The sequence below is a fragment of the Salmo trutta genome, chromosome 2 (assembly GCF_901001165.1).
Source record: "Salmo trutta chromosome 2, fSalTru1.1, whole genome shotgun sequence".
Lineage (NCBI taxonomy): Eukaryota > Metazoa > Chordata > Actinopteri > Salmoniformes > Salmonidae > Salmo > Salmo trutta.
In genome coordinates, this window is record NC_042958.1 from 54,798,919 (window position 1) to 54,860,894 (window position 61,976).

Here is a 61,976-nt window from a genome sequence, read left to right on the forward strand (position 1 = left end):
GTCGAGGCGCGGTATGGATAGTGTGACGCAATATTGTGTAGCCTCTGGAGGCATGCGAAGGCCCAATTGAGCTCAGTACCGCATCACTGTCCTTCTCTCAAATTGTGTAACAATGTGGAGGGCTCCATATAGCTTGTATTGACATGACTGGTTGACTGTAGGTGAGGGCGGGAGGTCCTGTATAAACACAAATTCACATCCTTGACAACTTCCTTCACAATAGCTCTGCACAACTAAGCGCCAGAAGTATGAATGCCCTGACCGCTGCAGAGGCCATATCACCGTAAATGCCGCACGGCCAATGCAGATGTCGGATTGACCATGCAGAGCCTTTTATGGTGGTGCACATCTGTCTGTGCCTAGATTATGTTTTTGACTAGATGGGTTGGTGCTAATGTCACAAGTGACTTTTCCTAGCATGTTTGGATAATTTACGTAGCAGGTTAGAATAATTAGGTTAAGGTTAGGACAAGGGTTAAGGTTTGCTAAAATTATAGGTGACGTCACTTTCACATTAGCGACATCCCTTCTAGACAAGAACCTAGATGATGGAGAGGGCTTGCTATCGCAGCCAGCATGGTAGCCTCAAACAGGTGTAAAGTTAGAAATAAACTCGGCACCGGATTATAGACGGAATGTAGTTTACAATATTTTGACACTGTATAATCAAGCATTAGCCTGGCTAGCCAATATTTTATGAATATATTATATAATGACCAGTGGTGGAAGAAGTACCCAATTGTCATACTTGAGTAAAAGTATAGACACGTTAATAGAAAATGACTCAAGTAAAAGTGAGTTGCCCAGTAAAATACTACTTGAGTAAAAGTTTAAAAGTATTTGGTTTTAAATATACTTAAGTATCAAACGTAAGTGTAATTGATAAAATGTACTTAAGTATCAAAAGTAAAAGTAGAAATCATTTCAAATTCCTTATATTAAGCAAACCAGACGGCACCACTTTCTTGTTTTTTAAAAATGTATGGATAACCAGGTGCTCACTCCTACACTCAGACATAATTTACAAACAAAGCATCTATGTTAAGTGAGTCCGCCAGATCCGAGGCAGGGATGTACTCTTTATATGTGCTTGAATTTTACAATTTTCCTGTACTTCTAAGCATTCAAAATGTAAGTAGTACTTTAAGGTGTCAGGGGAAATGTATGAAAAAAGTACATTATTTTCTTTAGGAATGTAGTAAAGTAAAAGTAAGTTGACATTAAATAAAAATAAAGTACAGATACCAAAAAAACTGCTTAAGTAGTACTTGAAAGTATTTTTAATTAAGTACTTTACATCACTGATGATGACCATGGGTTCTGTTTCCTCTGCTGTTATGAATGAAGTATATTTCCAATAGGCCTAGATGAATGTCCTCTTCTTCTTATCCCAGTAAAATACTAATTAGGTTTAAGATTAGGCTAATATGTGAAAATAACGGATATTGTGATGTTTTACTTCTTCGCTAAAAGCAATGGTTTATTAGCAATCTACCATGATTAATCAAATAAACATGACATAATTATTTTTCAGATTTGATCTGTCTTAAATCAGATAGGCCTACTAACTTCAAGTGAATTGTTTGTCAAGGCATATTAAAATCCGCATTTTAGGAATAACTCGAATAGTTTGATTATAATTTCCAGTTAAATCCTTTTTTTCATTAGAATGCGCTTGTTTCATTACTTTACTCGATGCGCAGCCGAATTTAATGACTTCTGACAAGTGTGTGCCTCTCTCCAACACTTGGCTCGTGCGTCCGGTTTGCGTCTTTTGTTGGTGATGGCAAACACTGAAAAGAAAAAGGTTTGCCCCCTTTACCCTCCACCGCTAATCCCGTCAGTGAAATTTGGTCTCATTTCTTCTTGTCTTGCTCTGACAGGCATGTATGCACTCCAATTTACCCTCGTCATGGGGGGGGGGGGCTCTAATCTACTCGTCCGGCGGGGTTTGATCGCAGGCCTGCCTCCTCGGTTCAATGAGACGCTTCATTAAGTTTAATATGAGGAGTGTGCCAACAACTGTCAGGACCTCCTACCACGTGTTGCTGGAGCTCGCCAACTATCCAACTCTGAGACCACTCTACAATATGTGTGTATTATTCACTTACAGATTTTTGGAGAGGCAGTTGTCAGAGTAAAGAAAGCGTGGGTTACCGCAGTTCTAATGTGCGCAGAGAAAATAGGGCCCACATTGCTTTAGTGGACAGCGCTAAATCGGATGAGATTATACACATTGCGTTTGTGGCCTGTCAGTTATCCTACTGTTCGTTTAGCTTTTTACATACATTTATAATTATTTGACCCAAGGTTTTCCTCTCTCTCTTTTGTGAGAGTAAGGCTACACCCTTGAATTCAATTATCCCGCCTACAAATCCATTTGTGACTATGTAAATGAAGGCCTAGGATTTCTCCTAAAGGACTATGATTTCATAAAATCTATATTTTCCCATGGTTGCAATTATGAAAACGTTGTTTTTGGCATTTTGGGCGGGGGGGGGTAGAGAAGATGTTAGCCTGCTGTGCCATTAGCCTATAGGATAAATCTTAATAAAATAATTCATAGACAACGAGCTCTAAAAAAGTGGCCTGATCGCACTTTGCCCAGAGCCAAGCCAAGCCCCATGCGCACAGCGATCACTCAGATGGACCTAATCCACTTTTGATGAACTTGGTTAATAAGACTTCCTGCTGACATTATCAAAGGGATCTAACTCTATTCATTACGCGCACACGACCCTTGCCACGCCCATAGCATCCTCACAAGCTCTGGCGTTTGTCAATAAATTCTCCCCTCACACCAGAAACTTTTTTAAGCCACGGGTCTAGAAGTTCAGTTACGTCTGCACTGTTGAATCTATACCCTAGTCAGGACAATGCAACGCCGCAAAAGTCTATTTGCGCCATACATCTCCAGAGACGCAGACACTGTTGCTGATTTGAAAGTGCAAGTGCATCCTATAGACCTGCCACATGGCGCTCTTGGGCAGACCAGTTGGACAGAGGAGAGAGCAGAGCGCAGGAGCGAATGTGACACGTGCGCTATTGGGGAACTCAGATTGCCAGGGCTCGGATACATCGAACAGGACCAGAGCACCATCGACAGAGCGCAAAGGCGGCGGCGCATGGCTGCTAACGCCCGGGAGAGGAGGAGGATGCTCGGCCTCAATGTTGCCTTCGACCGCCTCAGGAGCGTTATCCCTAACCTGGAGAGCGACAAGAAGCTGTCCAAGTCAGAGACTCTTCAGATGGCGCAGATATACATATCGACGCTCAGCGACTTGTTGCAGGACAGGCCATGCGTAGCGGAATTCAGCACCACTGAACTTGAGAGCAAGGCGAAGGTGGACACGGCCCCAACCGGAAGGCCAACAATGAACTCCACAGCAGAAGACGCAACTGTAAAGCTACCCGGGCCAGGTACATACAATATATGTAGAGACAGTGGAAACGGGATGCGCGCGCCTTGCGAAGAACAGAAGACAGAGCTGCGAGGGTTTATGAACCCGTGGGAGAGAACTAGTGGCACAAAATAACTGATTGTATTTGTTTGTGCTTACTAATGTATTTTTTTTTCTCATACAAACATGTTGATTCTTGTTTGAAACCTATTTACGCATCAATATGAGCTTTATCTAAAAGCTTCGGCTTCTTTCGCATGTCTGAAAGCTGAAAGTTATAGGGGCAGTTCATGCTCTAAAACGGGCAATGGATTATTCCAAAACGTACAGAAGTGTACAAAAATACAAAAAGTATCAGACACAGGTATACTGAAAGTAGCAATTTTTATTCTAGTTAAAATTATATACAGGTAACCAAAGACATTCTTGAAATTGGTACAAAGATCATGTTCCTGCATTTGGCTTTGTATACCTTTTTAATCGGACTTTCAAATAACACAACTGAGAAATGCTGTATAAAATAAAAATAGGATTGGATTCAGAAAAGTAGTCTACCATTTCTAATTTCCAATAGGCAATATTTACAAATGTATTTACATTATTCCATTCATTTCCAGATTTGTGAATAAAGCTCTTGTAAACTTTAGAAGTGTTGAAATAGCTTAGAAAGTACTGATGAGGGTGTGTGTCTTAGCACACCCATGAGAAACAAAACCACACGTTGGAAACACACACCAAATGAAAACAAATGCAACTGTAGAACATAAATCTTAGCCTCCCAACAACATCCAAGCTGGGATAAAATGATTTTAGTTTTATGGGAGAAATCTATGGGAAACAGCATATGACCAATGCAGTAGCTGACACTGTGCTTAAGCAGATAGCAGTCCCAATCTAGCTTGGAATTAACAAAACTGAGAACACCGGCTATGAAACTTAGATGGAGTATGGGTACAGCAACCGCTAGAGGCTCGGTTCATGAATAGTCATCAGTTCTAGTACTTAATTTAAAAAGTTTGAAATGCTACAAATATGGTAGGCTTCCAGTCCCGTTGATTTATTATGTTGAAATTAATTGAGAAAACCTCAATAAAGCAATTGAAGCAAAGCAAAGAAAAGGGGACTGGTTTGTATTTATTCAAAGACAGAAGTGTTGCTGGCGAGATCAGAAACCAACGATTTGTGAAGTGTTCTACAGCCTTCAATTGGTAGGTGAAGCACTGTGGTCATTCAGACTAACAGAGGCTCTCCAGTACAAATGAAAAGGCACAAACATCCATACTTTCCTGTTGGCCATAATTAATAATGATGGGGGTAAGTATAAGCTAAATGATGTAGTTCTCGTACGTTAGTGAACAGTACAGATGGGGACCATTTCAGGTCTGTCCTTGAAGAGCTAGAATCTCTGATAATATTGACTTGGACAGACCGACTGACCAAACTAACAAATCTGTCTCACCCTCACCTCTTTGTGCAATTTCAAAGAGAACTCAAATCTATTCGAACTGGACAAAAACTGGTTGAATAAACGTCGTTGCCACATCATTTCAACAACAACTAAATGTATGTGATGACGATGAATCAACGTGGAAAACTGATTGGATTTGCAAAAACTCCTCAACGTAAGGGCATTTCATCTATTGTTCACCCAACTGAACCTAAATCGAATGAAGTGGTGAAATCTTGTTGATTTCACATTAGCTGACAACTCAACCAAATGTAACAGATATTGAACGGATGGACATCTGTGCCTGGTGGGTTTGACACCCTCCACTCAACTACAAAGAGGTTTTTAGAACACAAAAAAAGCAGAACAGTGGTGAAAGCAATACAATGGCATCAGTGCAGCGGGACTATGGGGTTCTGGTGGATTTCAGCATTTCAAAGAAAGCTGAGAGCACTGGCTTCTGCGCTTCTATTCCAGTTCTGTGGGTCACTGCCCAACGCTTTCTATGGATTCAGAGGGGGGAATTCAGGCACTTTGATGACAATCAAAAGTTAATAGAGGAAGGAGGCAGGGAAAGAGCCATATTTTAGAGCAGACAGAAAACAAAACCCAAAACAAAGGAGGAAATGATGTCACAGTCTGGCCCTTCCACAAAAACATGTCCAGGCCTATAGCTGTAATAAGGAGGGGAAATATTGATTTGGAATACAAGGAGTTTTTATATAAATGTACAACCTGAATAGCACAAGTGGGGAAATCAATTAAAGAAAAAAATCATATTGAATGAATATCAATGAGTCAATCATAAATTATATTTTCATGAGGGAACAGAAAAACCCAACGTTGAGAACAAAGTCAAGAATAAAACGGGAGTTTTTTGGAATTGACTTCTCTGGTTATTCCAAGCAGACGTCATAATAATAGGAGAGGTGGAATGCTGAAATAGCTTCAGGTCTCACGTGTGAGAGGGGAGACCATCACAGTTTGTATAGTGAACGTGGTGATCACAATGATGATGATGGGTGGTCGTTATTAGCAGGCTGTGTGTGTGGTCTCTGGGGTAGGGTCCACCCAACTGTCCTGGTCTCTGTGTGAGGCGAGCGGTCAGTCCCCAGTGTGACCAGTGTGGGCCCTTTCTGCAGAGCCAGGCCTCTAACAGTGCTCTAGATAGTCAATGACCCGAGAGATGGACTTCTGCCCTGCGGTGCCCACATCACACTATGGACAGAGGGGGAGAGAGAGTGAGAGAGAGAGAGGGTGAGAGAGAAAGCAGAGGTCAGTTACCACACACTGAAGCACTCTCCACACAACATCCCTATTTATACATAAGGCTACAGGAACCAGAGATGGATACTACTCATGAGCCTGTACAAGCTCAATGACACATTAAAGAAGCCACAATAAAGACATTTAAAAACAGACATTTTGCCTCCCGAGTGGCGCAGCGGTTTAAGGCACTGCATCGCAGTGCTTGAGGCATCACTACAGACCCGTTACGTCCGGGTTAGGGGAGGGTTTGGCTGGCTGAGATTTCCTTGTCCCATCGCATTCTAGCGACTCCTTGTGGCGGGCCGGGAACCTGCAAGTCGATTTCAGTTGCCAGCTGGATGGTGTTTCCTCCGACACATTGGTGCAGCTGGCTTCCGGGTTAAGCGAGAAGTGTGTCAAGAAGCAGTGCGGCTTGGCAGGGTCGTGTTTCGGAGGACGCATGGCTCTCGACCTTTGCATCTCCAGAGTGCGTAGGAGAGTTGCAGCGATGGGACAAGACTAACTACAAATTGGATATCACAAAATTGGGGAGAAAAAGGGGTAAAAGTTATAAAAACTGACATTTTTTTTATGTGAGAGAACTTACTGTAAGATTCATGAAATTGAGGAACTTCTTGAGCATTTCAGTCATTATTGAGAAATCTCCTTTGGGCAGGCTTTCCCTCACAGTAGTCACATTCATCTGAAAGAGAAGACTATGAATCAGCATTGAAACAAACCTTTGTTAGTTCAACTCATGTCCAATCTCTGATGACATACAATCACAACAGGCAGATATAGAATGTCAGCAAAGAGTAATTCTAGTGATAAACTAATCTCCATGTCCAAATCATCTCTTCGAGGGAAGACGCACCAGAACCGTAGCCACCATAACCAAGGTTGGTTGTGCGCAGCGGATTAAATGCTGGGTGTCAACGAACGGTGGTGATACATGTAGAATCGTCGAGAAAAGAAAATGATGGCAGGTGTTCTGTGGTCAGAGGCCCTAGAATGGCCGGTCCACTCAGCCATCCATCTCTCTGATGCGGTTCCTCCATTAAAAGCAGTATTCAGTTAGTTTAGGCTAGTTTAAGTTTCATTCATTGGAACTTGTCCAGTCCTTCCAGTAAACTCAACTAGTTATTTTGTTTGATATATGTTTTTGTTTTATTACAGATGACAGAGGTAGCGAGTAAAAGTTGGAGAGTGCGCTGAAAGAACAATGAGCCGGGTTTGGACCCATTCTGGCAGCAGTACGTATTCTACAGGCAGTGCCTTGGACCGCTAGACCACAGTCATTTTGTTTTAAGACGAAAGTCTTGTTTAAAGTCTGAGGCGTGACCTTTACGAGATAGAACACAGAGCCCTGTCCAGATAAAAGCTACAGCCTGGGACTGGTACAGGTTTATCAGAGAGGGATAACGTCCATGGCACATCAATCACAACCTAACTGCCCTATGGGAGACTCAGTGAGAGAGAGTCCATTACTGCAGATGTACTAAGCTCTCAAGGCATCATTGGATCGCTAATAACATCTTCAAAAGAGAAATAGCCATTAAAGCCGGAATAACATTATCACAGCTTAAATTTTCCTTTTCGACAGTCGGCCGTGAAACTTTTAAGACGGCAATTTTGAAGGAAATCATTGATGGTCCCTGAGAGAGGCTTTAAAATGACACAGATGACGGATGTTTATTACCGACATTCGAACGAGGCATCGCAGACGAGTCAACTTGTCTAAATGGTGATGTGTGTATTTGAAGTGAACGTTGGGTACATGAGAAAACAACAGTCTAGTTTAACATGCATAATGGGGTGACCGCAGCACTAGCTATGCTGTACACAATGGATTCGTTCGCCTTACCTACGTCTGGATAAATGGCCAAAATGTAATGTACAGTGCATTCAGAAAGTGTTCAGACCCCTTGACTTTTTCCACATTTCGTGTCGTTACAGCCTTATTCTAAAATTGATTAAATTGTGTTTTTCCACCCTCATCAATCTACACAATACCCCATAATGACAAAGCAAAAACAGGTTTTAGAAATTCTGGCAAATGTATTAGAAAAATATATATATATCACAAGTATTCAGACCCTTTACTCAGTACTTTAAGCACCCTTGGCAGCGATTATAGCATCAAGTCTTCTTGGGTATGACGCTACAAGCTTGGCACACCTGTATTTGGGGAGTTGGTCCCATTCTTCTCTGCAAATCCTCTCAAGTTCTCTCAGGTTGGATGGGGAGCATCGCTGCACAGCTATTTTCCACCGTGCTTCTACACCTGCATTGCTTGCTGTTTGGGGTTTTAGGCTGGGTCTCTGTACAGCACTTTGAGATATCAACTGATGTAAGAAGGGCTATATAAATACATTTGATTTGATTTCTCCCATTCTTCTCTGCAGATAATCTTAAACTCTGTCAGGTTGGATGGGGAGCGTTGCTGCACAGCTATTTTCAGGTCTCTCCAGAGATGTTCAATCGGGTTCAAGTCCAGGACACTCTAGGACCTTGAGACTCGTCCTGAAGCCACTCCTGCGTTGTCTTAGCTGTGCGCTTAGGGTCGTTGTCCTGTTGGAAGGTGAACCTTCGCTTCAGTCTGAGGTCCTGAGCAGTCTCAAGCAGGTTTTCATCAAGGATATCTGTACTTTGCTCCGTTCATCTTTCCCTCCATCCTGACAAGTCTCCCAGTCCCTGCCACTAAAAAATATCCCCACAGCATGATGCTGCCACCACTATGCTTCACTTTAGGATGGTTCCAGGTTTCCTCCAGAAGTGACGCTTGGCATTCAGGCCAAAGAGTTCAATCTTGGTTTCATCAGACCAGAGAATCTTGTTTCTTATGGTCTGGGAGTCCTTTAGGTGCCTTTGGCAAACTCCAAGCAGGCTGTCATGTGCCTTTTACTGAGGTGTGGCTTCCGTCTGGTCACTCTACCATGAAGGCCTGATTGGTGGAGTGCTGCAGAGATGGGAGAACCTTCCAGAAGGACAACCATCTCCACAGGAGGAACTCTGGAGCTCTGTCAGAGTGACCATCGGGTTCTTGGTCACCTCCCTGACCAAGGCCCTTCTACCCCGATTGCTCAGTTTAGCCGGGCGGCCAGCTCTAGACAATTCCTTCAACCTCATGCCTTGGTTTTTGCTTTGACATGACCTATATAGACAGGTGTGTGTCTTTCCAAATCATGTCCAATCAATAGAATTTATCACTGGTGGACTCCAATCAAGTTGTAGAAACATCAGAAGGATGATCATCGGAAATAGGATGCACCTAAGCTCACTTTTGAGTCTCATAGCAAAGGGTCTGAATACTTACGTAAATAAGTTCCGTTTTGAATTTTTTATACATTTATAAAAATGTATACAAACCTGTTTTCAATGTCATTATGGGGTATTGTGTGTAGATTGATGAGGAAAACAAATAATTTAATACATTTTAGAATAAGGCTCTAACTTAACAAAATGTGCAGAAAGGGAAGGGGTCTGAATACTATCCCGAATGCACTGTAAACTGTAGCCTTAAGTCCACGTGTCTAACGAACAAGGCCAAACAAGGCCAAACTAGGTCTATGCAACCCATTATGTGATGTGACCTTGTCTCATTGCTTCAACATGAAGGGCTGCATCGGTTTAGGGTTAGACAGTTGTGTAAAGAAGGGATCAATGATTTATTTCACTGTTATTATCGACATTTGTTATGTTTCTTTATTCAGTTCTCTTCACCTATTACTTGTGTTTTTATCATTTAAATGATTTTCTGTAAAGTGTGTTCCTGATTTCAACTGCAATTTAAATAACAGTTGATTTGATTTGTAGAGCAGCCATGCCACTCAGAGCCGGCAGTGCGAGTGTCCGGAGTGCCCTTACCGGACTTCCCTGACAGAGACAGCCCAGTAGCAGTGCTGTGTAGGAGGCCACTATGCTGTCCTCCATGTGCTTCCCAGCATGCTGAAGAGCTGCAGCAGGAAGGGATGGAGGGAGAAGGAGAAAGTGTCAGTCGCCCAAATATTCATAGAATAACCAATACAGCTCCTAACCTATAATCCAAACATGGGTTCTTCTGAATCTCTTTTCAGAGTTACCTAGATGCCATTATGTATCTATTACATTACACCTAGTTAGTTAGATTTTATTGATTTATTTTGTGTTTATTTAACCAGGTAGGTCATTACCTTTGGTAAGGTCTATCTCCTCGTTCTCCTCCTCTTTCTTGGCCTTCTCTTTCTCGCTGATGGCGTTGGCGTTGTTGTTCTCCGAGGCCACCCATTGGATCTCGCCACCCGACTCCTGCCACTCGCCGCTCTGGTCCAGCTTGGGCTTGGGCACGTCGTTGATGAAGTCATCCGTCTCCGCCTCTGCCGCTATGGCCGCTTGCTCCCGCTGGAGAAAGAGCTGAGGGCAGAAACACATTCGGGTCAGAAAAGGTCGCACGTGCATGTAAATCAGTAATCAACTCTTCCATTAAAAAAAGTCCAAATCAAATGTTATTTGTCACATGCACCAAATACAACAGGTGTAGACTTTACCACGAAATGCTTACTTACGAGCACTTTCCCAACAATGCAGAGTTAAAAAGTTTTAAAAAATGTTAAAATAAGGAAATAGTAACAATAATGAGGCTATATACAAGGAGTACCAGTACCGAGTCAATGTGCAGGGGTACGAGGTAGTTGAGTTAATATGTACATGTGGGTAGGGGTAGGGCTGGGTGATATCGATATAAAAAATATATTGATATATTTTAAATGTGATATGAAATTAGACCATTTCGCATATATCGATATAGTTCAAATTTGCGCTTTGATCCTTGCTCCAAGCAAGCTGCAGACCCGGAGCTCTCTGCGCTGCTCCCCGCGCCCCGCCCCTCCTCTTTCATGCACAGAGGGGGGAGGGGCAGGAACAGACACTTCAAAAACATGGAGGAAGCAACAGCGTCTGCGGAGCGTTTTGAGGAGGAATTGGTTAGTAAAAGAAAAAGCATTGGCTCAGTAATTTGGAGATGGTTCGGATTCAAAGTATCAACAAAATCACGTTATATGTAGGCAGTGCCATAAAAAAAGTTACAGCCAGGGGTGGAAGCACTACAAATCTTTTTCACCACCTAAAACAGTGGCACAAACTGCAATACGAAGAGTGTGTGAAACTGCGCGCTGCAGAAGCCCCAGCCGCAAGCCGTCGACAACCCGAAAAAGCTCCAGCCCCGAAACAAAGCTCACTGCAAACTTCATTTTCCAGCAGTGTGCCTAATGTCTACCTCAAGACAGCATTACTGTTTATCAAAGTAAAAAAAGAGGGGGAAAATGTTTATTGAGTTGAGAGTCTGTTTCTTGTGCAACTGGTTGAGGCTGTTCAGATAATTGAGAAAATTAGTTAACAAAAAGCAAATGGTAATCTGAGGCTGATGTTTAAAAAACATTTTCTCAAACTGAGCACTTTATTTTGTTCTTTATTTATATATAATTGCTGCCCTTACTAGGTTTGTCATATTTTATTATTTTGTAATGTTCGTTATTTGCATCAGTGGATTTGTTAGAAAGGAGAAGAAATCTGTAATTTGATTTTAATAAGCCATTTAAAGTTGTCAAACTAAAAAAAAGTTGACTTTTCTCATAAATATATATAATATTTATTTCAGAAAAAGATAGGCCTATTTTATTTTATAGGCTATTTTTGTTTAAGATATTTTTATTTATTTAAATGTGCACCTTATGGAGCTTTGATTTCAAAAAAGGTACTCCTGTTGTTATACAGTGTTTATGTTTACATGTTATTGTTATTTGAACAGCTGAGCATTTAATCTGAACCAGGTGAAGAGCCCTGTTTATTATTTATTCATTTGATTTTTCAACTGTTCACTGAAATAGCCGGTTTCAATAAAACTACTTGAGACATGTCATATCTGGCTTTGACTTTGACTGAACATTTGCTCTCACTTTGCGGAAAAAATATCGGGATATATATCTTATATCGATATTCAGCCTAAATATATCGGGATATGACTTTTGGTCCTACCAGCCCTAGGTAGGGGTAAAAGTGACTAGGCAATCAGGATAGATAATAAAAAGAGTAGCAGCAGTGTAATGTGAAGAGTGAAATAGTGTGAAAGTGTTTGGCGTCAACATGCGTGTGTGTGTGTGTGTGTGTGTGTGTGTGTAGTCTGTGTGTGTTGGAGTGTCAGTGTAGTATCTGAGCGTGGGTAGAGTCCAGTGAGTGTGCATAGAGCCATTGCAAGAGAGATAAAAAGGGTGTCAACGCAAATAGTCTATGTAAGGGATAATCAACGAGGGGCTCTGAGTTCTCTGGAAAATAACGAACGGCGTGGAAGGTGTGTTCCACGACGCGCTAGCAGGGTGGAACTGACCTCCCACAGAGATGCATTATTTTCCAGAGACCTCAGAGCCCCAAGCTGATTATCCCTTCTATACCATGGCTATAATTTAACACATTTACTGTTGTTAATGTGTTTATTTGCAGGTAGACATGTGTTCAACATCCACTGAAGTTGCTAGCAAGTTTACTAGATAGCGACAGTAGTTGCCTAGACAACCAAAACCAGCAGTCCTAGCTATCATGAACATTTTATTCAACAATGTTTTCAATTTGACTTTTGCTTTTCAGAGCATAGCCATTGAATTCTACCGTGCAAATAAATGTGAATGTCCATCAATGTCCATCAAGCCAATCAATATTCAACAATGCCATGGTATAAATCCATTTCTAAACTGGGTGGTTCGAGCCCTGAAGGCTGATAGCCGTGGTATATCAGGGGTATGACAAAACATATATTTTTACTGCAATAATAGCAATAAGGCACTCTGGATCTTCCTGTGGCGGTCCTCATGAGAGCCAGTTTCATCATAGCACAGTTGATAGTTTTGGCGACTGCACTTAAAGACTCTTGAAATATTCCGGATTGACTGACCATGTCTTAAAGTAATGATGAACCGTCGTTTATCTTTGCTTATTTGAGCTATTCTTGCCCTAATATGCATTTTGTCTTATACCAAATAGTGCTATCTTCTGTATACCAACCCTACCTTGTCACAACACAACTGATTGGCTCAAACGCATTAAGGAAAGAAATTCCACAAATTAACTTTTAACACACCTGTTAATTGAAAAGCATTCCAGTTGACTACCTCATGATGCTGGTTGAGAGAATGCAAAGAGTGTGCAAAGCTGTCAAGGCCAAGGGTGGCTACTTTGAAGAATCTCAAATATAAAATATATTTGGATTCGTTTAACACTTTTTTGGTTACAACAGTAAAAATAAAGAAAAACCCTTGAATGAGTAGGTGTCCAAACTTTTGACTGGTACTGAATATATAACTCCAATAATATATATTATTCCATATCTATGCCTACGAGATCGCATTATTGCTCATTGAAGTGTATGAGGTCTCTATACGACCTATGAACCCACAAACATACACACCCCTCAGTTCTCTAACCCACCTGCACCAGGGCAGCGATGGCAGTGAGCGATCCTTCTGTCTTGAGCTCCTCTTTGTCAGCCACCAGGACAGAGTTGAAGGGAGCTCCTCCATCCATCGCCATCTCCACCAGGCAGTAGCGGTTCCTGGCACTGTACTCCACCAGGTTGATCAGCAGGCCCAGCCCCTGGAGAATCACCACACTTCAGACTGGAGAAATACACACACACCTACCTTCACACACACACACACACACACACACACACACACACACACACACACACACACACACACACACACACACACACACACACACACACACACACACACACACACACACCCCCCCCTCCTACACAAACACCCCCCCTACACAAACACCCACCCCCCCTCCTACACAAACACCCACCCCCCCTACACAAACACGCACCCACCCTACACAAACACGCACCCACCCTACACAAACACGCACCCTCTCACACCCCCCCACCCCCCCCACACAACAAACACCCCCCCCATACAACAAACACCCCCCCACACAACAAACAAACACCCCCCCTACACAACAAACAAACACCCCCCCCCTACACAACAAACAGACACCCCCCCTACACAACAAACAAACACCCCCCCTACACAACAAACAAACACCCCCCCTACACAACAAACAAACACCCCCCTACACAAAAAAAAACACCCTACACAAAAAAAACACCCTATACACCCTGACACAAACACCCCCCCACCACACAAACACCCCCCCACCACACAAACACCCCCCCACCACACAAACACCCCCCCACCACACAAACACACTCACCCCGACACAAACACACTCACCCCGACACAAACACACCCCCCCGACACAAACACACCCCCCCGACACAAACACACCCCCCCGACACAAACACACCCCACACAAACACGCCCACAGCCTCCTATAACCCCCCCCCCCCCCCCCCCCCCACACACACAAACACGCACACCCCCCCAGGCACACCCGCCCCCCTACACCCCCCTCACCAGCACGCGGATGTCGAACCTCCTCTCCTGAGGAAGGTACTGTGGGACCCGGAGCACACAGTTCAACGATGTCATCATCATGTCCTCCTGCTCGCCTGTCTTCGTGCTTCCCCATTCTACACACACGGGGTAGAACATAGTCACTATGGGGCCTCATCAACAGTTATGTGCATAACACATATTTTGGAAGCCAAATTTCTTTAGGGGTCAAATTAAAAAGCATTAAAACACTTCTGTGAAGGAGCGGCGAGTGCTGCCCAGTGCACAAGATAGTGTAGGTATGCTTATGTCCTCAATAACCATAATCATTTACGACCACCACAGTGGCATTGGCAGCGTCTGCTCATTCTGTGTCCAGATGATACTGTGTGAGCCACTGAGTGTGTGCGTCTCTATATTGAAGTGTGTATGCGCGCGCCTCTCACCGTTGTCGTGGGTGAGGTTTAGTAGCACGCCGATGATGGCCCTCATGCAGTCCTCCACGGCTTTGCCCACGTTGCTGTGGCTGGCGTAGGGCAGGGCGGTGCCCGCCAAACACAAGGCGCTGTTCACTCCCATCTCCCGGCTGTAACGCTGGATCATCTCCTCACAGTGCCACAGGGCCCTGTCAACACCCCCACACAAGGAAAATTGATTATTCATTAGTTTATGTACCAAGGACCAAGCAGGCACAACAGTATTGAACCAGAGGTAGTCAGCTATATAGTGCACTTCCATTTAAGGCCCCTTACGTCCACTCAAGTTTGAAGATTCTCATATTTCAGCATTGAACTTTTAGCCTTCTGATGTTGTGCTGGGAGATAACAGCCTTAATATTTGATGGGAGGATTGTTTGGCTGACAGACTGGACTGAAAGGGTCTGGAAGACAGCTCTGGAGGGACTTGATGCTGAATTAAACACTACCACAATGGCAGTGCGTGTCTGGCAAATAAGCTTCAAAGATTTCTTCTGGGCAACAATTCTTCCTATTGGGTTTTCGTATTATTCAGACAACGCGGAAAAGCCAGTGCTTGTAAACCAATGAAAAACTGGTATGAATTGATTTTGATGCAGTAACACACGTTTCCATCGTGTCTCTTTACATATACAGAAATGATCGACTCCCTTGATTAAGATGAGCCATAATGACTGTATAAAAGACACAATTCAAATACTGAGCTATATTGCATGCAAAAAAGGGGGAAATTATATTGTATAGTAATACAATTGCTCAGAGAAAGAGATTTTTGAGAGAAAAAAAACCCCAAAAGGTATTGGGTCAAAATTAGACACGCCTAAAGATTCTTATAAAGTAGTCAAATGTTTTGTATTTGATGTCATATCCCTAGCACGCAATGACTACATCAAGTTTGTGACTCCACAAACTTGTTGGATGCATTTGCAGTTTGTTTTGGTTGTGTTTCAGATTATTTTGTGCCAAATAGAAAAGTTGTCATTTTTGAGTAACTTTATTGTAAATAAGAAAATAAATGTTTCTAAATCCATCTACATTCATGTGGATGCTACCATGACTCCAGATAATCCTGAACGACTGGTGAATAATGACGAGTGAGAAAGTTAAGAGGGTCAAAGACCATTACCCGCCAGAAGCGCTAACCTCTCACCATTACCAATAACGGGAGGGTTAGCATGTCTTGGTGGTATCATCTTTGACCCTCTAATTTCCTCATGCATAACTCTTCACGATTCACTCAGGATTATCCGTAATGGTAGCATTCACATTAAATGTAGAAGAGTTTAGAAACATTCCATTCTTATTTACAATAAAGTGACAATACATTATTTACCATTCATTTTCACTGAGCACAAAATGTATAACCAAAATGAACTGCAAATGCATCCAACAAGTTTGTAGATTCCCAAGCTTGATGTATTCAATGCTAGGAATATGGCATCAAATACTAAAAATGTTTGAGTACTTTAAAAAAAATCTGAGCAATTGTATTAGGTCTTAAATAATGTACTTCCCAATTTTTTGGAGCATACAATATAGCTCAGTATTTTTGGGAGAATATATTTATTTTAAATACAGTCATTATTGCTCATCTTTTTTAAGGGTGTCAATTTTGGACATACGCCTACACCATTAGGCAGACAGCATCCCCGACAATACATTTAAAAAAGGCAGTGCAAAGCGGGAGAGAACGGAGGGTGAATTTAACCACAACAAAAGGTTAGCAACAGACGTGCATGACTGCAGCATGGCTAACCAGCAGCAAAACAGCTTCAAGCAAAATATAAAAAATAATGAGATTTGAAATAATGGGGGATCATCCGTTAAGGCAGAGAGGAGAGCAGAGGCAGAGTTAATATATTATTTTGGGGGGGCTGTTAATGAGGGCCTCTACGCTGCTGTGTACTGCTGTGTGGCTCGACCCCTCTGATTTCTCCCCCCGTAATCGAATTAGCGCGGCCGGCTGAATGCGGCTAATGAAGCTGCTGTGTGCGATGTGAGAGCAGCTCTTTGTTGACCCAGTCGGAGAGGCCTCCTGGCTGGGGGTGCAAGGATAGTTCACCAGGGGTGACGCAGGGGTTAGGAACCTGAGCAGAGCGACCAAGGCCCTGGCTGCAGGCAAAGAACCCTGCCTGGGACAGGGCTAATTCAGTTATAAAGACTGAGAACAGATAAGTGGCTGTGGTGGGACGAGGGGTGGGGCACTGGAACGATTGGGGGGTGGCTGAACCATACGAGGGGGGGGGGGGGGTATTGAAAGGGAGATGGTAGGTAAGGCAAATACATATGGGGCGGAGTTTGCTTTCGACGGGCATAGGAGCAGGGCGAGGGGGGAATGCTGTGATTGACAATGTCAAAACGGAACCCAACACACAGCATAATGAAAACGGACATTTCCCAATACAGCTGCATACAGACACTTTTGTACATTAATTACTCTTGTAACACAATGTAGTGTCGGTGAGGAGTCCGGTGCATTTCTGTAGCCAAAGACTGAATCGTGTGGGTGTTAGTGGCCCACTATATGGCATGCATACAAAATGGCACCCTATTCCTTATAAAGCGCACAACTTTTGACCAGGGCCCCTATGTAGGGAACAGGATGACCCCCTCAACCTCATGACCCCCATGTAGGGAACCGGATGACCCCTCAACCTCATTACCAGGGCCCCTACGTAGAGAACCGGTTGACCCCTCAACCTCATGACCAGGGCCCCTATGTAGGGAACCAATTGACCCCTCAACCTCAATGAGATGCTGTATGGCGATACAGGGGATAAATGCAATACACAGTCTGGAGCTTAATGCACAACACACAGTGTGTGTGTGTGTGTGTGTGTGTGTGTATATCCATACAGGCCACTTACTTGGCTGAAGAGCAGATAAGCTGGGAGTCCTTATAAGCGATCAGGTAGCCCTGGTTCTCTGGGTTGTGAACAGTTACCTGCACAGAGCAACAACAGAGTTACAGAGGAAATACAACACTTTATCTCAAATCAACTGAACGCATTACTGCACACAGAGCCCTTTCTAGAAGACTCCCACTGGATTCACTGACTGAGTTGATCAATAAGCACAGGCTTAGTGCCAGGTTAGCGCACACACACACACTAATCTAGCCTCAGCAGACCTGCAATCTAAACCTTCACTCTGTACTCGGGCTGAGAGTGAAACCGAGCACAACTGTAGGCTTAGGAGTCATGAACAGCTGTTACTAAGATCAATGTTTCCCATGGATACTTTATAAGTGACATTAAATAAGATCTAGGAAACGCTATGAGCAGGGCCCCGATGAGGAATCCAGCCTTCTGGTGGCCAGAAGTGTTGTCCAAGACATTAGTATGTGTACTCACGCTCTCCAACACCCGTAGACACCTCTCGGCTCCCCACAGTGACGCCATCAGCTTCTCCTCGTCATCCTCGTGGCTCAGGTTCTCCACACATTCTTTTACTGCAGAAACAAGAAAAGTCAGTTCAACCACAACCACCTAAATCAGGTAAGAGTTCAACCGAAACAATGGAAACGCCACGTCCGCCCTTGGGGGATAGATCCAACATCTCATTGCCGGCCATCAAAATTTGCCTACATTTAGGCTCTTCTTTATTAGTGATTAAAAAAAACATATCACAATATTATTTTGGACGATTTCATAGCGATACTAACTCAAAGTAAAATAATTGCTAGGTAGAGTTAGCTAGTGCTAGTCGGTTGTGCCTGCGCCAAAACACCGGTATTTATCATCCTATAGCTTGTTCTCCATCTTTTTAAATAGTGAGCCAACATGTTTTCAGCAGTTTTATTTCCATAACTGACCAAAATGAAATTTCTCCTGCCCTCATCTCTGCAGCATAGTGAGCAATATGTTTGGAACATCAAATCGCAACACATATAGAATCATGAGAATCTCAATACATATCGGCATCGAAGTATGGTAATAATATATTGTGAAGTCCCTGGCAACTCCCGGCTCCATTGTTTATACGTTGGGGTAAAAATCTAAACTATAATGCTGGTATGGATGGCTCAGTCTCCATAGCAACGGCTCCGCTTGGGCTGCTCTGCTCAATGAAGAGACATAAGAGAGCAGTTAACGACTTGTCACTCAAAACTCAAGTAACATTTTCTGTGAAATAATCTCCTATATTTCACAAGGTTGAAGCACTTCTTGCATCATGTTCTGATCTTAATGAGACATGACTATATCACTCCAGAGCGACTTGAACAGGCCCTACCCGGCCCTAACGGGCTGTATAATGTCAGGGTCCGTGGGGCTCGGGGAGCAGAGCTCTAATGTCAACGCCAATACTTTCATGTCATCGCCACCAATCAACTGCATTACACCTAAGAACGACTTCAAATGCCACCGATTTCCAGTGGTGTAAAGTACTTAAGTAAAAATGACTACTTAAGTCGTCTTTTGGGGTATCAAAACTGCCGATTTCTATGTCATAGCTATGCCACCAGCTTATCCAAAGAGGAGTTAGCATTTAGCAGTCACAATTTTCTAAATCTGAAAATAACAACTTCTAAATATTATGGAGCGAATATATCCAAATTGGATATTAACCAGACTGTGGGCCTCTGAACACAAATACAGTGGCTTTCGAAAGTATTCACCCCCTTGGCATTTTTCCTATTTTGTTGCCTTACAACCTGGAATTAAAATGGATTTTGGGGGGGTTGTATCATTTGATTTAAACGTGACTACCACTTTGATGATGCAAAATATTTTTTATTGTGAAAAACAAGAAATAAGACAAAAAAAACAGAAAACTTGAGCGTGCATAACTATTCACACCCCCAAAGTCAATACTGTAGAGCCACCTTTTGCAGCAATTACAACTGAAAATATCTTGGGGTATGTGTCTCTATAAGCTTGGCACATCTAGCCACTGGGACATTTGCCCATTCTTCAGGGCAAAACTGCTCCAGCTCCTTCAAGTTGGAAGGGTTGCGCTGGTGTACAGCAATATGTAAGTCATACCACAGATTCTCAATTGGATTGAGGTCTGTGCTTTGACTAGGCCATTCCAAGACATTTAAATATGTTTCCCCCTAAACCACTTGAGTGTTGCTTTAGCAGTATGCTTAGGGTCATTGTCCTGCTGGAAGGTGAACCTCTGTCCCAGTCTCAAATCTCTGGAAGGCTGAAACAGGTTTCCCTCAACAATTTCCCTGTATTTAGCGACATCCATCATTCCTTCAATTCTGACCAGTTTCCCAGTCCCTGCCGATTAAAAACATACCCCCAGCATGATGCTGCCACCACCATGCTTCACTGTGGGGATGGTGTTATTGGGGTGATGAGAGGTGTTGGGTTTGCACCAGGCATAGCATTTTCCTTGATGGCCAAAACCCTCAATTTTAGTCTCATATGACCAGAGTACCTTCTTCCAGATATTTGGGGAGTCTCCCACACGCTTTTTGGCGAACACCAAACGTGTTTGCTTATTTTTTTCTTTAAGCAATAGCTTTTTTTCTGGTCACTGAGGTGTGTACGGCTTAAAGTGGTCTTATGGACAGATACTTCAATCTCCGCTGTGGAGCTTTTCAGCTCCTTCAGGGTTATCTTTGGTCTCTGTTGCCTCTGATTAATGCGCTCCTTGCCTGGTCTGTGAGTTTTGGTGGGCGGCCCTCTCTTGGCAGGTTTGCTGTGGTGCCATATTCTTTCAATTTTTTAATAATGGATTTAATGATGCTCCGTGGGATGTTCAAAGATTCTGATATTTTTTTATAACCTAACCCTGATCTGTACTTCTCCACAACGTTGTCCCTGACATGTTTGGAGAGCTCCTTGGTCTTCATGGTGCCGCTTGCTTGGTGGTGCCCCTTGCTTAGTGGTGTTGCAGACTCTGGGGCATTTCAGAACAGGTGTATATATACACAGGTCATGTGACAGATCATGTGACACTTAGATTGCACACAGGTGGACTTTATTTAATTATGTGACTGAAGGTAATTGGTTGCACCAGATCTTTAGGGGCTTCATAGCAAACGGGGTGAATACACATGCATGCACCACTTTTCCATTTTTATTTTAAAACAAGTTACCTTTTTCACTTCACCAATTTGGACTATTTTGTGTATGTCCATTACATGAAATTCAAATAAAAATCCATTTAAATTACAGGTTGTAATGCAACAAAAGAGGAAAAACGCCAAGGGGGATGAATACTTTTGCAAGGCACTGTAGTGACAGATTTGATGAATATCCACTTCATTTGACAAGCTTTTTTTGAATAGGCACCAATGACGGCGTCCGTGTTCTGTCCCCCAACAGTCTGTGTTCCATTGATCTCTTACCCCATCCATTCTGGTATCGCTGAGCCAAAATGTCCACCCAGCTACAACTCCTTGTAAGAACATTGTTTCATTGTGTTATGGAATAGGTTAGGTAGATGGCAGACTACAGCTTACTACCACTTACACACTCCATTCCCCCTGGTGGCAGCAGTAACCTTGTCCAGATGTTGAGCCTGGTTGATAAGCACTTTAGGTGCTGCCAATTAGGGTGATCGTGAGTAAGTAAGGCTGCGGGTTTGTTTGGTGGCCATTTCGTTTGGGCATGCCTTTGGTATTTTTCCTTTTTGTACATATTGATGTTTAGTCAGGTATTGCTCTGATGCCGGAAAATAAAGGAAATTCACGAGCACCACAATGTCTACTCCACCCATGCTCTACCAAGTTTTTCCAGCACACAGCTTTGACCCACTACAGTAGCTATGTTGGTCTATTGTACTTCAAACAATGTAGGCATGTTGCGTAAGATAAACGGTCTCAAACTGTTGGTCTCTCAAGTTTCCACCGTTCTCTTCTCCGTAGAAGCAAGACGTGCGCAGTAGTACACACACACCACACTCCCTGTCTATAGCCACTCAACAATGCTGTTTTAAGAGCAACCTAATAAGTGAAAATAAGCACAGACCGTGTGCGCACCGGTGCGTGTTGGGACTGGGAGCGGGGTGTCAAAACTATACACTAAAGTGAATGGTCAAAATGTCTCCTCCGAGAGGCAAATCCAGGACCTTCAGATCTCGGTGACATTAAACGTTAAGCTACGAACCCTGTCATGAACGAGTTATCTTGAAACTATTTAAAATGGAAAGTCTGGTGATGACAGGAAGCTTTCGTTGCACAATGTTTCTGTTGTTCATTCACTCAGTACTGACTGAATGTTGATTTCTCTTGCTTGGTAAAAAGAAAAAGAAAAAAAAAGTAGTCTAAAAACAGTTGTGTTGAAAACAGTCACACAGCCAACCAAGTTACCAAGCATGGCATCATCCTTTGAATACGCAAAGGTCACGCAAGCAAGCAATGTTTGTGTTGTTTAACTTGGGTGCACACCAGGCTACTTTTTACTTAGATGGCAACTTCAGGTTTTAGAGAACACACTGAAATGTAACTTGACACTGATAGTCAGCGCAACACGTGGATTATAATGACAAGAAAATTGCATCGACAGAGGGAGTGTACTGAATCAATGCATAAGGTAAGGGCTGTAACTTTTGCTAGCTACATGGCTAAGCAAGCCAGATTGACCAGTGTATGGAGTAACGTTAGCTAACGTAAGATGAACAACACCCATTGAATGTTTTATACATTAGCAGCGTGGCAGTCTCCCAAAGTTTGGTGTTGACTATGAACTTTACTTACTTTAGCTAGCTGTGCTTTGTGGAAGAATATCAAAATATAGCAAGCGTTAGACCCTTGTTGGCTTGTAGCTAGCTAACGTTACTGGCTAATGTTAGTTGGCTACCTTACTGGCAATATAGCGAATATCCTTGGCTGTTCTTATTTGTGTTTGTGCTTTGATTACATGCAAGTGTTAAGGCCAACAGTTTGAACAGATGACTTCAGCCATGTGAAAAACCTTCCATAGCAAAATAAAGCTAGCTTCCTTTGCTTGTAGGTAGATTGCCTCCCATCAGACTGGTGTTAGCTAGCTAATAGCACTGTTGCTGAGCAACTCAACTGCTTTGATCCGGTTTTAGAACTCTGTTTCGGCCGAAAAGACGTTAGCATTGTCAGAAATGCTACAAAAAGGTAGCACCTCGTTGGTTCTTAAAGGCAGAAATGAGCACGTAAGTGATAAATTATACATTTAATAAAAACTGTTTCACTTACAAACTTAGTCAATCTAATAAATGTCCAATGGTCCAATGGTAACTTTATGGACACTACATTCTCGTTTTAATTCAAAGTCTACAATTTGAGCTAAGCGAGCGCAGAAAATACTAAATTGCTAAAAGTCCAATGTGTGGTTGTTGGTAACAGCCAGACTGCTCATGACGAGAGGCGGGGAGTGTGTTGTGTCCCTCTAATTGATTTGATTTGCGAATATTCGATATTGGTGTCATATTGGCTTAGATATGATGGTAGGGAGATTTGAATTTAACATTGAGCTTCAACCAATGCCATATTGAACATTAGTATACTGCCACATAGTGATTCCACCATTTGGGCTCTCCTTGATTTCCCCACAGGGAGTCATGAGTGAGCTTCATCAGGGCTGTCTGTACCCAGACAAACACAATGAAAAAGTAACACATAAAATACTAATAACATTCAATACAAATGCATTTTTTGTCATACCAACAATGCATTTTGAATCTAATTGAATTGTCAGCTCCTAGGATCAGGGGAACAATCCTTTCGGGGTGTTTAGCCTAGACACAGAACACACAGTTTCAGGGTAATGTGGTGTAGGTCTAGCTCACCTTTATCCACTATGTGGTCCAAGCCTCCCAGAAGCCTTAGCTCCTCTTTAAACCAGTCCCCGGCCCGCTTGGAGGTCAGCGATAACAAGGTCTCCATGGCTAAATGCCCCGTCTGCGTGCGCACACACAAACACAGGGAGTAATGAAAACACAGTTACATCACACAAACAAATGGTATAAATGGACATTGTTGACTGCGTACTGTGATTCAAATAGGCCAACTATGACAGACAATAACAGCAGGAGGAATAGGAACAAAATATGACTTCCTTCCTTCCAGTGAAGGAGGGTGCCAGGAGAAGCTAGTTTGCATGCAGGTGGCGTTTGAATCCAACCACAACAATACCGCCGTCTCTAATTACATTGTCGATAGAAATAAGCTTTCAAACACTATTATTAAATATTTTAAAGCAAACTGTTGAGCTCAAACGATAAGAGAATCTAATGATTAATTCAACATGGAAGCTAACAGTCTAACATTCAGAAATATAAAGAGTGCTTAAACGAATCAAAATAAGTTGGAGGCATTGAGGTGAATGGTCAGTCTGCTCTCTGAAGAATAGGACTACATCCCAAATGGCACCCTACTTTTGATCGGAGCCCTATGGGCCCTTGTCAAAAGTAGTGCGCTACATAGGGAATAGGTTGCCATGTGGGACACCGACTACAACATCAGCAGAGAGGATATTTATAGAGGATGGGAGGAAAAAAAGACAGACATCAAAAGGCCTTGTCATGACGTCATCAAACGTCCAAATTAATCAGATCAAACTGTTTAAACTCTGTGCAGTTTGCCAGACCTTATTCAAATACACAATTTCCATTGGCTCTACCGTGCAAAGCCATAGTGTCAGAGTAGACTGTTCATCCATTTCTACAAGGGGATAGGTCACAATTTTTTTTATTTATACATACAGTATCAGTCAAAAGTTTGTACACACCTACTCATTCAAGTTTTTTTTACCATTTTCTATATTGTAGAATAATATCGAAGACATCAAAACTATGAAATAACACAAATGGAATAATGTAGTACTCAAAAAGTGTTAAATCAAAATATATTTTAGATTGTTCAAAGTAGCCACACTTTGCCTTGATGACAGCTTTGCACTCTCTTGGCATTCTCTCAACCATCTTCACCTGGAATACTTTTCCAACAGTCTTGGTGGAGTTCCCACATATGCTGAGCACTTGTTGGCGGCTTTTCCTTCACTCTGCGATAAAACTCATCTCAATTGGGTTGAGTTCGGGTGATTGTGGAGGCTAGGTCATCTGATGCAGCACTCCATCACTCTCAATCTTGGTCAAATATCCCTTACACAGCCTGGAGGTGTGTTTTGGGTCATTGTCCTGTTGAAATCTGGTTTGCACTTAGTGGGACTGGTGTGTCGCTGCAGAATGCTGTGGTAGGCATGCTGGTTAAGTGTGTCTGGAATTCTACACAAGTCACAGACAGTCTCACAAGCAAAGCACCCCTACACCATCTCCATGCTTCACGGTGAGAACCACATGCGGAGATCATCCGTTCACCTACTCTGTCTCTCAAAGACACAGCGGTTGGAACCACAAAACTCAAATTTGGACTCATCAGAACAAAGGACAGATTTCCACCAGTCTAATGTCCATTGCATGTGTTTCTTGGCCTAAGCAAGTCTCTTCTTCTTATTTGTGTCCTTTAGTAGTGGTTTCTTTGCAGCAATTCAACCATGAAGGCCTGATTCACGCAGTCCCCTCTGAACAATTTGGCCAAAAAGGCCTGATTCAGTCTCCTCTGAACCGTTGATGTTGAGATGGGTCTGTTACTTGAACTCAGTGAATCATTTATTTGGGCTGCAATTTCTGAGGCTGGTAACTCTAATGAACTTATCCTCTTCAGCAGAGGTAACTCTGGGTTTTCCTTCCCTGTGGCGGTCCTCATGAGAGCCAGTTCCATCATAGCGCTTGATGGTTTTTGTGACTTGAAGAAACATGAAATGTTCCAGATTGACTGACCTTCATGTCTTAACGTAAGGATGGACTGTCGTTTCTCTTTGCTTATTTGAGCTGTTCTTGGTATAATATAGACTTGGTCTTTTACCAAATACACTACCGTTCAAAAGTTTGGGGTCACTTAGAAATGTCCTCGTTTTTGAAAAAAAAGCGCATTTTTGGTCCATTAAAATAGCATCAACTTGATCAGAAATACAGCGTAGACATTGTTAATGTTGTAAATAATTACTATTGTAGCTGGAAACGGCTGATTTGTAATTGAATATCTACATAGGAGTGCAGAGGCCCATTATCAGCAACCATCACGCCTGTGTTCCAATAACACATTGTGTTAGCTAATCGAAGTTTAGCATTTTAAAAGGCTAATTGATCATTATAAAACCCATATGCAATTATGTTAGCACAGCTGAAAACTGTTGTTCTGATAAAAGAAGCAATAAAACTGGCCTTCTTTACACTAGTTGAGTATCTGGAGATGCATTTGTGGGTTCGATTACAGGTTCAAAACGGCTAGAAACAAAGAACTTTCTTCTGAAACTCGTCAGTCTATTCTTGTTCTGAGATATGAAGGCTATTCCATGCGAGAAATTGCCAAGAAACTGAAGATCTTGCACAACGCTCTGTACTACACCATTCACAGAACAACCGCAAACTGGCTCTAACCAGAATAGAAAGAGGAGTGGGAGGCCCCGGTGCACAAATGAGCAAGAGGACAAGTACATTATAGTGTCTGGTTTGAGAAACAGACGCCTCACAATCCTCAACTGACAGCATCATTAAATAATACCCGCAAAACACCAGTCTCAAAGTCAACTGTGAAGAAGCGACTCCGGGATGCTGGCCTTCTAGGCAGAGTTCCTCTGTCCAGGGTGTGTTCTTTTGCACCTCTTAATCTTTTATTTTTATTGACCAGTCTGAGATATGGCATTTTCTTTGCAACTCTGCCTAGAAGGTCAGCATCCTGGAGTCGCCTCTTCACGCCAATGTGAATAATCCATTAAAAATCTGTTGTTTCCAGCAACAATAGTCATTTACAACATTAACAATGTCTACACTGTATTTCTGATCAATTTTATGTAATTTTAAATGGACAAAAAAAAGTGCTTTCCTTTCAAAAACAAGGACAAGTGAGCCCAACCCTGCCTTGTCACAACACAACTGATTGGCTCAAACGCATTAAGGAAAGAAATTCCACAAATTAACAAGGCATACCTGTTAATTGAAATGCATTCCAGGTGACTACCTCATGAAGCTGGTTGAGAGAATGCCAAGCGTGTGCAAAGCTGTCATCAAGGCAAAGGGTGGCTACTTCGAAGAATCTCAAATATATTTTGATTTGTTTAACACTTTTTTGTTTACTACATGATTCAATATGTTTTTTCATAGTTTTGATGTCTTCACTATTATTCTACAATGTAGAAAGTAGTAAAAATAAAAACCATTGAATGAGTCGGTGTCCAAACTTTGACTGGTACTATCTATATAAAAATGTTATTACAAGTCATGTTTTTTTGTTAACTGTTACAGATACCTCTGACTGGCTTGATGAAATTTGTGGGTTTTTTCCCCCAACAACACAAAAGAAACAGGGGCGGCTGGTAGCCTAGTGGTTAGAGCGTTGGGCCAGTAACCTAAAGGTTGCGGTAGCCTAGTGGTTAGCGCGTAGGGCCAGTAACCTAAAGGTTGCGATAGCCTAGTGGTTAGCGCGTAGGGCCAGTAACCTAAAGGTTGCTAGATCGAATCACCGAGCTGACAAGTTAAAAATCTGTTGTTCTGCCTCTGAACAAGGCAGTTAACCCACTGTTCCTAGGCCGTCATTGTAAATAAGAATTTGTTGTTAACTGACTTGCCTAGTTAAATAAAAGGTTAAATAAAATATAAGACAAGAGGAGGACAGAGGGTTGCAGCTAGCCTCCATCCTCTAAGCAAAAACCAGGCCAGGGTCATATTCATTAGGGAACCAAATGGAAAAAGAATGGACTGAAACCGGGAGGGACCACCTGAACTTGTCCAATAGGGGGAAAAAAAGAAAGTGTTTTCCATTGCATAACATTTGTAGTTGAGACGAATATGACCCAAGGAGGACTATCTCTATGGGAGACCCGTACCGTGATGTTCTCCAGGTCCAGGTGCTTGTTGTGTACCGTGTCGCACAGCTTGCGGATCTTCTCCTTAACCTTTGACATCTCCTTGGTGGTGAGCTGGTCATCCTTGGCCACCGAGTGGTCCCCATCCAGCTCCAGCAGGCGGATCATCAGGTCTAGACTGGCCCGGTCCAGGTCCATGTTGAGTCTGTCTCGGCTCAGTATGTACATCAAACTAGCTGTGCACAGGGACAGGTTCTAGAAGGGGGGGGGGAGGACAGAGAAAGGATATGTGAACCTGATATCCTGACTTTTTAAAGTGGTGTCACTAACGCAGGTTGTCACTAAGCGCGAAAACCATTTGTCACTTGGCAGGCTCCAGTTAACGGACTGAGCTTCTCCACTGATCTGACAGAAACCAAGTCAAGTCAGCCACAGTCTCTGGAGAGGCAGGGGCCTTTACTTACCGGGTGCTGTGGGGCGTCGTTGAGTGTCTTGAAGACCTGGGCCACCTTCCCCCTGGCCCTCAGATGCATTCTGAAGCTGGGCATGGCACACCTGGTGGCCAGGCTAATGACACTGCAGGGGAGGACAGATAAATACTGTTTTATTGAATTGAACAGAGAGGAGGGGAGAGGAGGGTCACTGCCTCTGCTAGATCATCAAGCTCTTAACTGCCCTGAATCATTACCTTAACCATAATGGAGATGCCAAAGAATGTGACCATGTACCAGTGATTAGCGGAAGCTAGTCTTACCTAAGGCAGCGTGTGTTGAGGGGCTGGCCACTCTTCAGGCCGGTGGCCAGGTACTCGAAGTCGTCTGTGAACTCCTGGTTCTCTCCAAACTCCACCACGTCGTTGAAGTGCTTGACATGCTGGACTACTGTGTAAAGCTGGGGCAAAGAGTTGTTGGGTTCATCAAATCACATAACGTAGGTACTAGATCAAGCTGTAGAGCCCAGTGCTGCTATTCTCAGCATCAGAGCTATACACCCACCAACCGCCTGCCTTGTTGGTCAGGAGCCAAGACCACAAACACAAGACAGCAAATGAAACTGCAGATGGAATTTAAAGATGTGAGACGCCCATTACACTGCTCCTGCCCACACTGCAGTTCCTAGAGGGGCTAACACTGCTTAGCATGCAAGACACTGCTGTAATAAGATAAATAACTACAGATGGTTACATTAACCACTGTTTAGGGATTCAGGGATCCTGCAGTATTGTCTTATAGGAGGTATGGAGTAATCGATACACAGCCTCAGAATTCACTGATTCGTTTCAAGAGGCTTTTTCTAAATAAGATGAATTACCCCTAACCAAACCAGGTACGTCTGATCATTATCCTTTCAGTTGAATTGGTGCTTTTGTTTAACTCCATTTCACCATTGTAAACCAGGGCCCATATTCATAAAGTGATCAAGGATCAGGTCCCCCAGTCCAAATAAAACTTATTCATTATGATCTGGAAGGCAAAACTGATCATAGATCAGCACGTTTAATCCAAGATGATTGATACATACAGCCCCAGGACAATTGCTTGTATTCTTATAGGCTGTGCTTTATAGATACTGAGTTCCAGACACAACCTGTGTTCGAATACCCATACTGTATACTACATACTTAATGAGTATATACACACACACACACTACGTACTATTAGTTCATTTTAGTATACTGTAAACGAACGCAATCCTTTCAGTTGAGCATACTAGTGCTACACCTGTCTCCCAGAAGTTGATGCTGTCGCTATGCAACCTCTTGTTAGCATAACAAATTACTAGCTAGACATTTTACAACTTCGAGTGCATTCTTCAATTCAATCTGGAGTGCCAGAGTGCGCTCTGGGCGTTCGTAAATTCATCAGTTATTCTGAGCTCTGGTACACTCGAGAGTGCTTTGAAATCGGAGTAGCTAGCCAGAGTGAATTTACGAAAGCACCCAAATGTCCATTGAGAACACACGACTATACCACTTAGCAAAGAATGACTGGAATAATCAATAAACGTTGGGTAGTTAGTTAGATAGCTTATAGTTAATATACTGTTAAGTTAAATGCATTAGTAGCAAACTAACGTTAGGTAGCTAGCTAAAATACCGGTACATACTGCTGTAATGATATGCTATGTGGCTCGTAAGGATAGCCTAGCTAACATATTGTTAGCAAACATAACGTGTAAGGTAATTTATTTGAAAAGTCATTATTTTATTTCTCAATTATTTACAGCAAAGAATTTGTATCCGCTCTCGTTGGACTTCGGCTGCATATTTTACGCCATTTTCTGAAGAATTACATTACGGGCCCTAAAAGCATGGAAATAGTGTCCACTGTTATTATAGTTCGTATTTTGGCAAATTTAATACAACATCCCAGAACTTTTGGCATACTAACTATATCCCATACTATGACAAATAAGCATACTACATACTGAATTTACATCACAAATAGTACGGTTAGTATGAGTATTCAAAACACAGCTACAGTGATGGGTTGCCAGGTAGAACAGAGAGCATGTTGTGTTGAAGCTCACCTCCTTGTGCTCTTTCCTACATTTCAGTGCGGTGACGATGTCCTGGTAGGGCTCAGTGGGGAACGACACAGACTTGATGACTTTGGGAGGCGGGCACGGCGGCGCCTTGAACAGGCCATCGGCTTTGTGAGAGTTAGCAGAGTCCTTGCTGCCCCCGCTTGACTGGCTAGCCTGGTAGACGAATAGAACGAGAGAGAAACGAGAGAGAGAGAGAGAGAGAAACGAGAGAGAGAGAGAGAGAGAAACGAGAGAGAGAGAGAAACGAGAGAGAGAGAGAAACGAGAGAGAGAGAGAGAAACGAGAGAGAGAAACGAGAGAGAGAGAGAAACGAGAGAAACGAGAGAAGAGAGAAACGAGAGAGGAGAGAAACGAGAGAGAAACGAGAGAGAAACGAGAGAGAAACGAGAGAGAAACGAGAGAGAAACGAGAGAGAAACGAGAGAGAAACGAGAGAGAAACGAGAGAGAAACGAGAGAAACGAGAGAAACGAGAGAGAGAGGATAAGGAAGGAAGAAAGGAAGGAAGGAAGAAAGGAAGGAAAGGTGTGTGTGAGACAGAGTGAGAAGGGCAGAAGTAGAGAGTGGGTTCAGAGGGAGACAAGCAGAACCACACAGCCACCTGCTCTCAGCTCAATACACGGCGCTGCTGCTGATTCATGCTGTTGAACACCAGCCAACAGCCTCCTGCCCCTTACATAAGGCCAGATAAGGCCCAGTAAAAACACTCAGTTTCACACCACACACAGGCTATGAGTCTCTTCTAGCAGTCCGAGGGAAGGCAAGGGATGAGGGAGTTATAGGGACCTGTAATACATGGCTAACATTACAGATAAGGAGGAGTGTTCAGAGCGGTACTAACATCATTGGTAAGACGGAGGAGCGTTCAGAACCGTACTAACATTATCGGTAAAGAGCGTTCAGAGCTGTGATGCATTTTTAAAAGGATAATGAATTCCAGGAAATGGCACAGTGCCACACATGCATCTAATGACATATGGAAAATGAATCAGACGCAGGGTGCATCCTAAATAGCACCCTAGTGCACTATAAAAAGGGAATAAGGTGCCATTTGGGACACAACGTGGATCAGTGGCCTTAAGGGGGTAAACTACAGTGAAGAGACCAACTGGAGCATGGTTTGTGGTGGAGGGAGCGTGAGAGTGAGGATGGAAAGGCAGTGTCGTATGGAAGTTATGGGTCGAGGGTATGGAAAATTGCATTAGAGTGTTCACTGTCCCGTTTCCATGTGACTGATTCAGCCATGTTGCTTGTACTTGAACAGAGAGCAAGAGAGAATGAGACAGAAAATGAGAACAGTTTGTGGTGCAGTGTTCACCAGCTGCAGAAATCTCATACCTCTAGCTAGCTGGATAGGCAGGCTGATGGGTGTGCCAGGGCTAGTATTTGGCGTGTTGTTGGTGGGTGACGCCCGTAACTTGGGTGGTGATTAGGGGGGAAGGGGGTTACTCACGGGTGCAGTGGTTGAACGGAGTAAAGGCGGCGGGGGCAGCTCCTCTGGCTCTCTGTTCCAGTGTCTGGCATTGTACACAGCTTTAGTGGGAGACTACAGGGGAAACAGAAAAACATGAGGTAAGTCCATCAGGTTACTTCACATTCCATCACAGTTCAGCCTTTCCTGCTAGAACAGTGTTACTTAGAACACATCAAATGAGAATCACTGATCATCACACTACAACCCAACTGCAACAGTATACTGTGTTTAAAAGCAACTAAGCTGATTCAAAGTGTAGTCAATTCATCCTAATTTGAGGTGATTTCTGATACTAGACATGATCTCAATGTCTTGGAACATAGCACCTCAATTCACTCATCAAAGTAGAGCAGGGGTTCCCAAACTGTGTTGGCCCGTGACCCCATTTTGATAAACATTTCTTGGTGACCCCACCATGTCAAAAAAAGTGATGTAATCAACAGCCAAAGTTGACTTGTTTTTTTTAATTGGGGCCATGCCAGTCTATTACAAATCAGTCCGATATAACTTTGACAGTATTTTAATCTGAAAGAAATATGGTTTGAAGTGACTGAAATGCATCAGAAAGGTATTGGGAAGTTCAGAAGATCATTTGTATGATCTTCTGTGTAGAAAACATATTTTTCCCCAGTCTAATTTAGTGCCTGGTCTTGTCCACTCAATTCTAACGGCTTGTGGGCATTGTAGAGGGAAACATTACGTATCAAATCAAATTTTATTAGTCACATGCGCCGAATACAACAGGTGTAGACCTTACATTACACAAGCCCCTAACCAACAGTGCAGTTTAAAAAAAATACGGATAAGAAAGTATGTACGTGTTCATTAGAGTTCTAGCTTTCAAAATATTTTGTAGCATAAACCGTTCAAAAGATAGCGCCATATTTGTAGGAAGAAAACAGAAACCGCTGTTTACTATAACCGCATCTAGCGACTACGTGATGTAACCCCGGTTCTATGAACCAAGGACAACTTTTCTCTCGCACCCCCATTTAGAGAGACATGATACAGAGAGCGGATTGGTTACAAGACATCAGTCTTTGTTGGATCCTGTAACAAAGAAGCCCCAGAGAGAGAGAGCGAGAGAAACTAAATGAATGCCTATTAAACCACCAGAGGCAGCCAGGACTGCTCAAACAGCAGGACTGACTGGAGACAACAGCCAGCGCTGTGTACATACACAGACAGGCGTGGGTATGCACACAGTCACACAAACCTCCTCTCTGCTTAAAGGGAGCCTATTGGCTCAGCCTGTTGCTGGGATATTAATAATGAATCAAAGAAAAAGGAAAAAGAGAACGAGAACAAACGTTGTCTGAGGACAGAGCACTGCAGGAAACAATAAATGGAGAGTACGGAGACGTTCATTTAGGCCCTCTACTCTTAATGATCCTAATCAAGAGGGGACAGACAGGAAGATTCAACGCCCACCCCGCACCTCACCCCCATGGGAGTGTGAGCTCATGACAAAAGGCATTTTCTGTAAACATGGGCACTTACCGCACGCACGCACACACACACGCACACACACACGCACACACGAGAAGGTCAGATACAAGGAAATGAACACTTGAGCCCTCCCTCCCCAACACTGCCAAATTAAGTCATGTTTGACCAAGGCCCTCAGACTAGTGCAAGCAGGTAAACACAGACACACACACTTAGCAGAAGACTGAAGAGCTGTCATTTACAGCTGTAGGTGGGGTTCAATTAAACCATTCAACCAGACATCAGCTGTTGTGCTCCAGGACCACTCAAGACAGTAACAGCAACCCTGATCTGGTCTTATGAGACATGGGCAATTCCATGATAACGGAAATACGCTGAGACTCCGATTTGTCACTTTAAAAAAATGTTTTTATACCAATCAAAAACCATTGAAATTAAAGTTTAACCATAGAACAAGGACAACTTTTAACAACTTCCACCACTGAATATTTCACAAAAACATTTATAGGAAGAACTTTGCAGATACAAAGTTTGTAAATTGTTCAAAGTAGTCTTTGTGCATATAGTTGTATGCTTTGTTAAACTGAAATCAATAGTTTTTGTTTGACATACATTTAAGTGAAACATCGGAATCCCAGCTTAGGGATTCCGATACACAAGTAAACATACTTGTATGACTCATGACTACACCATCTCACACACACTAATGTCGTTAAACCTCAAATGAGCCTCAGATTTAAAAGCTGTCGTTAAAACACCAAAACAAAGCTGTGAAAGAAAATAGAAAAAAGCCACTTCATGTTCCTGCCAGCCATCAGCCAACCCAACCCTGTAAACCAGTTCGTTTTGTTAAAGACAGACAATCACAGAACGTGTGGAAACAGACAGAGGCACTACTATGTATGAATCCAACATGACAACCTACACCAAACATAGCGCCAATACTTGTGACCAGGGCCCCTAGTGTACTTCATATGTTAGGGAATAGGGTGCCATTTGGAACGTACACTACCACCAACAAGGTATCTGACGAGATTATTGCCTCTTTCTCTACCGTATTCAGCCCAGTCTTCTACGCCATGCTGTCGGTGAGCCACTGAAGTCATTAAGCCAGAGTGAGAATGATTATGATGAGGAGTGGTGGAATGCTGGGTCTTTAAACACCTGTGCATCTCTACCGAGGAGAGAATTGGGCTTGACACTATAAATAACCTGTGGCGCATTCTTAGGGTTCTCTGCAGGATATTTTAACAAGGTGATATGCCGAGTATGCCGTAACTGCCATTTCCTGCAATATAGAGCAAAAAAAGGCCTTAAAAAGACAAACCCTGATTCTAATTTAATGACTTTTAACCGTCTGAAATGAGTCATTACCAACCGTCATAAACACCCACAACGTTAAACCCCGTGAGGAGAATAGCTCTCAAGGCAGGTTAAAAATGTTCAGAGTCTTCCTGCAATCCAATGCTGCTGTTTTAAGCGGGCCAGCACCACCCACCCAACCAACCAACCAACCAACCAACCAACACGCATCCTGTTACTGACGCCTGGCCTGCAGAAATCATTTTCACGGCGCAATGAGAGCACACATGCTCTCAGGTTCAACTGTTGCACGTGAAAAAATGCCCAACATCCATCTTGTGCACAAACATTGGAGCTTAAAGCCAATAGAAAACAGGAGCCATAAGCCTCTCCTTAGGCAACAGGCACACAAACAGGAAGAGAGGTTGGTTCAGCAGGACCAGACACAATAACAGACTGAAAACAGGAAGAGGAATCCTAGAAAAATCTATAAAGCAATAATAGCAAGACTTTTAAGAGAGATATGGGCCAAATCACTGCCTCGGGACAACCACCAGGGAGATAAAGAGAAAAAACAGCCAAGTTAACTGGAGGACTGAGAGTGAGGAAGATGGACAGACAAAGAGAGTTGAAAAGAGTGTGGGCAAAATGAGAGAGAGTCGGTAGATGTATCATATCCATGATTAATGTAGGAGAGCCAGTCTGGCTCAGAGTCTAGAAGTGTGCTGTGAACAGAGGGGAGGGAAGGGCAGCCTTGGCCTGTCCACAGGCAGCAGACAGAGCCCTAACCAGCCTGACAGAGAGCGAGAGAGAGCTACTCAATAAACACAGCACACTCGCTGTTCAGCCACGTCCACTCATGCAGACTGGAGCAGTGCTAGGTGCCCATAAACAGAAATGATATGAATTAGTCAGAGACGACATGATAATGATGGTGGCCGTTAAATCAACCTCGAACATCTGACATCAACAGATTGGCATATGGGCAAATCTACGGTAACAGAATGATGTGGAGACTCCAATGTTTCACTTTAAAATGTACGTCAAACAAAAACCAATGACGGCAAAGTTAAACAAACCAAACTCCATGCACAAGGCACACCGAAAATTTGACAAAAACACATTTACTTTAAACACAGTGCAAATGCAAAGCTTGGTAACAGAATGAAGGCACAAACAGAACAAACCGTCATTCTGTTACCAAACTTTGCATCTGCACCGTTCTTCAAGTAAATGTGTTTATTTTCAAATTCAGTGGAAATTGTTATAAATCGTCCTTGTGCATAGCATGTTAAACTTTGCAATCATTGGTTGTTGTTTGGCATACATTTTAAAGTGACAAATACAGAGGCTCAGAATGTACATACACAAATAATGCATCAAGCACAACTGGTTATGCAGAATGAAAGAGGGAATTGTTGGATTATTATGCAAAACGGCAGCATTTTTCCTGTAATTTGTAAGCAAACTGCATGAGAAGAAGATAGATTGTTATGCATCCAATTCAAATCGTTTTTTGTAAGGGTTCTTTAGTTACAGGCTTTGCCCCAAATGGCACCCTATTACCTGCATAGTGCACAACAGGGCCCGGATCAAAAATAGTGCACTATATAGGGAAGTGTGCGCAATTCGGGACATGTCTATGTAAACTGCATGCGCCAGAGTGCCACTTCACTACCCCTGCAGTTGGGCCAGTCGCAATAGAAAACGCTGCCTTTTGACGACTTATGAATACCCAGGTCCTTTTGGAGGGCTATTGTTTTTCAAATGAGTTCGGCGCTTTTATTATTTTACTTGTATGGAGTACATTACAGGGCTATGTATGAGGAATCTCTGAGCAGAAAACACTTCCAAAGACTTGGAAGGCACCTTGGCACTCTACAGGTTTGTAGTAGCTCAAAAGCAAAGACGGATTTGAGAATACACCTAAAATGTGCAAGTTGCCTTCACAAATTATGACTATATGAACCATTGTATGACCTATAACTTGTACTTAACAACCTCAACATATATAATGTGCCTGATTTTCCCACAATATGATTTCACATCCCATTCCAAACATGGTCTTGCTCTTAAAGATCAAAAGTGGAGAACTTACAGATGAAGTCCATCTAAGCGATTAGAGAACGGGCATTAATGGTTCTCTGGATGAATTTAAACAAAAGAGGATGACCGTTGCTGGGTATGCAACTTCAGCTAAATGAGTGGAGTCCCATAGGTGGGGGCGCTTCACACCTATTGGTACCTAGGACCAGAGACCTTCAGTGACAGCTCTCATCGCTCCATTCATCCACATACAAATAATCCAACAAGCTGTTTTGGCCTGGCATCTCAGCAGCGCATACAGAGTGTAGTCTACTCATTCTCTGATGAACGTTCTGGGTCTAGTTCATTGGGCACCAAACAGACTGAAACAGGGAGGGAGCTACCTGACCTTGTCCAATAAAAAGCGCTCTTTTTTGTTTTCTGTTGGAAAACGTTTCGCTGAGGCCTGATGAACACGATCCTGGACTTGAGTGCAGGGAGAGTTGCCATAGAACACTTCTTACCTTTTTGGGGCCACTGAAGATCTTCCTGTTGGTCTCCTTGGATTTCTCCACCTGTTTTGCCTGAGGTCTCCTGGGCATCTCTAGGCCCACAGAGGCAGAGTTGTCCTCTGGGAAGTCCATCACATCTACAGGGGACATGCCAAAAGGTTGATGTGTGTTAGATTAGGACAGGAACATCACAGTTCATTACCAAATCCATAGAATTACATAAACAGAATCCTATCGTGAATTATAAGATCTGTGACAAAGTCATTACTAGCCTAAATTGTTTGAGTATAGTAGATTTACATTTTAGTCATTTAGCAGATGCTCTTATCCAGAGCGACTTACAGGAGCAATTAGGGTTAACCCTCAAAAGTCGATGTTCGTGCCCTGCGGAATTCTAATTAGCGTCATTAAAAAATTCACATCAAAATCCATCAGTTTAAGCTAGACATGTTTTATTTAACATGGGCTGCGTCTCAATCCACTGCACTCGCCTGAAGTCGGTACAGATGATTTGCCAACTTCTGTCTGTAGCGTCCGAACAGTTTGGGCTACACACTAATCCCTCTATGGAAAGGTGAGCCTCTCACGAACATGTCGGTTGTTTTGCTCTAGGATGCCCACAAGCCTCTGAACACAAGTCTAAAATTCTCTAAAACGACATTGGAGGTGGCTTATGGTAAATAAATAAACATTAAATTATCTGGCAGCAACTCTGGTGAACATTCCTCCAGTCAGCATGCCAATTGCATGCTCCCTCAAAACATGAGACATCTGTGGCATTGTGTTGTGACAAAACTGCACATTTTAGTGGTCTTTTGTCCTCAGCACAAAGTGCACCTGTGTAATGACCAAGCTGTTTAATCAGCTTCTTGCTATACAACACCTGTCAGGTGAATGGATTATCTTGGCAAAGAAGAAATGCTCACTAACAGGGATGTAAACAAGAAAGCTTTTTGAGCTTATGGAACATTTCAGGGATTTTTTTATTTCAGCTCATGAAACATGGGACCAACACTTGGTGCGTTGATATTTTTGTTCAGTGTAGCTGTCCCAGACAAGTTTTTGAGATCGGAGACAAAATCCCCATGCCGTTGCCTACTCGGGGCACATGGCCGTCACCAATGCTCGTTTAATGCGAGCGGGTCAGAGACGCAATTCTGAGGGATACCAATCTAGTCTTCGAGCAGTTCCAGACGTCCCGATATTTTCAAACGTTTGATTTTATCAGCACAAAATCTGCAATGCTCTTGTAGTGTGATATGAGCAACAAGTTTTGAGAACGGTGATCAGCAATAGCCAATGAGAGCTCGCCAGAAAAAGCCAGTAAGATGCCATTGTTTCACATCACCCAGAACGTGTAGACTCGAGCTGGAGCGATGACTAGTACTAGCATGCGTTTGTATTTGCCTTTAACCAAAGCCAAAGGGTAAAATCGTTACAGTTCTGAAATGTACAAGCAATGTTATTCAATTCAAAATGTTTGCTAGATATTGCAACTCTGTATGGCAAGTGTGAATGTCTGACTGAATGCTTATGAGGCTACTTTGCTGCACAGCTAGTAGCTACGTTAAATCTAAGCACATCCTTGTTTTTGCGAGACAACTTGCTATCTTGAATCCTCACAACCAAGTGAAGAATTGTGCAGTGTGATCCGTCTGTGCCACATTGTTTAGTGCGCACCACTACGTTGGCAAGACAACTACAGGAAAGATGGTCGTTTAACGCGAGAAGCTCAGCGACGTTAGGATTTTGAAAGTTGTGTAGTGTCCACCAGGCTTTAGAAGTGTGTGTGTGTAGAGATCTCCATGTTCTTGAAATTGACCTTGACTGAGTCTGTCCTGTACCGATGCTGGTCTGAGTGTGTGTGTGTGTGTGTGTGTGTTAGTTACTACTGGCCTCGCCTGAGGCCCTGTGCCTGACCTGAGTGGCTGCAGATCTGACTGTCCAGCTCCTCGCTGGCGGACAGGGGGCTGTCCACCCTCATCTCCATGGCAGCAGCGGAGGCAGCATAAGCTGTGACTGCAGCCGCGGCAGCCCTCTTAGCCTTCCTCCTCTCTTTGGCCTGGGAGCCCTCGTCTTCGTCGCTGCCGCTCATATCGTCAAAGCCAAAATACTTGATCTTGTAGTTGGAGCTGCCGGATGCCACCGGGTCAGAACTGGCTTCCTCCTGGGTGGCACCACGGCCTGCATCGTTTTCCCCAAAGCCAAAAAAGTCCAATTTGGTGTCTTTCTTGGTCTTGCACTGTGTGGGTCTGAACCTGGTAGAGAGAAGCAGAGAGAGAAGTTAGAACAACCTACACATATCCAATGTCTTTGAGCAGGTGCGAGATAGGATACGTTTATCAGGAAAATAGAAGAATCCAAACACATTTGAGAGCATAGCCTATACTGCAGTGTGCAGATTATTCCCACATGAGGAGAGAAACATACCTCATTGTTATGACTCAGTGAAGGGAGCATAAATAGCCCAAACATCATCATAATCTAACAACACTGATTATCCCAGTCTAGCGGTAAGTAGGTAGCAGTAGGTCACCTGGTGGGTTTAGCTGGTGCTGGTTCGATCTTCTTCCTCAGACGGCCAGTCTCTCCCTGGTCTGTCAGGGGCGCAGCCACGGCGGCAGCAGGGGTGTATTCCTCCATGACCCTGTCCTGAATGGTGACGTTAAACACCGACAAGCAGGACGGGTGAAGCACTGTGAAGTCTCTCGTCCGCCCGCGGCCCGCCGGCTTGCTGCTGTTCTCTGTATTGTTGGTCTCGAGTGGGCCAGATCCGGGCCCACTACTGAAGGCTGTACTGGTGCTAGTACTACTGGTACTGTCAGAGTCCCCGGCCTGCTTGCCTTTATTGGGCCGGCGGTATGTCCGGCAGTGGGTGCTGACCCTGAGCAGAGACTGGGAGTAGTCCTGGGACTCAGAGGGCTCGATCGGGATCTTGAAGTCCCCCAGGCCCACAACGTCACTGGGAGTGGGCTCTGGGGAGGTCTTGTCCTGCCTGGCCAGACTGAGACCATAGCCCCACTCGCCACTCCACATTGACGAAGGGGGGCTTCTGGGGGGCTCTGGGGTGGGGGAGGTGGGCCCCAGACCCATCACTGCGTCCCAGTTGTCGTAAGAGTCCTTGGCCTCACTCTTTAGGGTGGTGGTCTGCGCAATAGGCTTCTTGTCGCTTTCCGAGGCGTTGCAGTACCATGAATAGCTGTGTTTCTCCACAGTCGCACCCTCGCTGGACCAGCAGGGTTGGCTTGGCTTGGCTGGGGGAGGAAAGGCAATCTATTAACACAGTGTATTAGCACCACATTTTAAAAGTGCAATATGCCAAAATCGCTCCGGAATTTCCGGGTTACTAAAATTCTAATAATTCGACTAATTTCAGTTGGTGACACAAAACAAGCACTCAGAGGGCATAGAATCATTGTACCATCTAAAACGCTGTGAAAGATATTTTAATATTTAAAAAATATATAATTCAGTTGTTTGAAGCTGGCGTACAAAAACGAAAGTAAGACGCAAAAACTAAACATAAGGGAAGAATAGAAATAGCAGAAATACAGTGCATTCAGAAAGTATTCAGACCCCTTGACTTGTTCCACATTTTGCTATGTTACAGCCTTATCCTAAAATAGTTTTTTTTTTTATTATTACGTACATACAATACCTCATGAAGAGAAAGCAAAAACAGGTTTATAAATTTGCACAAATGAGTTAAAAATAAATTAATGACATTTACATAAGTATTTAGATCCTTTACTCAGTACTTTGTAGAAGCACATTTGGCAGCGATTACAGCCGAGTCTTGTGTATGACGCTACAAGCGGGAGTTGCACCCATTCTTCTCGTCAGATCTTCTAAAGCGCTGTAAGGTTGGATAGGGAGCATCGCTGCACAGCTATTTTCAGGTCTCTCCTGAGATGTTCGATCAGGTTCAAGTCCAGGCCACTCTAGGACATTCAGAGACTTGTCCTGAAGCCACTCCTGCTTCTTGCCTGTGTGCTTAGGGTCGTTGTCCTGTTGGAACCGCTCTGGAGCAGGTTTTCATCAAGGATGTCTCTGTACTTTGCTCCGTTCATCTTTCCCTCAATCCTCACTACTCTCCCCCAGTCCCTGCCACTGAAAAACATCCCCACAGCACGATGCTGCCACCAACATGCATCACCATAGGGATGGTGCTAGGTTTCCTCCAGACGTGACACTTGGCATTCAGGCTAAAGAGTTCAATCGTAGTTTCATCAGACCAGAGAATCTTGTTTCACATGGTCTGGTAAGAAGGGCGGGGGTGTATGCTTCATGATTAACAACTCATGGTGTAATCGTAACATACAGGAACTTGGCCTTTTGTTCACATGACCTAGACTTCCTCACAATCAAATGCCAACCATATTATCTCCAAAGAGAATTCTCGTCGGTTATTGTCACAGCCGTGTATATCCCCCCTCAAGCCGATACCACGACAGCCCTCAAGGAACAACACTGGACTCCATGCAAACTGGAAGGCCACATTTATTAGAGCTAGGGATTTTAACAAAGCAGATTTGATAACAAGGCCACCTAAATTCTATCAGCATATTGACTGTAGCACTCTTGCGGGCAATACACTGGATCACTGCTACTATAACTTCCGCGATGCATACAAGGCCCTATCCTGCCCTCCCATCAGCAATTCTGACCACGACACCATTTTGCTCCTCCGGTCCTATAGGCAGACACTCAAACAGGATGTACCTGTGATGAGAACTACTCAACGATGGTCTGACCAATCGGAATCCACGCTTCAATATTGTTTTGATCACGCGGACTGGGAAATGTTCTGGGCAGAGAAGAATATCTATTTATACCCTGACTCTGTGAGTGAGTTTATAAGGTAGTGCATTGGAGATGTTATACCCACTGTGACTATTAAAACCACCCCTATCCAGAAACAGTGGATAGATGGCGGCATTCGCGCAAAACTGAACAAGCAAACCACCGCATTTACCCATGGAAAGAGGACTGGGAATATGTCCGAATACAAACAGTGTAGTTATTCCCTCCGCAAGGCAATCAAACAAGCAAAATATCGGTATCGGGACAAAGTGGAGTCGCAATTCAATGGCTCAGACCCGAGACGTATGTGGCAGGGTCTACAGGCAAATACGGACTACAAATAGAAAACCAGTCACGTCAATGACACCAACATTACGAATCCAGACAAACTAAACACCTTCTTTGCCCGCTTTGAGGAAAATACAGTGCCTCCGACGCAGCCCGCAACCAAGGAGTGGGCTCTCCTTCTCCGTGGCCGACGTGAGTAAGACATTTAAACGTGTTAACCCTCGCAAGGCTGCCATCCCAGACGGAATCCCTAGCCACATCCTCAGAGCATGTGCAGACCAGCTGGCTGGTGTGTTTATGGACATATTCAATCTGTCTCTATCCCAGTCTGCTGTCCACGCATCCTTCAAGTTGGCCACCATTATTCCTGTACCCAAGAAGGCAAAGGTAACTGAACTAAATGACCATCGCCCCGTAGCACCCACTTATGTCATGAAGTGTTTTGTGAGACTAAGGATCAAATCACCTCCACCTTACCTGCCACCCTCGACCCACGTCAATTTGCATACCGCCCCAATAGGTCCACAGATGATGCAATCGCCATCACACTGCCCTATCCCATCTGGACAAGAGGAATACCTATGTAATAATGCTGTTCATTGACTACAGCTCAGCAATCAATGTCATAGTACCCTCCAAGCTCATCATTAAGCTTGAGGCCCTGGGTCTCAACCCCGACCTGCACAATTGGGTCCTGTACTTCCTGATGGGCCACCCCCAGGTGGTGACGGTAGAAAACAACATCTCCACTTCGCTGATTCTCAACACTGGGGCCCCACAAGGGTGCGTGCTCAGCCCCCTCCTGTACTCCCTGTTCACCCACGACTGCGTGGCCACGCACGCCTCCAACTCAATGAAGTTTGAAGACGACAACAGTAGTGGGCTTGATTATCAACAACGAGAGAATACAGGGAGGAGGTGAGGGCACTCGGAGTGTGGTGTCAGGAAAACAACCTCTCACTCAACATCAACAAAACAAAGGAGATGATCGTGGACTTCAGGAAACAGCAGAGGGAGCACCCCCCATCCACATCAACGAGACAGCAGTGGAGAAGAAAGTTAAGTTCCTCGGTGCACACATCGCGGACAAACTGAAATGGTCCACCCACACAGATAGTGTGGTGAAGGCGCAACATCGCCTCTTCAACCTCAGGAGGCTGAAGAAATTTGGCTTGTCACCTAAAACCCTCACAAACTTTTACAGATGCACAATTGAGAGCATCCTGTTGGGCTGTATCACCGCCTGGTACGACAACTGCACCGCCCACAACCGCAAGGCTCTCCAGAGGGTGCACAACGCATCACCTGGGGAAAACTACCTGCCCTCCATGACACCTACAGCACCCGATGTCATAGAAAGGCCAAAAAGATCATCAATGACAATAACCACCCAAGCCACCATCTGTTCACCCCACCAGAAGGCGAAGTCAGTACATGTGCATCGAAGTTGGGACACAGAGACTGAAAAACAGCTTCTATCTCAAGGCCATCAGACTGTTACACAGCCATCACTAACACAGAGAGGCTGCTGCCTACATATAGACCTGAAATCATTGGCCACTTTAATAAATGGATCACTTGTCACTTTCATACTGCCACTTTAATAATGTTTACATATCCTACATTACTCATCTCATATGTATATACTGTACTTTATACCATCTATTGCATCTTGCCTATGCTGCTCGGTCATCGCTCATCCATATATTTATATGTATATATACTTACTCCATCCCTTTACTTAGATTTGTGTGTATTAGGTAGTTGTTGTGGAATTGTTAGATTACTTGTTAAATATTACTACACTGTCGGAACTAGAAAAGCACAAGCATTTCGCTACACTCGCAATAACATCTGCTAACCATGGGTATGTGACCAATAGAATGTGATTTTATTGGATTTTGGTGCCTTTTGGCAAACTCCAAGCAGGGCTGTCATGTGCCTTTTACTAAGGAGTGGCTTCTGTCTGGCCACTCTACCATAAAGGCCTGGTTGGTGGAGTGCTGCACAGATGGTTGTCCTTCTGGAAGGTTCTTGCATCTCCACAGAGAAACTCTTGAGCTCTGTCAGAGTGACCATCAGGTTCTTGGTCACCTCCCCGACCAAGGCCCTTCTCCCCCGTTTGCTCAGTTTGGCCAGGCAGCCAGCTCTAGGTAGTCTTAGTGGTTCCAAACTTCTTCCATTTAAAAATGATGGAGGCCACTGTGTACTTGGGGACCTTCAATGCTGCAGAAAGGTTTTGGTACCCTGCCCAGATTGAGAATACGGCTGTAATGTAACAAAATGTGAATACTTTCCTAATGCACTGTAGAACAGATCTACCGCTTTTTAGACTTGCTACCAATGAGAATGATCGATCTATAACTCACCTTTTTTTTTATGCGAATTTGGTCAAGTCGCCCAAAGTCAAGCATTAGGCAGTTAATGTCTCTGACAGATGTAGCATACAACAGATGAATTCAAGCTATCTTGACGCCTGCCACACTGCGACATGGGTGCCATTTTTACATTGGATGGTGGTTTCAACCATGTATGAGAGAGTATTAACTAAGTGCTAGGGCTGTGAGAGGACCAGCACACCCTGGTAAAGCTTTTGGTACAACGCTGAGAATATGCTGAGTCAGAAAATGTCTCCAACTCTGTTGGTCTAAGTCACCACAACACCAGGAGACTGGGTGACAGTGTGGACATTGACAACACTGGCTCTTGTAATTATTTACGTGCACTTTAAAACCTACTGGGTGGGACAATAATGGCTTGCTAAAAAACTATACTGGCAGTTGAGTTCCAATAGGCTGCTACATACCACTTGCATTCAGGTTCTGGTATATACCCCTCCCTAAGGAATGTTTAGGCTCGCTAGGCTATATGACTAGGGTAATAGTGCACAGAATATACCTTAGGCCAGGTTTCCCCAAATGTCGGCCCGCGGCTGAATCTGGCTGATGATCCTTGCCTTAGTCTCCTCCCTAGGATAATTTTTGACAAGTCCCAATCTAATCCTTCCAAGGCTCGGAATCCCAAAATCAGTCGCAGAAGATAGAAGCTTCGTCACTGACAAGAGCTGACACCTCAGTCCAAAACGTCCATAGAATTCAAAGCTCTTCAGCCAAGGGAATTGAAGAGATTCTCCTGTACTTCTGTATACTTTTTAGCCAGTAGTTCTAAAAGTAGCACTCACAAGGCAAAAGTAGTCCTCAAAAATTGCGTACTACATCACATATGTGCAGATATGTGCACCACATGCAAACAAAATTGAAAAGCTGTCTAACAAAAAAAATCCTCAACTTAAGAGATACTTTGGCATGTTGGCAATGAGGCCATACATCTACTTCTCCAGATTCAGATGAAAGTGTGGATACCACTGTGTCCAGAATGAAGAAAGTTAGAGGTAGTTTCACGAGCCAATGCTAACTAGCGTTAACACAATTAATTCCAGTCATTGCGCTAACGCTAGTTAACAATTGCGCTAATGCTAGTTAGCAATTGCGCTAACACTAGTTAGCAATTGCGCTAGTTAGCAACTTCCTAGTCCTAGCGCAATTATCCACGAGTTAATCTGACTCTGGGAAGTAGATAAATGGCATTGCCAAAATCCCAAATTCCCCTTTAACGGAGCTCCAAGTACCCCTTTAACGGAGCTCCAAGTACCCCTTTAACGGAGCTCCAAGTACCCCTTTAACTGAGCTCCAAGTACCCCTTCAACTGAGCTCCAAGTACCCCTTTAACGGAGCTCCAAGTACCCCTTTAACGGAGCTCCAAGTACCCCTTTAACGGAGCTCCAAGTACCCCTTTAACGGAGCTCCAAGTACCCCTTTAACTGAGCTCCAAGTACCCCTTTAACTGAGCTCCAAGTACCCCTTTAACTGAGCTCCAAGTACCCCTTTAACTGAGCTCCAAGTACCCCTTTAACTGAGCTCCAAGTACCCCTTTAACTGAGCTCCAAGTACCCCTTTAACTGAGCTCCAAGTACCCCTTTAACTGAGCTCCAAGTACCCCTTTAACTGAGCTCCAAGTACCCCTTTAACTGAGCTCCAAGTACCCCTTTAACTGAGCTTGGCATATCAATGAGAAATATCCTATCACAAAAAAGACAGTAAGTAGACCTACATCCTCAATCTACATTTTACTTCAAAATAACTTGGGTTTTGTCATTAATTCAGGGTGTTGTGGTTTTTGCTGAGAATGCCAAGACATTTGATGAACAGGTTTTGTTTTGAATTACCCTTCCGCCTCTGTAAATATAAATATTTTTTTTAATGGGAATGTTTTATTTTCAAACCCTTTGCACTTAAGAAATCATCGGACTGAGAAAATGCCTGATTAGATTTCAATCAGAGCCGTAACAGGCCTGGTTTATTATGCAGTTGGTACTTGAGGGATTTTGAGACTACCCTCTCGCTGTCTGGCCACTCTGAATGCAAAGACAATCACGCCATCGTCGCTAAAGACTGAGCACCTCGGAGTTAAAAAGTTTTCTAGATCCAACTAAGCTTTTCAATAATTAGCCACATAAAAAAGGGCCGGTCGGAATGCTTTGCTTGACGAATCCTTATACGAGGCTCAATAAGTATTAACATCAGTCTGACCGCAAGTCCCGGCTGTGAAAGGTTTCCTTTAATCCCTGATCTGCTCATATTGATTTCTCCGCCAGACAAACAAGTAGAGAGTTTCTATGGGTGGACAAGTGAACACTGGGCCTTGGAGGATATCCTGGGTTTGTGTAGGAATGTGGCAGTGCTGTTGCTAAATGTGCCAATGAGTAACACTTTCAGTTCAGTTTTCAGACTGACAGAACTTTTACTCATGTGACTAACGCTAACTTGCATGACAAAGGATTTGCTTGTGGCTATTGTGCCATACCTGAGCCTGCAACTTCAATTCCTACAGAAATGTGTCAAACAAGCCCATCCTCTAAGTGACTCAAAGCCTAGACAAGTTCCAGTGCCACTGATTTGAATGACAGAGTCACAGAGGGCATACAGCCATATGGAGGAGTGAAAAATTATGTGATACTGTTTTTGCAGTGGACAAGGGCACACAACAGCAGGCAGCATTGCATTGAAACGGGCCCGTAACTAGACCAATAAGTTGCTGCCTCTGGCAGTAAATAACATTCAGCGTGTCTGCTTAGCAATGCGGAATACAATCAGAACCACCTGCCATAGAGGAGATGGCCTCCTAAAACGAGGCTGTACCCGTCAAGTGGACCAGTTTCGTATTAGAGAAGAGCATCAACATAATGCAGACTGTAAATTTTGATGGGTTTGCTTCTCCCCAGCGAGTGCTTTGGGTGTAATCCACAAGAGCCACCTGCTAGGCTGACAGTTGGTGCCCATTATTCCAGTCCAGAGGGTAAGCTAAACTCACTCCTGGCAGCCTGTTGAAGCCTGCTCCACAAACACACTGCCAGATTAGATGTTTTTCTGTTCCAAGATTTGGGCTATCAAAGTTTTCCCAAAGTCAAAAGCGATGTTTGTAAAGTGGTAAATTGCTGTTCAATTGAAATGACTACTTGTCTGAATCCTAAGGTCAGCTACCAATCTGCTGTCTACATCAGATGGCTGGATAACTTGATAATTTAGCATTTTCCTTTTGTAGACTCACTAGCACAACTAATTTATTGTTTACAACTCAGCTTTTATGATATTGGATTACTAATATTGGATCACTAAAGACAAACAAAATATTTGGTACTCAGTCCTATAACTACCTTAAAAACACATTTGCTTGAAATCAATGACAGGAAATAACTGTTTCAATAATTATAACAGAAGTTGGCTGACACTGCACACAACATTTGATCTTAACAAATGAGTCCGCCACATTGCAAGCAATTTATCCCTTCAACCTTACACCCCCTGGAAGCAAAGGTCTTTTGGCCCAAGATTCGATTCTACATTGGATTAGTAATCCTACTTTGCAACACGAAGCTCCTCCTACCTGTTGTGGTGGTGGTGTTGAAGAACCTGGCTGTGTCCTCTGTGACCCTCAGTTGGCTTCTGTCACTACCCATGCTAGAGGTAGCTTTACTGGGAACAAGGCTGCTCTGCTGGCTGCTCCTGGACTCCAGGCAGAAGCCTGGCCTCCCTGCCTGAGGCGGCTCTGCTGATGCCGGCTTGGCGGGGGAGGCCTTGGCGTGTGGGAAGCGAGAGGTGACCGTCTTGGACTCATCATCGCTGTCAAAGCCAAAGGGGTCCTCTGAGATCTCGTCTGAGAGTTTGGGCCTCTTGGGCTGCTCTGCCACCTCACTCCTCTGGCCCGGGCGCTTGGAGCTCACCTTGGCCTTGTATGTCGTCTCGCCCCATTTGGTGCTGAGCGTGGCTCTCTTGTTGGACAGGACCTCATCAAACTTGGATGATGATGATCCATCGCCGCCCTTACGGCTGTAGGTTTTACCAAATCTCGATGTCATTGTGGCATCTGTTTCATATTCTCTGGGACGGACACAAAATATAAAATGCATTAGTTGCTGTCATCATAGGCCATTTCTCATAAAAGCAATCACAATATTGTGGTTGAAATGTACTTTTACTGTAATGTTTTGATTTTGGATGTAATAAATTAATACATCTGAATTATTGGCGATTCAGTTCATCAGCACCCAAATGTTATTGGGAAGTTGGCATTTCACCACTACGCTATTGTAATGTTAGTGCAGTGCGGTTCCCAAACTTGGGGTCAGGACCCCAAGCAGCATACTACCCTACATCCCACTGCTTGCTTGCCTCAAGCTAAGCAGGGTTGGTCCTGGTCGGTCCCTGGATGGGAGACAAGATTCTGCTAGAAGTGGTGTGGAGGGCTAGTAGGAAGCACTCTTTCCTCTTGTCTAAAACAAATATCCTAACGCTCCAAGGCAGTGATTGGGGACATTGGCCTGTGTAGGGTGCCCTCTTTCAGACGGGACGTTAAACGGGTGTCCTGACTGTGGTCACTAAAGTGCCCATGGCACTTATGTTAAGAGTATGGGTGTTAACCCCGGTGTCCTGGCTAAATTCCCAATCTGTCCACCTAATCATCCCCAGCTTCCAATTGTCTCATTCACCTTCAAATGGGCATAGAATACAACCTTTTAGTGTCAACTAAGGACCCCTTACACTTCATGTCATTGTGTTGAGACACCCTGCAGGACCTAAAATTGTGTTAATATTAACACACAGCTTTAACTAGGGAATCAAATGTTTCCAAGTGAGGTATGCTTTATTTTCCAGTTTAAATGTGTAGTTGTGCAGTAAAATGTAGGGAACTCTTGCGTTAGTGGGATCTTTATTATCAGCTTGAGTAAACTGAGACTACTGCCGCGTTAGCATACTAACCGGAACTAGAAAACTCGGAAATGTCCGACTTGCTGAATCGTTGAACGCGGCACGTGTATGACTACAACCAGTTAACAAGTCGCAGTTTCCTCGTTCCGATTAGCACTTTAAGGCAGCATCAACTACTCTGGATGTGGCTAACGCAATGTGTGTACAACTAGCTAACGTTAGCAACAATACACCACAATTAGCATAGCCACTATACAGTTAGCTAGCTAAATCAATCAGCTGACGTTATTGAAAAAAAAAAATAGGGTGTCTAGCAGCAGTACATAGAAGCAAAGTTAACGTTATCTAACTAGCCTCGATAGTATCATGATATTGACCTAGGTAGTTATAGTACTAATTTAGTGTTGAGACCAAAACAGACCCATATGGCGAGCTAGCTAGTTGCGACGTTAGCTATGTAACTAACTTAGCCATTAACGTCGTGTGACAGTGCGCTGGCTAGCTACCGTTAGCTAAATAACGCCAACGCCATCTGCAAAAAAAGTTAAACGTCCTGTGCGTTGTTCATTAATATAATAATATTTGGCTAACACGAACATCATTTAGTCATCACATTATCTGTGTGGCTAGAAAGTGAGCAAAAAACAATTTAGCTAGGTAAGTATAGTAACGAACTAGCTAGTTAGCTATCAGGTTAGTATCAACAGACGAAACATGATTGACGAACATCCACTTTTCACATTGATTTGGAGGTTTAAAGTAGTTTGAAAAATCACTGTATATTTCATAAAATGTAAGTGAATACAACAGCCTCACTTACTAGGTGCGCGAAAAGACCGAACCACTCAACAACACTCCGAAGGTGTCCGCTTCCCGCAGCAGATTGGGCCTCCCTTACAATATAAACAAGGCTAAATTGCCTGTAGTAATGACAGATAGAGGACAGTCAATGACTGCACAAAGTCCTGTGTTTTCTGTTTAACAAAGTTATTTTGATAATGTTGGTTTTACGTCTGATATATTCCTTTTTTGAAGCTATATTAAACTCAATTGTCTCCTCTTGTGTTACACCGATGGCTTGCATTCGGGTTCCCCCTCCCTTTCGCTTCCAACCGCACTGTCACCTACCCGCTATTACACTGTGGTCCAATCAGGAAGCTACATCTTTGGATGTGACAGTGAACTAGCGCTGCGAAGCAGTATTCTTCGTTGTGATTGGTTCAAAAGCCGACAAGACCCAAACACCTTCGCATTTCATTGGACTGTTGGTGAGAGGCGTCCTCTTTGGGGGGTGTCGAAGCCGTTCATATATATAGCTCATTCAGTGGTTGAAGCTCCTGGAATGTAATAAATGTGCAAACTGAAGGCAAATTGTGTGCTGAAATAAATAATAAATCAATCAATCAAATTGCATTTTTATGGTACGTTTGACTAGGTGCTGGCTAATATCCCAAAGGAACAATTAGCCTACAGTGACAAGAAAAACACAAGTTGAAGACCCTATCAATTGCCAAAATTGGCCCAAACACAACATGCAACAATTTCATTGATTTTACTGAGTTAAAGTTCATTAGAGGAAATCAGTAAATTGAAATAAATAAATTAGGCCCAAATCTATGGATTTCACATGACTGGGAATACAGATATACCTCAGTTGGTCACAGATACCTTAAAAAAAATGGGCCTCACAATGGGCCTCAGGATCTCATCATGGTATTTTTGTGCATTCAAATTGCCATCGATAAAATGCAATTGTGTTCGTTGTCCATAGCTAATGCCTGCCCATACCATAACCCCACCACCACGGGGCACTCTGTTCAAAATGTTGACATCCTCAAACCGCTCGCCCACACAACGCCATACATGTGGCCTGCAGTTGTGAGGCTGGTTTGGACATACTGCCAAATTCTCTAAAATGACGTGGTAGAGAAATTAACATTCAATTCTCTGACAACAGCTCTGGTGGACATTCCTGCAGTCAGCATGCCAATTGCGAGCTCCCTCAAAACTTGAGACATCTATAAGTGCTGTTATTGTAAAGTGTAAACGTCTAGGAGCAACAACAGCTCAGCCGCGAAGTGGTAGGCCACACAAGCTCACAGAACGAGATGACAGAGTGCTTCTACATCTGCATTGCTTGCTGTTTGGGGTTTTAGACTGGGTTTCTGTATAGCATTTTGTGACATTGGCTGATGTAAAAATGTTTTTATAAATCTGTGGCATTGTGTTGTGTGACAAAACTGCTAATATTCGAGTGCCTTTTATTGGCCCCAGCACAAGATGCACCTGTGTAATGATCATGCTGTTTATTCAGCTTCTTGATATGCCACACCTGTCAGGTGGATGGATTCTCTTGGCAAAGGAGAAAAGCTCACAAACAGGGATGTAAACACATTTGTGCACAAAATTTGAGAGAACATTTTTTTTTGTGCAAATTAAACATTTCTGGGATCTTTTATTTCAGCTCATGTTTACATGTTGCGTTTGTATTTTTGCTTGTTTGAGTGGTAAGGTGTAAGCAAACGACTGTAGATGAAAGTCGGGGGAGGTGCATCTGCGACAGGCGAAAGTTGGACACTAATGTAGTTTTCCAACAGCAAGGCTTAGATCAACATGGCAGTATTGCCATTGTTCATACAAGTTGTTCTTTATAATGTCTAATTAAAAATGTCTCCAACCCGCATATCACACACTCATGAACTGAAATCATATGTGTGTTCATTGTACAATCAACTACTGGGAGAGAGACTCAAATATTACATTAACTTGTATATAGGCTTTTAACTGTATGAATTATGTAGGTTCCTGTTTCAGTCATGTCTTTGGTGACATTCGATTGGGTCAAACAAAAACACCCTAACGATTGATTAACAATAGAGCCTCCGACAATGCAAACAAGGCTGCAGGCAGAAGTTGGTGAAGAGCAACTGCAGAAACTTGGAGTCGACTGCAATCAAGACTTGATGACCTTTGATCACATAATTTCTGTGAAGTTCATGCAGTCGTCATGCAAGTCAGACAATTTTTACCCCCATAATGCAACACACTTTGAAAGGCGGTGACCATCAACTTGACTAACGTGATGTGCACGAATGTGATCAAAATAGGGAAGACCATAGCCCAAGACCCCTAGAGGGCGGCGTTCTTCCTGATGTGGTATACGGCCCCACAGTGGAGGTGTCATAATACGCATAAAACCTAGCAGTCAAACCGGGAAATAGTTCCAATTGTTTTTCCACCATTCATTTTTTCCCATAGGGGATTTTAGAAAGACTTAAAATACGGCTTGTGTTTCGTGTAGGCTTACCCTGGCGTGATGTGTTGATAACCATTTTTACTTTCACCTCCAAAACACATACATTCCCCTTACCTCAATGTTTTGTCATGCTGACATGAATTGACTAGGTGGATGAGTTCTTTCAAATAATTCACAAATGTTAAAGCTTCAAAATTCTACACAGCACCACTTTCGATTGGTAATAATTAGCACTGTGACATCCAACCCTTGAGTCAACCAAGCAGGTCCCCCCTAGCCTGAGCATCTGCTAGTGTGCACTATGGATTCTCACTATCATCTGGGATTCATCTGGGATTAATGCGCTCCCGGCGACGAGTTCATGCATAAAGCGCCCTCCATTCAGGCTGCAAAGGCGTTGATTTCCTCCTTAACTCAATTTGATGTCTTGTCGGTGGAAAATAAATTGGGGAAATATGCGTACTGTCTTAATAGAACACAATTTTCCACCACCATTTGGGGATTTTCTGACAACTTACAGATGTTGCACACCGCATGAGTCTGTTGTTTACCCCTTGCTGAATGTGGTGGGCACCATCAGGAAGTAGCATTAGCCCCCCTAGCAAGGTGGTGGAAAAAAGTGTTTCATTAAGGCAGTATGCATATTTTCCACTTTTATTTTCCACTGACAAGCCATTAAATCGAGTTAATAAACCGACGCCTTCGCAGTCTTCCTTCTTCTTCATTTTCTTCTATGAGGTTTAACGGCAGTTAGCATCCAATTTGTTGCATTACCGCCACCTACTAGACTGGAGTACAACTCCCTTATACTTTGCTTGAAAAATAAAAATGTACTAAATAAATACCATCTAACACTACCATCTAACACCTCGACAACTACTGTGATTCTTATTATTTGACCATGCTGGTCATTTATGAACATTTGAACATCTTGGCCATGTTCTGTTATAATCTCCACCCGGCACAGCCAGAAGAGGACTGGCCACCCCTCATAGCCTGGTTCCTCTCTAGGTTTCTTCCTAGGTTTTGGCCTTTCTAGGGAGTTTTTCCTAGCCACCGTGCTTCTACACCTGCATTGCTTGCTGTTTGGGGTTTTAGGCTGGGTCTCTGTACAGCACTTTGAGATATCAACTGATGTAAGAAGGGCTATATAAATACATTTGATTTGATTTCTCCCATTCTTCTCTGCAGATAATCTTAAACTCTGTCAGGTTGGATGGGGAGCGTTGCTGCACAGCTATTTTCAGGTCTCTCCAGAGATGTTCGATCGGGTTCAAGTCCATGCTCTGGCTGGGCCACTCAAAGACATTCAGAGACTTGTCCCAAAGCCACTCCTGTTTTGTCTTGGCTGTGTGCTTAGGGTCATTGTCCTATTGGAAGGTGAACCTTCGCCCCAGTCTGAGGTCCTGAGCTCTCTGGAGCAGGTTTTCATCAAGGATCTCTCTGTACTTTGCTCCGTTCATCTTTTCCACGATCCTGACTAGTCTCCCAGTCCCTGCAGCTGAAAAACATCCCCACAGTATGATGCTGCCACCACCACGCTTCACCGTAGGGATGGTGCCAGGTTTCCTCCAGACGTGACGCTTGGCATTCAGGCCAAAGAGTTCAATCTTGGTTTCATCAGACCAGACACTCTTGTTTCTCATGATCTGAGAGTCCTTTAGGTGCCTTTTGGCAAACTCCAAATGGGCTGTCATCTGCCTTTTACTGAAGAGTGGCTTCCGTCTGGCAACTCTACCATAAAGCCATGATTGGTGGAGTGCTGCAGAGATGGTCCGACCACATTCTGTCCCCTAGCAACACTTTTTAAACTTTTGGTGCCCGTGAGAATGACATAAGAACATAGTCAAGAAGACTAGCTTGATTGAGCCTCCATGTATATCTCACTAGGTCAGGATATTTAAGCTCCATATATACACTAGTTCAAATATATCCATGATATTTGTGATTTCCTTAAGTCATAGTTTCTAGTGTGATTTCCTTTACGGTTCATTGAGGTATCTAAAACCGTATTTTAATCTCCCACCATAATAATAGAGTCTTGTATTCCTTGAAGGTTTGATAAATTATTACTTAGATTTTCAAAGAAGCATGGATCATTATTATTTGGATCATATAGATTAATGAGCCATATCTGTTTGTGGTCCAATAACATACTTACAACTTAAAATCTACCTTGCGGATCTGTTAGGACAATTTGCACATTCGAATCAAAATTATTATCAATCACCCCTTTCGAGTTTCTTTGCTCATGGGAGAAGTATATTACCCCAGTCCTTTTTCCACACAACTGGAAACAATAGATATTATATTCTTTGTCTTTTAGCCAGGTAAATACTGATCCTCTTTTCTTATTATCTTCTAAGCCATTACAATTATAGCTGGCTATACTTATTTCACCATAATGAGATACAAGTTTCAATTCATCATTATGTTTTTAAATTTACCATTAAAATGTTCCATTACATTTTTTTTCATATAGCTGTACCATGATATTACCATTGCTACTAAGTAAACCTCCGCTTGTCCTCCACTGTTCCACCTGCTAAACCTGGGTTGTCGACAGACCACTTCTGTCCCACCGGATCCCAGGGCCCGAGAGACCAGGACCCATCCTTTGAAAAGAGCACACAGTGCCACCCACAGAACAGAAGCAGATCAACCGCCTCACTAATGTGCGTCGTATAGAGGGGACCAAGGTGCGGCGTGTTGAGTGCTCATGATATAATTTAATGAAAACTAAACACTTTTACAAAGAAACAAAACGACAGCAAACAGTTCCGTCAGGCAACAGACAACAAAACGGAAAACAACTACCCACAAAACACAATAGAAAAAACCCCAACTTAAATATGATCTCCAATTAGAGACAACGAGGACCAGCTGCCTCCAATTGGAGATCAACCCAAAAAACAACAACATAGAAATAGACAAATTAGACTTGTTACCTATACCCAGTATTGTTACCTATACCCAGGATTGTTACCTATACCCAGGATTGTTACCTATACCCAGGATTGCTACCTATACCCAGTATTGTTACCTATAACCAGGATTGTTACCTATACCCAGGATTGTTACCTATACCCAGGATTGTTACCTATACCCAGGATTGTTACCTATACCCAGTATTGTTACCTATACCCAGGATTGTTACATATACCCAGGATTGTTACCTATACCCAGGATTGTTACCTATACCCAGTATTGTTACCTATACCCAGGATTGTTACCTATACCCAGTATTGTTACCTATACCCAGGATTGTTACCTATACCCAGGATTGCCATTACAAATAGTACATTTTTGGCAAGCAATTACTATTTTAGCAAACATTTATTGTGATTCATCCTATATTGTCCCTAACATCATAACCCCATAGATACAATTGTTTCCTTATAGAGTTATCAAGCGTTGTCATTCCAATGTTTCTTTCCTATTCTAATTAGTTTATTTTTATTTCACTGGCAGTGTTTGTTTTTTTGGATGCATGAATCACGGTGTGAGTCGTGTCCAAAGGGGGAATGGTAAGTGCTTGTAATGGAAAGTGCTTGTAGAGAAGAATGGTGCGCATCCAAATTTACCACGATCACTGCACAAACCTGTCCCCAATGTCTAATTTGTCAAGAACACAATGCAGGAAAGCAAGTACCAACCTCTTTGTCAAGCCTACCAGTCCTCTGGGGCCCTGCAAATTGATATTGCTCACATGCCTGCCTGTAGGGAGAAAAACATATACAGTACCAGTCAAATGTTTGACAACTACTCCAAATGGATTGAAGCCTTCCTCACATCAAATGAGAAAGCAAGGACTATAGCTAAGTGCCCGTTGCAAGACACTGTTCCACGATTCGGTGTCCCACAAAGTTTAGATAGCAATAGGGGGACACATTTCACCTTGAAGATAATTAAATACATGTGTGACCTGATGCAAGTTATGAGGAATTTGCAAGTACCGTTTCACCTTCAACGTTCTGGACTTTGTAGAACACTATAACTGCCTTCTGAAAAATAAACTGGCAAACATATGTGCTCAAACAGGACTCACCTGGGTGGATGTGCTACCCATAGCCTTGTTTTCAATGCGTTCCACGCCAGTCTGGAAAACTGGACACAGTCCACATGAGGTACTGATCACCCGTCCCATGAGGACCCCTGCATCACCACCAGTTGCAGTCCCGGATCTGCATCTGTCAGATGACACTATGAGGAAGTACTGTATAGCTCTGACTAACTGTATTCGAGCTGTTCACTCACAGGTCTCTGCTGCCCAAACTCCCCCAGACAACCGTCCCCATCACCATCTCCAGCATGGAGATTGGGTAGTGGTCAGGAGGCACGACAGAAGTTAAGAACCTTTGAAACCCATGTGGAAAGGACCACATCAGATCGCCCTCATCACCCCAACGGCGGTAAAGTGCTTAGGGAAAGACACCTGGATCCACATTTCCCACTGTAAGCAAGTAGCAGAGCCAGAAGAAGACGTTATTCCTTTTACTCCTACAACCAAGTAGGGAAACTCTGCTTACCCTGGGATTTGCAGCCATTGTGGTTGCGGCCATCTTCTGGATGGTAGCAGACTCCGAGCTAGTAGCCTCACCCCATCCTCTCTGCTCCAACGAGGCCCGGCTTCCACAGGGGGAAGGCCAGAAGTAGACTACCCCGCTGACCTGAACCTTGACCCGATGACCCCGCCGACCCGAAGAGAAGAAAAAGAGGACATGAACGTTATGGGGTTTTCCCTGGGTCAAACACTTTCTTACCATTAGCTAGTAATATCTCTGTACTACAGAATGTATCAGATTGTTGGGGTTGTGGATTGTTACCAGACAGTGCTGAGACTATGCCATTACTAGCGATACCCCTAGGTGCTTATGAAATATTGATGTGGACCAAAGCAGGTAACCTTACAAACAGAGAGCTTGATTGGGTGGAGGATAGGGTGTTTTATATGAGAATATTTGATTTTAATAGTCCCACCTCTCTGCCCAAGCAACCCATCACCCTGGCCTAATCTCCCCCAGGTTATTTGTGTTATATAGCAAATGGAACCGGTCTCCAGTTGGGGGAAAGTCATTGTAAGTATATCCTTTCTGTCTTCAATAACATAACCCTGCCCTTACTGTTGAGAAATGGAACATTCCACCCTAATATGTCATTGGGAATACGTTATAAACTGAAGGATGTCAGTGTGTATGCTCAACCTACTTCCTCAGTAAATGGAACTATGTATGTGTGTGGGGGGAAAGTATACTATTATCTGCCTACAAATTGGTCAGGATCCTGCTATGATGCCTATGTTGTTCCTGCTGTGCGTGCTACCCCAGTCCCCAAAAATCACCCTTTCTCATTTGTATAGGAGAACCATTGTAGCTGGCCCCGCAAAACAGGTTTATCTGCATTACTTCCAAATTATGGGATGACAACTGTGCTTGATTCCATTTGAGAAGTAGCCAATGAAGAAGAAAGATTGGGTAATGTTACTGCCACTGATTTGAAAGCATTAATTGCTGAACTTGTAGCTACACGTACCATGGTCTTACAAAATAGATTGGCTTTGGATATTCTCCAAGTGGATAAGGGGGAGGCTTGTGCGGTGGTGGGGACAGAGTGTTGTATTTACATCCCAGAATCCTTCATTGGGGTTGCTAAGTCTGTGGCAACTATCAGACAGGTGGTAGCTACTGTAAACAAGCGAGATAACGAGTGGGGTTGGGATCTGTTTGCATGGGTGAGAACTAGACTGGGGAACATTGGAACTCTCGTGTTGCAAGGTCTCCTAGGCCTGGTTGGAGTCGTTATGCTATCACTCTGCCTGTTCTCATGTCTGATGACCCTGGTGAGGAGATTGTGTGAAACAGCAGTATCTCCTCCCAACCAGATGGTCTTGACCACCAAAGTCAACTTGAATGACCTGACGGATCTCGCCACTGACTCACCCTTTATTGGGAATCCAAATTGCCCTATTGGAGATGATAGTGCCTACTGCCATCGAAATGACCCCGATCCCTACGAACCTCCCTTTTCCCTGGATTGTTATTATTAAATTACCTTTTCAGAGTTTCATTCAGACCACCACTTTCTGTGTAAAATGCCAATTTCCTAGCAACCAAAAGGTTTACAATTCTGTCTGACAGCTCAGATACTGTATGTCATGTATGATGATGCCTATGGTTTCAATGGCATCAAAGTGGGAATTGTGGCGGCAGAATTTGGGGTGAGCTGTTGTAACTTCTCAAGGAATATGTTCTGTGTTGGACTGTGATCTTATGCCTTTCATAGACTCCTGGTATGTCTGCAACCTAACACAAGGCCATTGTGTTCCGGAACTGTTGCTTCTATTGAAAGTGTGATTGTATTATTACCTCCCGCTATATAAGGGACATATAATCATTTATTCTTGGAGTTCTTCCCTGTGAAATTAGAGGTGGGTCTCCCCTGCAGCTGCATGTATTAAGGATGTTTCTATTATATAATTAAATAGTCTCTGTCTTAATCTTTGGATCGAATTTTCCACAGCAATACCCATAAAACCTAGTTGTCAAACAGGGAAATGGTTCCAATCATTTTTCCAGCATTCATTTTTCCCATAAGGGATTGGTATTTTCTTTGATAAATATGGAATCCGCAGTAGGGGGAAACCGTGCCACTGGCCGCCCCACCACCATTGTTATTGTTTTTGTTGCTGAGGTGAGGAGCATCCCGCAGCATGGTAAAAACACAACAGCACATAATGTGCTCATCTATCGCGCATGCAATGATGTCCGAGGCGAATAACAGTGTTGGTTGGTTGCAGTCATTTTTTGTTGTTGTTGTAATATCGCAAAAGGACGTGGCTGTTTCACCATTAAAGATTCCAGCTTTAATGTTGGAATTATTGAAGTATCCATGAACAATTATGTTTGTTGAAAAGAGGAAAGGGAGAGCAATATTTCAAACATATTTCTGAGTTCCTTGGTCAAGCTTATGTGGTGCCTAGAATCTTAATTAGCGTTTGGTAGTGTGGGGGGGGGGCAAAAAACCCACAATGGGGCCGATTGTCACAAGTGGACAGAGTGTGTTGGATGGTTTATAACTCCATGTTGGGATAAGACAAGGGGATAAAAAGAGTCCCCATTTCAACCCAATACCTTGGTCTTTCTCCTAATATTGAAACGAGCCCTGTAAGATATACTGGTGCTGAGAAATACACGCGAGTAAAAAGTGTGACAACCAACCCTGGTCTCCCCTTCCATTCTGTAGGCTTGTTGACAATGTCTTCACACGTCCTAGAAAACTCTAGGTCACCATCAAATAAGCGAAAGTTTGAAGGCATAGTTTGATGGACCAGTTGCTTGAAATGATGCCTCAGATCAGAACACGCTCACCAGATACCTCATAGGAGCATCATTCCTCTGAAAAAAATGTAGTCAAAAAGTCAATGTAATTTTTTTAGTGTCTGGTTGATGGTCATGTGGGCGGGTACGTATTCAACGTAAATATTTACTGTTGTAGGTTCCCTATGGAACGCTCTGACTAAACTCAACTCCACGATGTACTTACAGTACTTCATACATGAAACAAATATTTACTGTATTTACAATATTTGCTGTTGTAGAGTCCCATGCACCTTGCTGACTAAACTCATCTCCACTATGTACTTCCGTTGATGTGAAGTACATCGTGGAATTTAGTTTAATCAGCACTCAGCATCCTTCACCCGGCCCGATTTATAACAGTAGATGTTGGTTAGCCTTTATTTTATCAGGGAGTCATACAGTATCGCTATTCTGTGATTCCGTAGCCTGTGGGAGACCTGGAGCTAAGAGGCTACATGTAGCCTACATATGAGATTATTGCTTACATCTGATGTGTGAAGTTTTATTGTATCCATACCCACTGGGTGTATCATGCATGTAAATGAAATTTGGTTTGAAATGTGAATTTGGGTATTTGTGCACTTCTATTCTGTTTGACTTGACGAAGATCCCGCTAGTTGGTAATTATGTTATTTTCAAATTAATTGATACACAGCGGTGATTGACTTGGACATAATATCTCTCACTCAATGAATTTCTGGACTGACTAGGGTTTTTGGGCACATAGATTGTGACTTTCAATTGAGAGTAAAATTAATTCACTGACATCTACTGGGAATGTTTTTTTAATGTGGGGCCTAACGTATAGGAATAGACAGATTCACTTCTAAACGGCGAAGTGACAATATTCGCGATCATTTTACTTCTGGTAACGGATATTAGCCTAGACGTTGTCCCTATGATAATATGGCAGTACAGATCAATTCAATTCCAATGGTCAAGGAATCGGACCGTGCGTGCGTAATAATCACCTGTCACTTTTAGAACATCTTGATTCTCTGTCGAAGGAGAGATTTTGACCGTTTTTTTGCCACCAGAGTCACTTTCCAAACGGTCCTTTTTCCGTCTTTGGTGTGAGAGGGGATTCCGTATGGCGACGATGACGCATATATTGCCTATGAATGGAGGTGGATGCAGCTCGGGCAACTCTATTGGAAAAATCTTCGGAAACCCTCTATTTCATAGGGGTGTGACGTCTGGCTTAAAGCCCGTGTAAGTCAGAAGACATACAAATACTTCACTCTGTGATTAACCGTTATTAACGACACGTTACTAAATACACATTCCCGATCTTGCTGTGCATAGATCAGTGTTGAAGGCTCCGGTCAAGGCATTCCGAGGCCATGTGTCACTAGAGAGAATGGTGAGAGACATTTAGAATTATACTCCCCAGTACTGATAGTTCGACATTTTTATTTTACTTCTAGCAGGGTAGTTGAAGGACTAGGACAGAACCACGAGTATTGCTGTGTCAAATTGAGTAGGTTAGAGATACATCATAAATGTCCTAATCCTGACAGGCAACCAATGATTTATAGTAATCAGTCTTTACCTGCGTTCCAATTGAGAGCTGCATGAGCTGGTGCATGAAGGGACTATAGGGATAAGATGAGCATGAATGTGTTCCAAATATTTCTATCTTAACCATATAGTCATGTTTTTTTTTCTTCTATCTTATCTTATTATTTTGACTGGTTACTATTTGTGTCCAGCTGTCTGCCTCTTCACATGGCCGTCAAAGGACACAAGCAGGCCATACCAACCGCTGGCAGCTGCGCCACCCCCTTGGCAGTGATCTGCTGGGGCAAGCACAAGCTGAGAGAACCATGAGAGTGGCCCTCAACACATCACTCAGGACCATAAGGACAGGTGTCTGTGTGTGTGTGTGTGTGTGTGTGTGT

The 61,976-nt window shown here is 43.4% G+C and overlaps 3 protein-coding genes across 3 annotated transcripts in view; 2 read left to right on the plus strand and 1 right to left on the minus strand.

The window, feature by feature from the left end:
- Positions 1–2,816: 2,816 nt before the first annotated feature.
- LOC115157531 (neurogenic differentiation factor 2) lies at positions 2,817–4,140 on the plus strand. The gene has a single exon (XM_029705874.1). The coding sequence runs from the start codon at positions 2,877–2,879 to the stop codon at positions 3,534–3,536; it is 660 nt and encodes a 219-aa protein (XP_029561734.1). The 5' UTR covers positions 2,817–2,876; the 3' UTR covers positions 3,537–4,140.
- Positions 3,769–50,611, minus strand: LOC115157523 (wings apart-like protein homolog). The gene is made up of 20 exons (XM_029705863.1): positions 50,282–50,611; positions 48,140–48,633; positions 39,642–40,359; positions 39,026–39,363; positions 37,118–37,242; positions 31,797–31,889; positions 30,328–30,498; positions 28,553–28,689; positions 28,263–28,374; positions 27,820–28,053; positions 23,723–23,834; positions 18,358–18,455; positions 17,872–17,948; positions 14,975–15,153; positions 14,550–14,665; positions 13,552–13,716; positions 10,269–10,488; positions 9,964–10,052; positions 6,704–6,799; positions 3,769–6,066 (listed from the first exon to the last, which is right to left on the minus strand). Exons 2-20 carry the CDS (start codon positions 48,609–48,611, stop codon positions 6,001–6,003), a joined length of 3,618 nt encoding a protein of 1,205 aa, XP_029561723.1. The 5' UTR covers positions 48,612–48,633; positions 50,282–50,611; the 3' UTR covers positions 3,769–6,000.
- A 10,439-nt stretch (positions 50,612–61,050) lies between these two features.
- Positions 61,051–61,976, plus strand: part of LOC115163218 (uncharacterized) — a 12,680-nt gene continuing 11,754 nt past the window's right edge. The window contains exons 1-3 of the mRNA XM_029714918.1: positions 61,051–61,287; positions 61,381–61,438; positions 61,788–61,944. Coding sequence (XP_029570778.1) covers positions 61,166–61,287; positions 61,381–61,438; positions 61,788–61,944 — 337 coding nt within the window. The 5' untranslated portion in view covers positions 61,051–61,165. The remainder of the gene's footprint in view (positions 61,288–61,380; positions 61,439–61,787; positions 61,945–61,976) is intronic.

Bases quoted from the DNA above. Each gene is read 5' to 3' on its own strand.
- LOC115157531 (XM_029705874.1), top strand. From the start codon at position 2,877: ATGCAACGCCGCAAAAGTCTATTTGCGCCATACATCTCCAGAGACGCA.
- LOC115157523 (XM_029705863.1), bottom strand. From the start codon at position 48,611: ATGACATCGAGATTTGGTAAAACCTACAGCCGTAAGGGCGGCGATGGA. The intron at 40,360-48,139 runs GTAGGAGGAGCT...TTCCTCCCCCAG, and splicing joins CAACACCACCACCACAACAG to CCAAGCCAAGCCAACCCTGC. The intron at 14,666-14,974 runs GTGAGAGGCGCG...CCGTGTGTGTAG, and splicing joins AAACCTCACCCACGACAACG to AATGGGGAAGCACGAAGACA.